Consider the following 72,089-nt stretch of genomic DNA (forward strand, 5'->3'; position numbering starts at 1 on the left):
CTTCATTTCTAATAAATTTGGAACTACAAATACTCTACTTTTAAAAATGGTTGTATATGTTTACTCATTTGTTTTGGAATAAATTTGATGAAGATGAGTTTATGGGAAAGCAAAGTGTGACCAGGGGTTAGGAATTTAAGTGGAAAATTGAATCTTCATGAAGCTTACCACATTTCATTAGATGTTAAATTCTACAGTGAAGTTTCATATGATTATTAACTATAAGTATATTCCTAAATATCGTGGTTAAACTTTTATTAAAATAATATATCATAAAGCCATTAATATTTTTACATAATACAGTTGTTTGATTATTGAATTTTTCTTGTGAGATATTAGTCAGCAACCTCAGTTTTTTCTTTTAGTGATTTTGTAACAAGAATAAAAATATATTTTAAATCTGTGTGACAGTTTTATTAAAATGACTTGAGAGTGTATGAGCATTTTTCAGTTTATTTTCTTCTTTCACATTATATTTTTAATTTTGTGTCCTTCTACATTGTATTCTAAAATTTGGAACCGATTGATATGTGCTTTTCACTTCACTATCATGAGGGATGTTTTTTCAAATGAAACTGAAAAATTTAGTAATTCATCTTTTGTCAGTATTAAAAGCAGACCAGCTAGGCTCCTTTGTGCCTCACTAAAAATAATACCAGAACATAAGAAAGGTTTCTGTATTACTTTATGTGCTCTGTGATAGCGTCTTTTCTGTGAACACTCTCAATTCCAAATAAGACCCTGACATTGAAAATTTACTTGTACATACACAGGGGTTATATTATGCTTCCTTGACCCTTGAAATGAGTATGGATGCAGACAGAAATCTTTGCGTTGTTCTCCCTAAGGTATTGCCATCAGAGAGTCAGCAAAATTGGTTGACCAAGCCCAAAGGAGGGTGCTGAGGGGAGTTGATGACCTGGACTTTTTCATAGGGGATGAAGCCATAGATAAACCCACGTATGCCACAAAGGTAATCTCCCCACCGGGATTTGCTTCTGTAAGTGTATCACCAAGAACAGAGAGTAGGATGAATCATGCAAAATGGTAGATTTCATAGCAATTGTACTTGTGAGCTGTGTATTTTATTCTTGTGTTGGAAAAGAGGTTTTGTTGTTGTTGGTTTTGAATGGGGTATTTTTCAAAATTGAAGTATAGTTGATTTACAGTGTTGTGTTAGTTGAACAAGGTATTTTTCATGTGAGGAATCAAGTGAATTTAAGAAACCCCAGAATGCAGGATTGACTCTGGGAATGCTGGGCTTCATGTGAGAGCAAGATCTGCTTCTGTGGAAAATTGCAGGTTGACTCACTGACCTGTCAGATGTAGAAGAGCTGTAGACTGATTAATTAAAAAGAAGCACTAAAATTGTTTAACTAGGTATTTGTTCTAAAAGCCTCCAAACTCCAAATGGAATGGTATGGCGGATTAGCTGTACTTTTGCATCTATTACTCCACTGTTAAGATGATACTTTGTACTTAGAGATGTGAAGTAGAATATAAATGATAATATAACTTAATATTTCTGGTAAAGTGCCTGTTATTTCTTTACATAAATTAACATTCACCCAGTGCAAAGGGCCTGTTTTCTCTAATGACTCAGTCTCTTCTGGGCCAGTGTTTTTAAAACTGTTGCTCTTACTGACATGGACTGAAGCTTGACATAGTTTGATTTCTCTTGCTTTAGTGGCCAATAAGACATGGAATAATTGAAGACTGAGATCTAATGGAGAGGTTCATGGAACAAGTTATTTTTAATTTTCCCTGAGCTGAAGCTGAGGGCCATCACTTTTTGATGGTGAGTAACTGGGACTGAGAGAAGAGCCCTGTGGATTCTTGGTTGCTTAGATTTTAAACCCAGGATATTCTTCCCTGGGGAGTTTTTAATTCCCACTAAAGCTCTTTGTATGAGTTGGAGTGCTTTTGGGGCAAATAACAGAAGGCTCAACCAAAATGTCCAAAACCAAAGAGGGCTTATTATCCCACAAAACAGGATGCCAGTGTCAGGCCACTCAGGACTGGTTACTTGAGCAGCTCAGAGATGGAGGTGAGAACCCAGCCTAATTCACCTGTTTGGCCTCTTGTGCTGGTTCCCCTCAGGCCCCAGGGTGGCTGCCCTATTTCCTGTACTGACTTTTGGTGTATTTGCTTTCAGAGTTTTAGAATTAAGACTCTCATCCTCAGAAACCTTCCTAGCAGATTTGCCCTGTCTGTCCGTGCCCAGTGTGGGCCCTAGAGGGGAACAAAATTACTTTGGTACATTTTGATGAGTCAAGATTCTCTCCTGTTGCTGGTGAGGGGACCACATCTCATCACCTGGCCCCAAGAGGTAAGTACCTAAACCGGCCTCCAGCAGCAAGGAATGAGGAGGGAGGAATGGGTTTGGGTAGGAAACCACCTGTGTAGTTAGGTGTCCTCCTGAAATAACTGGTTGGCTCTGACCTTTTCTTCTTACAGCAGAGGGAGCTGAGTCAAGGTGCTGTTTTGCCAAGGTTAAATCTCACACTAACACTGAGCTGAGTTACAGGCCCTGATATTGTGGATGTAATTGATCTTGTTCAGATGAAATAAAACAATACAGAGAAATGAAGAGAAGTGTCTCTTGGTTGTGGAGCCTGTTTTCATTGTTTTATGTTCTTTTTAAGTTAAAATTAATTACATGTATAAAACACTTACTTTAAGGAGAGCAATTGCATGTAACATAAGCTGCACATTAAAACCTACATAATTTAGCTTTGCATTTTTTCCATGCTAGTGCATTGTCAAATGGTCCCTGATCCAATTATATAATTCTTCCTAATGTTAAATATGGAATATTCTTTAGAATTATCTGGCTTAAAATATGTTAAGTACAAGGCTGTTATGGTAGTTAGTGGAATCTATATATTTTGTGTCTATTAAATCAAGTCCTTGAAAGTGCTCTAAGCTTTTTCCTGGCTGTATCTTTACTACTAGGAATTGCCACGTCCAAGTAATGTGTTTTACAGGCCACTGTGTATTTTCTCTCCTGTGTATCTACGATGGTTTATGTAAAATACATGGAGCCAGGAAACTGACAGTATGTCTGAGTGGCTTTGTCTTTACAGCCAAAACAAATTACAGACTCCCACCTGCCATGCTTGGCATGTTCCCTTCTCTCATACGTCACATAACTACCTGTTGATAGGACTCCAGGCATGGGCCTGGGGCCCAGCTTCCTCTCCCTGCCTGCCCCATCCCGCTCTGCTCAGAGGGAGTCTGAGTCTTAGGCCCGTGGAGCAAATGCAATCACCAGGACACAGCCCACAGGAAATTTTTCCTACCAGGAATTTTTCTGCTCTAGCTGGCATATACACCGCAGTACAATAAAACCAATTGCTGGGAACGAACTGGTGGTGTTTGGCATGAATATGGAAAAGCTTAAGTCCTTTGCCAAAAATGAGTATCTGAAGAGAATTTTCAAAAATAATTGTTTATTACATTAAACATAAGAAAATATTGTGTTACATTTATTGTACTTTGAAGTTAGGAGGTGTGTTTGCTGCATGATGTGACAGAGGAAGTTATGAGAAGGGTGGTTTTATCTCAGGCTTATGTCCTTCCTCATCAGTTAATGGGATAATTGAAGGGGAGTGAAGCAGGTACAGGGATTTGTGGCCATGTCCAGAAATTCATTGAAGACATTTACTGAACCACTACATCAGCTAATGGCTTCTTGGTGTAAAAGAGTCTAAAAGTTTTAAATTAAAGTTCCCTCAGTAGCCTATGAAATTGTCCCTTCTGACTGCCATGACAGACATCTGCACATCCATGGTGGGAATGAGCTCAGTAGGGCTCATGTTTTTCAAGAAGTTTCAGAGACTCAACTCATGTTGGTCACGTGGACTAAACAGATAGCAAATGGGAACCACACTCTTTTCTCTAATACTGAATTGCCCAGAGATCAAGACAGAATCATATATTCTAAAGAACTGCAGTGCTCTTGAAGGGAAATTGAATTGTAACTGTAGAGGAGATTTGCAAACTTTTTTGAATATGAATCAGGGGAGGAAGAGCAAGCAGCAGTGCTGCCCAAGGATGCTGGGAACCAGGAGCTCTGCCATCCACCTGAGAGCAGGAAAGATGTGTGTCCCAGCTCAGGGATGGAGGATCATCCTTCCTTCATCCTTTTGTTCCAATCAAGTCCTCAGTAGCCTGTGTGCTGCCCACCCACATTGGCAAGGGCAGGTCTCCTTACTCAGTCTGCTGCATGCTAAGCTCTTCCAGAGACACCCTCTCAGACACACCCCAGAAAGAATGGTTTACCAGCTCTCGGGGTACCCCTTAGCCCAGTCAAGCTGACACATAATAATCACCATGACATGTGGCTTGTCCTGGCTTACCGCAGTAACTCCCTTCCTGGCTCATGAGGGTGGCTCAGACCTGCTCTGTCCTGTACACTAGCACTGGCCGGTGTGGAGCTGGACATCCTTGGCGCTGCTGAGTCTGTTACTGCTGGCCCGTGTTCTTCCCATTTTCAGTATATTGTCATCTACACTCCTACTTGCTCTTCCTTGAGGATTTATGTTTTTAAAAATGTTTCTTTACTGCAGTTATGGAGAGGTTTGGGACTGGAGCAATATTAGTTGCATGTGTTCAGCTTGCTTTCTTTATCCAGAAATATGGATTGATTTTTATAGTACTGACTAATTATTCATTTTTGAATTAATACTTGATGATATTTTACCATTATTATGAATAAAATGCTTATGTAACTTGCATTCATGTGAAGTTTTAATCATATACTTCAGTATTTAAAAAATAAGAAAAACTTGATATCTCCAATTTAGATCTCGTTATATATAAATAATGGTTTTTGGAAGGTTTTATTTAAATTAGTCCTCTAAAGGAACAATTACTGGTGGTAAACATAGGAGAAAAGGAGGATTGAGGAAAACATAGATTTATGATTATGGTTCTGAGAACCCAGAAGAATGTGTCTTTAATAATGCTGAATTTGATTCAGGAGCCAGGAGAACCTAATTTTATTGTAAACTTTCTCTTAATGGAAGTGTATAGATTTTAATGTTAGTTCTTCACAGATGGTGAATTGTTTGGCAGCAAGTACTAAAGTGTAAAAATCAGTGATTTAAGCAAGTTAAAGGTTTTATTTTTCTTAAAGTCATTTGTAGCAGGGAGGGCAGTGCTGGTATGTCAGGTTTCTGGTGTCATTAGGGATCTGTGTGCTCTAGTATATTTAGCATATGGCTTCCATTCTAAGATTGCCTTAGATCACAAGTTAGCTGCTGCAGCTCCAGTCATCACCTCCATATTCCAGGAAAGAAGGAGTTAAGAGCAGAAGTGGGCCTACTACATGAGTCTACCTTCAACCTTGTAAGGAGCTTTCCCAGAAGACACATCCAATAACTTTTGCTTCTTATTGGCCAGAACTTACTTAGCCATCCCTGTACACCAGGAAGTCTGGGAAATGCTGTTTTCTGGGCCTGTGATTGATCAGTGGTCTGTCATTAAGGCAGAAGGCAGAATAGATACTGGGTAGGGAAATTGCAGTGCCTGCCATAATGATGTGACTACAGGTATGAAGACTGGCAGATCAAGAATTCAGCTGTCTTCACAACTGTGGTTGGATATGGAGAGTGTTTTCCACGTTACAGAGCCAACAGGCTAGGGAAAAGCCACACCAGGATGTGCTGTGGCTTCTGCCCTGGGGTGAAGTCTTTCTTCTGTTAGCTTCTCTGCCTGTGGAGAAATAAACCAGGAAGTTGTATTGGGAGTTTCTGTGGCCTTCGCACACAGGCTGTAACTCAGGGTTTCACAACTCTTGTAATGAATTTTTTTTTCTTATTATAGAACTATAAGTGTGATTTAGAAAATTTGGAAGATTCTTGTGGGGCTTTTCACACTCCTATCCCATTATCATAAATATTAACATTTAGTATAGCTATACTTAATCTTTTCACTCATGTTTTTATATGATTTTGCATTCAATATTGTGTCCTCCATCCCTCTCCCCCATTTTCTTGCACGGTTTTCATAATCCTCGCTTTAATGGTCATGCAATCATGTATCCAGTGGTTATTTCCTGTCTGTTTAGCAGCCCCACTATTTTTAGATGTTTACTTTTGTTTCCAGTTTCTTGGTTTTGTAAGATATAACATAAATTAATATTTGCACATTTTTTTTCTATATTTAGAGCATTTTTATATTAAGAATATAAAAATTATATATATATATATAATTTGGAGGTCCAGATGTGTTAATAATTTTGAATCTCTGGTATACCATTTCACACTGAAATCTTCAATGTACAAGAAGCCACATTATTTGAACTCAGGATTGATTAATATCATTTTTGATTATTTGACTTTTTAATTTGCAGTTTGAATACCTTTGATCTTAAACAGTTTTTCATGTATTTATTAGTTGTATTTTCTCCTTTGTGAATTGCCTATTCATGTCCTGGGTTTTGTACATATCAGTGTTTTATTGCTTTTATTGTTGCTATGATTTCTTTGAACTTTATTCTACTTAAATTTTTCTTTTGTGATAAAATGCACATACCATAAAATTTATCATTTTAACCATTTCTGAATGTACAGTTTGGTGAGTTGCGTACATTGACATTGTTGTGAAACCATCACCACCATCCATCTCAGGAACTTCTTCATCTTCCAAACTGAAACTCTGTCCACATTAAAGAATAACTCTCTTTCCCCTTCTCCCAGCCCTAGCCCCCACCATCCCCCCTCTGTCTCTATGACTGTAACTATTCTGGGTCCTCATATAAGTGGAATCATCCAGTATTAGTCCTTTCATGACTGGCTTATTTCACTTGGTATAAGGTCTTCAGGGTTCAGCCACATTGTAGCATGTGTCAGAATTTCCTTCCTTTTTTAGGGCTGAATAATATTCTGTTGTATGTATGGCCACAATCTGTTTATGGTGTGAAATCTTTCATATAACAGATAAGAATTTTTTGTCATAAGCAGATACTTTTTCTCACTTGATTTTTTGTAGGTTATGTTTTTGAACATCTATAATTGTAAATTTTTATGTAAGTAAACCTACTTTCCTTTGATGTTTATATATATTTTTCATTCATCTGGGATTTATTTGGAACATCACTTGACACTGAAATTAAACCCAGGAAGAATCCAGAGCCAGGGTTAATCTACTTCTTGTTGGAATGCCTTCTATAGGCTCACATTTTTTTTAAACCAGGCAGGAAGGAAACATTGCATGACTATGCTCCCACTTTGCATACCTTTCTAGCCTTCCTCTCTTCATCCTATTCCCCCCTCTAATCAGTTTAAATGTTATGTTTATAAAATTAACTTATTAAGGTTCTTGGATTCCTCTTCAAGGTAAGAGAAGACTCTAGGTCTCTGGAGTTAATACATTCAATTTCTTCTGGCCTGAGATATATTCTTGATATTACAGTTGATTGTTGATATATTCAGCACTTGCTAAAGGCCCAGCCCTCTCCCCACCAAGCATTTGCATGAATTAACTCACTTATTTAATCCCACAGACAATTGTGGGGTAGGTAGTTATTAGGCCTGTTTTTCAGGTTGGATAGGAGGTGCCATAAGGAGATATATTGTAACCTAAATATTGGAATCCACAGCTATTCTTCATGTGCTTTAAATGAAAGAAAACTAAAAAAAAAAAAAATCTGATATAGTAATCACTAACACAGTTCTAAATGTGTACTGGGAACATTAAGGTATTAACTAATTTGATCTCAGCCCCTTGAGGTAGGCACATTAAAATAAGTAATGTGTTGTTGAATAACGTTTAGATCATTTACTTACAATCTGCTTTTGATGACTTTATTATTTCTTGTCTATGTCTTAAGATTGCTTTCTCTCTCCCATTCAGGGAGTGTATTGATTCTAATCAGAGTAATTAAAACTTACTTGGGGCATGATGTTTGAGCTTTGTATCAGACAGGAGTATAAACTAAAGCCCCCAGCTAGTTGATAGCCAGATTTGATTATTTGCTTGAAGAGTTAGCATACACACAGCACAGAATTCAAAAGGTGCAGTACGATTTCCAGTGCAAGAGTGTCTCTTTCCCACTTCTGTGTTGCCTTCCAGATCCCCTTCCTGGAGGAAACCAACTTTACTGGTGCTTAACCAGCAATAATTATGTGCAGGCACATGGATTATACATAAACTTGATTCATAAAATGGTAACAAAATTGACATACTATGGTACATTTTGATTTTTACTTTAAAAATTTTAGAAATTATAATTTGAAATATATGAAATTTACCCACTTAACACAGTTTTAAATGTATCATTTGGTAACGTTACCTACATTGATATTGTGATGTAACAGAACTCTAGAACTTTTCCATCTTGCAAGATCAAAACTTTGTGCCCATAAACAGCTCCTCATTTCTCTCCCTCATACACCTTGCTTTTTTAAAAAAATGTTGTAGATACAGAAGTATATTTAAGAATGTGTATGTATGGAGAGGCCTCTTTTCATGTAGCAAATTTATAGTAGATATTGTTTCATATCTGCAGACACACTGCCCATCCTTTTTAATTGCTGCAAAGTGTTACATTTTATGGATGTGACCTAATCTGTGTAATCAGTTCCTTGTTATGTGCAGTTATGTTTTTCTGATCTTGGAAGCTGTGACAACTGTGCACCTCTCTGAGGCACCTTGTTTTAGATGTCCCTTGGCTTGACAATGGAATTTGATTTTGTCTCATAGTCTTTGTTCAGAGACTTTCTCTTCAGTAGGTGAGTTTTTCACTGGTACATGCTGATGATTTTAGTGATAATAATGCACTTTCACTGAGTACGTTCCCCATGCCAGGTGCTGCCATGAGCACTTTGTTTAGACTCCTGTGAAGTCAGTGCTAATTATGCATGGAGAGAGGAAATCACTTTCCAAACTTGGTAAAATCGAAGGTGGGGTGTAGCTGGGCTGATTGGAGTTGGAGCTCTCCCGTTGCCCGTGCTGAAATGGCCTGGGCTGTGTGGCAGGTGTGTGTGGTCACAGCTGCTTTTCTGGTGCTGTGCTTTCTGGTTTTAGTGTGTTTTATTTATGTATGGATATTTTAAAACTCAGGCTTGGCTTTCTCTTTGGTTTCTATTGGGTGCATATTCGTTCTGATAATTGGTAAAACATATTTTAACATAACTGTACTTTTGTATAAGATATTTACCTGTATTTGTTTAGGGATGATTATTTCCTACTGTGCTTAGTGACCACGTTGGTACATGGCCACATTTCTTACCTCCTCCTCCTTTCTTCTATCACCTGCTTTTGATTGTTTATGTTAGTGAACTTACTCTGATATTTATGTTTGTGACTTTATGTTTACTGGTGTCTCTGCTGCTCTACCAAGAAAACAATATCTTTTGATTCCATGACACAAGGGCATCAGTGTCTTTATATTTTCCTCCTTTCCATCTGTGCCTGTCAACTTGATACTACTCCTGTTGTTTTAATTTATAATATTTACATTCTCTTCTATAGCTATAGATTCTCCCAGAAAAGAAAAGCATTTATCCCTACATCTTAAATGGACTACTTGCTCACTGTAAGTCTTTGGCTGTACTTTATGCATTCTTATTATTTGGCTAAAGCTTATTGTCTGATGGTTAATTCATGAAGGATTCATAGAAACCAAATTCTCTCAAGTTGTTGTATGTTTAAATATATTTTGTTTTTGCAACAGACTTGATTGGCAGTGTGGCCAGATATAGAATTCTGGGGTCATATTTTCCTGCCAGAAAAGTCTGTAAATGTGGCCCTGTGTGTCCCAGTGTCCTGCATGCAGCTGTGCCAATGGCCAAGACAGGCTGCCCTTTTCCTGCTTTAAGAGTATGTTGCTCTGCTCAATAAGCCTAAAAAAACACCATAGGCTGAGTGGCTTCAACAACAGACAGTTGTTTTCTCACAGCTCTGGGGGCTTTAGGTCTGAGATCAAGGTGCCATCATGGTTGGTTTATGATCAGATCTCTCTTCCTGGCTTGCAGATGGCCTCCTTCTCACCAGGTCCTTGTGTGGCTCTTCCTCTGTGTGTGAGTGAGAGAGAGCTCCCTGATCCCTCTGCCTTATCCTGCAGGGATGTTAGTGCTGTCCTGTGACCTCACTGATCCTGGATTACCTCTCTAGGGGCTTCATCTCCAAACACAGTCAACTGAGGGTTGCAGCTTCAGCATAAGAGTTTTGGGACACACAGCTCAGTATATAACAAAGGGTAATGTGGATTTTTATTTATTTATTTTTTTGCCAAAAGGCCTAGATTTTTTTTCCTTTCTTTGTTTTTTTTTTTTTCTCCTTTTCTCTCTCTTTTATTCCCTAGCTTAAATATGTGATGTAAATCCATATTTATTAACATGGAAAAATGTTCAACATATTGCTGAATGACAAAAAGCAGTTTTATTTATTTTTATCTTTCTGTAATCCTGTTAATTTCCTCCTATTAGATAATAGTTATTATTTTAAATAGACATTTTAAAAAACTCGGATATCTATGTCATGATATTCATCTGCTTTATTTTTATATTTTTCTGGGTACATGTTTTTTATCTGCCATTTGTTTTTTCCTATTTTCTCTCTCCATTCTCTTCTTCTTTGAGTGTTTTTATATGGTGTTTGGCTAGTCTCTTTGTGTTCTTTCCTCATCTTTGAGTGAGGGGATCTCTTTCTGAACTGGCTGTGTGTCGGGTTTAGGCTGGGTGGTGGGCAGTGTCTGGGTGAAGCAGCTTCTGTCCCAGGCTTGTCTTTCTCACAGCTGATGGTGGAGGTGTAACTTCTCACCTTGCTGCCTGTGCTCTGAGTGGAGCGACCTGGGGAGCGAGGCTCCTGCAGCTGTGCTGCTCAGACTGCTCTGACTCCAAGCAAGGGCTCTCTGCTTTTGCTCTTCTCTGGAGAACTGGATATTGCCTGGTATCTGAAGTCACTGGTGTTCTCTTTCCATGTCCTCACTCATCTGGTCTCAGTGGGGCTGTTATTGCCCTTGGCAGCTCAGTGCATGTCTCTTCAGATTCACGGTGTTTGGGTGTTCTGTTATCCGAGGTGGAGTTTCCTTTTCTGTAGCTTGTTCTTGTTTTGGGGTGGATTAGTAAGAGCAGAAGTGTTTAGAGAGGCTTTACTCTCTCAAAGATTTTAAACCTCACAGCCAAAATATGTTTAATCAATCACTCTGGGTGTACTCTGTCTGCCCAATTAAGGAGTTGTACAGCATCTTAATGAACATGCTTTTAGATTAACATTTTGCTGTTCTGATGTAATTACATGAAATTTGGGTGAACACTAAATATAGTGAATATTTCCTTACAGACAGAACCTCCTCTGAATACACCAGAAAATAAAGAATATCTTGCAGAAATTATGTTCAAATTATTTAATGTACCGGGACTCTACATTGCAGTTCAGGTAAGGACAAGTGACTTTCATGATTCCCAAGTGACCTTAGTTGTCTAATGTGGAAGAAATGGTGATTCTAGAGGCCTCTGTAAGATTGTGTGATGTGGTTTCCTTTCCCATGCACTCAAGTGCACATGAACTCATCCCATTCAGGTCTGAGCTCAAACACTGTACAGAGCAATTTCTGTGATTTATGTTTTTACTGCTGGTGTAGAGTTTGTCCAGCTTTTGTCTGTTTACATTCATTAAAATCTAAGGTATCCTCAGGAAGACAAGATCAAGATGTAGGTGTGGTTCTTTGGCTATTTTTACTTCTGATCATAAAAAAGAAAATATACTATAGAATCTGTTAAAACAAAACAAAATGAAACAAAATAAATGTCTTTCAAGGGTTTCCCTTTGTGGATCTGAGCTCCTGTGGTTCCATGAGTTTACAGAACTTCCCCTGAAGCTGCTTGTTCTTCGTGGGGGGTTTGTTGTTTTTAGGTGTAATGTATCTGCCTCTATATAAGGGAATTGACTGAAATTTGGGGGAATAAATGATAAAATTGTTTTCCAAAATGCTTCCTGCATATTCTATTCCCTTACTTGTAGGAAAAAAGAGGAGGAGTTGCATAGATGTTTAACTTGGAAGATTCCACATGCTGTGTCCTCTGTGTGGTGATTCTCAGTAGACAGTGATGTCTTAAAGGCTCTGAAAATGCCTACATTAGGAAACTCTGTTTATTCCACCACTTCCAAATTTAACCAGAAATATTCCCCCACCCCTAAGCTGTTTCTGTTCCATGGAGTAGGAGACACTTCAGGAAACACTGGCCCAGTGGTTCTCAAAGTGATCTATGCAGCAAGGTCTCCTCAAAAGTGTTTTTTTCAAAATACACATTCTCAGAATTTATATCAGACCACGGGTTTCCAGCCTCAAAATTTTGGATCGGGCAGTCCTCAGGGGAGGGGAGGGTACTGAGCTGTGTGTTGGATGTCTAGCAGCATCTCTGGTCTTGACCCACCAGGGGAAGCACCACCACCAGCCTCCCCTCCCTCAAGTGTGACAGCGAGAAATGGCACCAGGTATTGCCAGGTGCTCCTTGGGGCAAAATTGCCCCTGGTTGAGAACCACTATCCTGGTTCTGCCAGATGAGAATTTCTGGGTGCCAGGCCCAGTATTTTGTCTTTCTAAAGTCCCCACAAGTAGTCTTATTGCAATCCATCTGTGGACCCACACTGGGAACCAGTGGATTAGAAATTAAAACCTCCTGATTCCACAATAAATTTCCTTTCTCTCTGGCTTTTCTTTGCAAAGCTTTGATTTATCTTACTGAGAAGTTGACTCCTCCAGATTAAGTGCACAGAATTTACATGTTAGTTGTCCACTTTGGAATTTGGATTTGGGAGGAAGATGGAAGGTAGGGAAGGGAAAGGTCATTCAGACTCAGTAAGAAAGAAAGGGCTTATTGCTCCAACCTGAAGATAGGCTTGTGGAACACTTGAGAAAGTCCCCATGCTGATGGTCTCTGTGGTATTTGTGAAGGCAGTGCTGGCCTTAGCTGTGTAGTGGACATCATGACAAGTTGGTGAACACACATTAACAGGAATCATCATTGACAGCAGGGATGGGGTCACTCACACTATCCCAATGGTCAGCAGGGCACCGAGTTCTGCTCTGTCTGTGGGCCTAACCTGATTTGAGGTGAAGGAAGCAGTGAAAGGAAAAACCCTTCTGTTAATTAAAGCACCACTTTTGAAGACATACCTGTACTTAGCAAAGGTAACAAGAGCCTTTAAACACAGTTGTGTGAGAAAGTGGAAGATGCCTAGTGTCTGTGGCACTGGCAGTTGGAAATTTGCAGTAGCAGATTTGTGCAGTCTGGTGTCAGCAGTCGTCTGATGTCCCGGGGCTCTGCTTGGCCCCGGTGTCACTTTGCCAGGAGGGCTTTCCTGACTTTCATTCTGAACTGTAATCTGGATATCAGTGGGTGCGGCACATGAACATTTGGAGGATGATTTTGTGTTCTGTGACAATCCTCTGGAGAGGATTTGTTTCTTGCTTTTTAAAAATTTTTTAAGAGCCAAGAAGGAGAGATTGTTCACCTTGACTTGTAGGATGCTCTGCAATGTCACTTTTTGGTTTTAATTTTCAAAATATAACAGAAGTGATTTCTAATTCAGGCTTCAAGAGACTATATATATATAGTACCAAATATATATATATATATATATATATATATATATATATATATATTTGGTACAATGGACTAGTTAAATGAATTATTTAAAGTTTTTTTTTTAATAAATTGAAGCTATCTGGAAGGGGTTACATTGGGAATTCAGACCTGCCTTTCCTTCTCCACGTCCCTTCTTGGAGGCAACCCCTGATACTAATGTTTGTTATTTTGTGTATTACAAGTATCTTTTGTGCAAATATAGGTTTGTGTGTTTATGTGCTAAGCTCCTTTTAAAAATGCAATAAATGAATCACTATGCTATACACTGGAAACTAACAGAATTTTGTAAATCAACTAAGACAAATTTAAAAAATGCAAACTAGTTTTCTTTTAAAAAACAATTCATTTATTTCATTTAAAAATAGTCACTGTTTTATTTCAGGACGTTGCAGAGATGATGTACTAATATGCTGGTGCTTTAATACCTCAAAGTTCAGAAATCACTGCAGGGGGAGGCTGATGTGTCTACAGTCAGGAGGAAAAATCCAAATCTTTCCCCTCTGTCATTGCACCCTGCCAGTGTCCCCTTTGCCCGGGGGTGAGGAGAGGCAGGAGGCCTGCAGAGCATGCTCTGTGCTCGCAGCCCCTTCATCCAGTCTCGGAACACTGCCCCCTCCTGGGTGTGAGGTGTTTAGGTGCCACTTGCTGTGTGGCCCTGCCTGGCTCCTCTCTGAGGTCACGTCCTCAGAGGTCAGTGCAGGCCAAGGTCAGGGCCTGTGCCTGTGGGTCTGCTTCCTGGCCTCCCCTGTGCATCTGAAACAAGTTTCACACTACGTGCAGGCCCACAGAGAAAGTTGTTGTTCAAATTTTTCTCTGTTTCTTAATGCAGTTTTTTCCCCCTATTTATAAAAATTACATTTACTGTACAAAATTTAGGTAAAATGGAGAAATGTAAAGAAGAAAATAGAATGACCCTCAAACCTGCCCAGAGGACTGTGCCACACTTTTTTGGTATAGTCTACTGAGCTCTTTTTCTTAGACAAACAACACACATTTTAAGCACAGTTGGGATACCCTCCATCTGATTTCATGTTCTAATTGTACAATGTGCTCCTGAGGTTGTATTTTGCATATTGACTTATCCCTGATGTATCTTTATGGTTAAATACTCTGTGGAAAGATATTTAGTAACTACCTGACAGCCCATCATGTGGGTGTAGCACAACTCACTTACTTGTTTTCCTACCATTGGCTGTGGTTTGTTTTAATATATTTAATTTGTGATGAAGCTGATACTCAAAATGGGTTGAATTAATTTTAGAAAATGTTATATGTAATATATTGAGTATAGAAATTGTGAATAGTTTCTGTTTGTGAGAGCTACTGTTCTTATGATTTTTTTATTTTAATAATGTGTACATATCTTTTATCTTGATCTTAAATATTTTACAATTGGCTTGGGCTCCTGAGAAAGGCTACACACTCTCTCACTTCTAGAAGTTGGGCACCTCAGAAGACATAAGAGGAATTCAGTCACCTGTTCTTGCAACTTCAGTGGTAACTGTGCTTATAGATAGTGGAACTGATCCATCTGTCAGATGGATGAGGATTTGCTCCAGCCTTCTGTCTCCATGAGTGTGTGACAAGCAGCCAGTGCCATCAGGGAGCTCAGAGTGCCTCCTCTACCTGGTGCAGGTGGGGACATTGTCCACTCTGCACAGCTACTCCCACCAGCATGAGCTGGACCTTCCCAGCCTGTGGCCTGCATGTTGAGTGGCACCCCAGGGGGCTGGTGAGGACCTGGGACCACACAGCAGCTCCTGTCCCTCTCCTGCTGGTGATGGCTGACAGCCTGGTCACTGGTCCGGGAGGGCAGCTGGGTGAGCGGATCCAAACTCCCCCCAGCATGGATCTCACATAGCATAGGGTTGAGGGGAACCTGCCAGACTATTCCTTCCTACCAAGTGCAGCTCTTACTAGAGTGAGCAGATCGGTTATTGAGTCTTAAATGCATGCCTAAACCATGCTGTGTACTTGACCCGCTCCCTGTCACTGGGTCTCTTCTGTGCACCCACTCACCGCATATGATGGGTGAAGATGCCAAGGCTGAAACATATGTGTTAACAGATGTGGCCATGGTTACTCTGCCCACAGATGTGGAACCAGGATCTGAGTCCTGGTTGTCACACTCTAAGTCCTGCATGCTAACCAGGTGGTTGACATTTAAATGCAAGCCAATTTGTAGTTGGTTTAAAAATTAATAGTTAAACAGCAAAAAAAAAAAAAGTGACAATGAATATATATATGTTCATGTATAACTGAAAAATTGTGCTCTACACTGGAATTTGACAAAACATTGTAAAATGCCTATAACTCAATAAAAATGTTTATAAAATTAATAGTTAAAACTTTTTCCTTTTTGTTAGAGGAACAATAAAATGACCCATTGTTCGGACAGACAGCAGCATTTTGGAAATTAACTGCCTTCTGTGGTTTTCTCTTCACATTCCTAATGGAAAGGCCACTTTGTTTGCTTACAGAGCATCTCAGGTTCTCCTAATGGAATTGCATGCATGGTCATTTTATTCCCCCTCCCCCAGTCCTGAGCTTTGCACAGAGTGGAGATTCAGTAAATGCTTGCATTGCCAGGGCAGGTGGGGGCAGGAGTCTAACTTACAGTCCAGGGAGGGCTTTCCTCCTGGAGTTACTCACATGGTGTTTTGCCTCTCTGTCTCCCCAGGTGGAAGGTTAGGTAATTGGAAGCTGCATCAAACACATCCCTATTGCAGGTAGAGATATGTATTTCATTCAACAGCTGCCAAGTGAGAGGGAGGTGGGATTCCCTCCTGAGCAACCACTGGAGACCACAAAGGCCATTAAGGTAAAAACAGATGGGAAATGGGCCAGTTTGGTGGTGAGAGAGAAATAGTGTTTGCACACTTCCCCTTGTGGCCACCACCCCTGCTCCCACTGTGCCTTCCCTCCCCTCCCCATGAATGTGGGTCTCCATCTGTTTACCACTTGAATTAAGGGGCTGAAAACTTAGCCTCTTCTCTGAACATGGATGCTTGTGGAGTTCTCCAGCTGTAAATGAGAGCAGCTTGTTAACTGGTATTGAGCATCCTGCCTAGTACGATGTCATTTAATTGGAGCCTGATTAGACAGAACCTTCAATTAGCCAATGTGTCTTACACCTCTCCCTCCAGGCTTCATTTCCTGAGTAAGGAGCAGACAGCAGCAGCAGTGACTGTGAGGAATCCTGTGCAGTCAGCCAGAATTCAAACTCATTTCCAGCTCTTGCTGTGTGTGGTTCTGTACCCTGAGAATTACCATTCAGAGTGATGCTGTTCTAGGGTGAATCATTGAACAGAGTCCACCTGTGTTTTCTAGACTCCGTTACCATGCTGGAGGAGTTACAGGAAGCTCTAAAATTAAATCAGTAAGATTCAGAGGAAAATGGCTCATTGGTCCTTATTTAAAATGCCCACTTGACTGATCCATCGGTTTGGTCTTTGTGTCACTCTGTAGGTAGCAGTTGACAGACCCCTTTCAAAGCAATTTTCTCATCAGGTTGCAAAATCAGGACAAATTACTGTTTTGTTTTTGTTTTGTTTTAGTCAAAATGAAGAGATTCTTAGTAATACAAGGATAATTATTATATAAAGAGCAAAGATTTTGTTTTTGGAGAAAAATTTAAGCATGGAAGTGACATGTGACCTTGAACACACAGTTTCTGAGCTGCAGGGGAGTTTAAGGGAGGTTAGCCTCCCCCCTTCCCTCCCACTTTTGCACCCAGTAACAAGCTGGTTGAAGGAAAGCTAGTGCCTGGGGGGAGTCCCACATTTTGCATGACACTCTTGGTGGACGGAGAGGTATTTTTAGGACAGGGTGCACAGGTGCGAGTCAGGGCCCATGTGAGTAGGGTGGCTGGGTGCCCGGGTGTACCCAGGACTAGAGTTTCCAGGGATGGGTCACTTCACAGCTTGGGTGTGTGGTCCTGGGCAGCCCATGGGAGTCAATCCTTTTCCCCTGGGGGAAGGTTTACAGAAGTAGCATAAGACTTTCTTTTTATGTTAAAATATTTCCTAGAACTTCCCCTAGTCCTTTCCTTGTGTTTCTTCAAGGAAATAAATTTGGATAGTTGACCCAAATTCCCTCACCTCCCCATTCCTGTTACCAATATGTCTCACAGCCTCTGGCTCCTGACTGTCGGGGTGGCCATGCAGGTGAGAAGGGCCCTGAGTATGCTGACTGTGACAGAGGCTGCTCTCCTAGTCCTCGTCGTGGGCTTTACCTTCCTCACTGGCTCTCTGGGGTCCATCTCTGACCCTGAACCAGGTTTGGCCCATTTGGGCAGTGACAATGTATCACTCAGCCATGAAGGTAGGCAGTGGAAGAGCTCCTTGTGTTCCCTGCAGGTCAGCCACCCCATCCCTGCTGTCAGTTAGTTCTTGCCCCACTTCCCTCTGTGGGAGTGGGTCAGAGTTACCCTGTGTCTTGTTGCCCCTGTGGGCAGGAGTGGGCCTGTGGATGCGTGGATTCTGTTGGTGGGGACAGTGGTGGTCCAGGACTTGGGGCTGACACACTGCACACCATCAACACTGTGGAGGCACTTCCTGCCTTCAGTTAAGCCTCTGAGTTGCTGAGAGACATTGACCTGGTGTCTTAGGACAACTTACTGTTTCTGCCCTCAGCCTGGTAGATTTGAAGTTGTATGGGGTGACCCACTCACTCAGTTATCAGTGAGCACAGGGGTGTGTAGCAAGTCTGGCCCATCAGTCTTACAGTTGTGCAGAGTATACCAAGGATGGTATTAGGTTTCATTTCAGGGATTCTAAGAAATTTTGAACTTAGTATCATGAAAATGCCTTCAGAGGTCCTCCTGAGCACCAGCTTTGGGCCTGACAAAGTGCAGGCATTGAACAAAGCCCACCTGGCCCACAGGAAGCTGACTTTCAGAATCCGGTACCCAGGGGCCAACTGCTGTTCTTGTGAGGTTAGCTCTAAGGACAGATGATCAACCCAGAGACCCCCAGTCAGGCATCACCAGCTGAGGAAACACTTTGCACAGCACAGGCTGGGGCTGGCACTGAGCGGGTTCTCATGCCCCAATGTGTGGCAGCTCCATCCTGTCAAAGTCGGGCTTTCCTTTGGTTCATGGTCCCAGCACCTTATAAAGTGCTCTGCCATTTACTTATTTATCACTGTCACTTGTTACTCTGACTCTCAGCCAGTGTATGGGCCAGTGGGCAGGGGTCTGTGTGTGTTTTATTCACTTGTGCATCCCACGTGCCTAGGCACTCACTAACTCTCTGTCATGGAGCCACTGAGTGTGCTGTGTCAGACCGCAGAGCAGGTTAACCACCTGCCAATCGGATGTGGTGACCACAGGGCCAGATCTTCTGCCTTCAGATCTGGGTTGGGCTGCGATGCGGGTCTACTTGTCCCAGTGGGTGGCAGCGAGTGCCTGGGCAGGTGTCACGTGGGGACATACAAGGAGTAAGAAGAGAGGAGATGGAGACTAGGGACTTGATAGGCACCGTCAGACATCATCTCAGATAGTAGGCAGCAACATGTGACACAGTGAGGCTGGGACTAATAGCAGAGCTGGAAAGAAAGCAGAGTACGTGGCCAGAGCATAGCTGTTAGACATCACTGAGCCCAGTAAGTGTCCCTTGGAGCTGTGGCATTGGGCAGGACTGATGTCGGGGGTTTGTGGTGCTGGAGTTACTGGGTGTTTGCCGGAGGGCAGACTGGGTGGCCGCTAATGCCTGGTGACATCTCTGTGTGTGTGTCTGCAGGAGAAGTACTGTCACATTTGCCCCAATATAGTCAAGAAGTTTGCCAAGTATGACGTGGATCAGCAGAAGTGGATCAAACAGCAAACAGGGAACAATGCCATAAGCCAGAAGAAATTCATTATCGATGTTGGCTAGGAAAGTTTCCCAGGCCCTGAAATTTTCTTTCACCCAGAGGTAAGACATTTGCTTTCTGAGTGTGCAGAGAATGACGTGTGTGGAGCAATGCTGTCACCTCGTGTGTGCAAGAGTGGCTCCCCGTTGGGCTCCCAAGTGAGGTGGCCACCTTTCAGGGAGGACCTTGGGAGTGTAGGCTGCAGCTTCAGTGGCTGCTCTGGCTCCTGCATGGTCCATGCACTTGACTGGGTGTTTCATCATGCTCCTCTTTGGGTCTGGCTATCTGTTAAACAGTTAATGGTTGGTTAAACCAAGAGTGGTTAGGAAGAAGCTTTAAGAGCAATAGAAGAGAATGGATTTGAAATTCATCTCCTACTGATATGAAAACTAGTTAATCTCGAGGATTGATTGTAATTTGCCTCTGTATAAGAGTACGATAGCGTACATATAACCTTCCCATCACACATGACGATCCATCCCCAGTCCAACATTTAACCCAGTACAGCTGGTCCTGCTGTGTTCCCTGCTGCAAGTTAGATAAAGCTTCTGTCTGAGGACAGCCTTGGAAAGAAGAATTAAAGATATCATCAGTTTAGCAAGTAGTCACAAAGAATTATTACTGCGTTTGTAAAAGCAGTAACTAAGAGGCAATATTTTAAGGTTTAAGTAAAATGGACTTTATTTGTATTTTGGTATATTTTTCTGCCTCATTCAGTTTACATTTAATAGGTAAATACAAACCACTGCCTGTTCTTCGATGTGTATGACTGTTCAGGTAAATGGCACACAATGTATGTCTGACAGTACCTGATATCACGGCACTCATTCGCTCGTGATAGTCTTCAGTTAAAATAGACATAAACCAGCAAAGTCCAGTGAACAGCTGCATGGCGCCTTCTTCTTCCCTCGAGCACATTGACACTTTTCATGATTTTTAAAGCATTTTTAAGAATTTTGTAATTGAATTACTTATACTTTAGCTTATTTCACTTATGTAATTGAATGTAAGATTTTTTAGTTAATAACATGGTTATTACCATATTGATTGTTTTCACCTAGAAGCCACCACCATTCCCCATTCCCAGTCTTCTAGCTCAGATTTACAGTGTGAGTCACTGACTAGGTTTTTTCTTATATCCTGGCTAACTTTTTCATGACATTAGTGTCTATACATCACATGCTCATTATCTACAATATTTTTCATTACATGCCACATACACTGCGCACTTGCTTTTTACAATCTCATATAAAGTTTGAGTCACTGTGTATTCTAAAGCAGGACTGGTCTGTCTTTGTTACTGTTTGATTTCTTTTCCCTCTCTAAACCCACACATTTCATCTCTTGAAGGGACATGTCACCATCACTCCATGCACAGAGTCACTTGGATTAATTTGACACATTCATTCCAATGTGATGGTTTAAAAGGCATAGTGAATTCTGTATTTGTTAAAGTTACATTTTAAAAAAGTTTGTTGAGAAAAATGTGTATTGTTTCTTTTATATCTGTACAAAATTCTGTTCACCAACCTGGATTTTATGCAATCCATCTCAGATGTTGTTGACAAAGTAACACAGAACTGTCCCATTGATGTCCACCATCTGCTATATAAGGTATAAGCTGCTTGGGTAACATGCTTGGATTTCATTCTGAAATTAAAGGCCCAGCATTCTGAGAATAATAGACCCTTACCATCAGTCTGCAGATAGTCCTATTTGACTTCTGTTTTATAGGATTTGTTAAGGGCCTGATTCCTGGTAAAATATTTTTCTTGGAGTGAGGGTGACTTAAATGCTTGGCAATATAACTCAGTTAGCCAGAAGTATTTGATTTAAATATTCTAGTATCTCTTATTCTTATCTGCCCAGCTGTATTTTTAAATTGGACAATTTTAACCCTCCATGTTGACTGAAAGATCAAGGGGGTCCTTCCCCTCTTGCTTTCTGTGAGTTTGCTGGTCTTGCTTCATGAGTATTTAGATTAGTGCCAGATGTGTTGTTGTCAGAGAGAAGGAGGAATCTGAAATGAACAATCAGAAAATGCTCATGTAATGTTTCTCCAAAATTCTTTGAGTGCAGGGAATTTTGAAACTTGAAAGGAGAAAAAGGCAGTTCATGTAACTGTAGGATGAAGGAAGCGTTGCTGAAAGCCAGAGGGGAGGGGCAGAAAGTGGCAGTCAGCTGGCCCTGCTTCCCTGCCTGCTCACCTCTGTCTGCACATCCTGCTTTTCCCCCAAGACCACGTCTCCCCTTCACAGATGCAGGGGCCTGCACCTTAGGGGGGAGAGGACCAGGCTCAGTAGGGAGGGCTTAATACAGTTTATTTCATCTGGACAGTAGAATACTATTCAGCCTTTAAAAAGAATGAGGTAAAGCAATGTAAATTCAAATGAAAAGATGTCTACAGTATATATTGTCAAATGAAAAAGCAAGTTGTAAAATTTACACATAGTATTATTTCATTTTATTTAAAATATACTTTATGTATATATATATATATATATATATATATATATATATATATATATATATATAAGAAAAGGAATTGAATGATATGTGTTAAACTCCTTAAAGGAAATAAAATATATCTGGGCAAGAGATGGATAACTCTTACTTTCTACTCTTTGTGTTTTAAAATTATTTGAAATTTTACGGTTAATAAATGTTATTTTTATTATTGGAAAATATTTTCTATATAGACAAATTTGATGGGTAAAAGCAAATAATAATTTGGTTTTTATTGGTATATAACCTTAATTAAACACATCTCACCTCCAGTAAATGTGCAAGGAAGGGAAAGCAAAGGCAGATGAGAGTATTAAGTTTAGTGCAGTATGTGGCTTGTTCTCCCTACTTCTTAAATCTCACATAACATCAGCTGTGTCTTCCTGTCCATGAAAGCAAGGAACAAGTGTGCACTATCTAGTCCTCATTTCATCATGGTGGAGATGGAACTTCTGCCAGCAGTAAGGATTGCTCATGCTGGGGTTGAGTTTTCTCATTTGATCATTTAGTTTGCTTTCAATAGATTTACAGGATTCTTGAAGTAGAGCTGGTCTTCTAGCCTGAGTACCTTATTTAACAGATGATGACACTGAGCCCTACAGATAGGAAAAGGAGGCAAAACTGGAGGGACCTGGGTCACATGGGGCAAACTGGTCTTCGACGTTTTTCTAATTGAGGTAGGGTTGATGTACAATATTATATAAGTTCCAGGTTGCAGTTTTTAAAGGTTATACTCCATTTATAGTTATTATAAGATATCAGCTATATTCCCTGTGCTGTATAACATATCCTTGTAGCTTATTTATTGTATAAGTAGTAGTTTGTACCTCTTAATTCCCTATCCCAGTCTTGCCCTCCCCTCTTCCCTGTCTCCATGGATACCCATTAGTTTGTTCTCCATACCTGTGAGTCTGTTTTTTGTTGTTGTTGTTGTTGTTGTTATGTTCACTAGTTTTCTTTTTCAGAGTTCATATATAAGTGATATTCTACAGTATTTGTTTTTTCTGTCTGACTTATTTCACTCAGCATAATACTCCCCAAGTCCATCTATATTGTTGCAGATGGCAACATTTCATTCTTTTTTATGGCTCAGTAATATTCCATTTTATATATACCACAACTTCTTTATCCAGTCATCTGTTGATGGACACTTAGTTTGCTTCCATATCGTGGCAATTGTAAATAAGGTTACCATGAACATTGGGGTTCATATATATTTTTAGGTTAATGTTTTCATTTTCTTTGGATGAATACCCAGAAGTGGAATTGCTAGATCATATATTAGTTCTATTTTTAGTTTTTTGAGAAGCCACCGTCCTGTTTTCCATTGTGGTTGTAATAGTTTGCATTTCTATTGTTCCTTCTTTTCCTAGTTTGGGTGTATAAATTATACTGACTAAGCCCAGAGTGAACTAGTTGCTCACAGTGTCTCTCAATGTGACTACACATTGAATCAAGTGGGAAGCTTTTCAAATCAGGATGCCTGGGCCAATTATATCAGAATCTCTGGGTGGGGGTTTGTGATTTTGGGGGACTCAGCTCCTGAGGAGACTGATGCGCATGGACAGCCAGGGCTGAAAACTGGCTTCAAGCAGCACATGCTGCCTGCAATGACTTGACCTCCTGGATAAATCACAGGCCTCCAGGACTCAGCTCTCACACACTAGTCTCTGTATAAACTATACACCAACAGTGTATATGGGTTCAATTTTCTCCACATTGTTGCTGAATGTTTGTGGTTTTGTGGTCTTTTTGATGATAGCCATCCTGGTAGACACGAGGTAATATCTCACTGTGGTTTTAATTTGCATTTCTCTGATGATTAACAACACTGAATGTCTTTTCACTGCCTGTTTTCTTGGCTCAGTGGCAGGAACTATAGGTCGATTTTCTTTTGATGAAGCAAGTAGGAGGAGGCTTGCTTTAGGTCCTGCTGACAACACCTGAGATCTTCTTGGTCACTGAGTGAACACCTTACTCAGGCTCATTGACAAGAAAAAGGTGGTGGAGAATATAAAATGTGGCTTTGAAAATTCAGACATTTTAGAAAACTAAAACTTTTTTTTTAAGAAGTAGTCATAATCTAATTTTTATTTCAGTCTGTTCTGTAGATAAGGGTGTTCACATGCTGCCTTTTTTTAATTTATTTTTTGTTCAGTTTCCAAGTGTGTTGGAGGTTGGGTCTGGGAATGGTTCTTCTTTTTCATTTTATTATAGCTCTCTATCTTTATGGGTTAAAGATTGTCAGTTATCTGTTGTAGACTTGAAGGGCTTTTTTTAAGTGGAAGTTTTCCTATGTTGGCTGCACACATTTCCATGATATTGCTGTGAGATCTGTTTTTGGTATAGTGTGGTGCCATGTCATTCTTGTGAGTGCATTGCCTGTTGTTTCTATGATTGCCAATGTGGTTTTTGTTGTGGTGAACACAATCTACTTTTGTTGTTTAACAGAACCTCATTTTGATTAGGTGTTTATCACAGATTGGAGAGTGGCTAGGGCTTCTCCTTTTATTGGAATTGAGACTTCCAAACCATTTCTGGGGTGCAGGCTGTGGTATGTGGTGTTGGAATGTTTCCAATACACACTCATAACAGTTCCTTTGCCCTTTCTATTGCCATGGGAATGTCCAAAATCTACACAGAAACACCAGTGGAAACAAATCTAAAGATGTCATGCACTAGGGCCTTCTGTAATGATCCTTCAGTCTCCCAGCTGGGTCCTCAGTGCAGTATCAGGTCAGTGCCATCCCTATTGTCACATTTTCATGTAGTAGACAAGGCTGATGGAAAGGCTTCAACTTCCCCTTCTGTGCACCCAGATCTCTGCTCTTGGCTCTCTCTTCCTTGTGGCATGGGACCACCAAGACAACCACAGAGCATATCCACACCCTCTGCCTTGGACCCAATAAAAATCACAGTTGTGCCTATGAAATATGCAGGTTCTTTGGCCATGGATTCTGATTTCAACCCGAACTTCCCCTGGGTCTCTCAGACCAAAATTATGATGATTCTGATAGAACCGTGCTTCTCTTCTATTGCAAAAATGCCAAATTGGGCCCTGGACCTGCAGAGATAGTGAATATGTCCATGAGATACCTAGATAATCCACACCATGTGCATCAGCAATGTTGCTATTTGAATTCTGGTCCCAGGCAGTTCTGTTCCATAGACACTACCAATCACAGAAAACAACACACTCCAACCCCATGAGACTCAGTCTGTGCCATCAGCCTCAGCTCTCTCCCTCAGCTTCAGCAGACATTCCTAGCTCAGCATCAACAGCTCAAGTCAAGGTCTGGGGATTGATTACAGGGATATTTTGTGCTGGTTTCTTTCAGTTCTGTCAGCCAGGCATCTGCTGTGCACTCCTCTCACCCTCATTGGATCTCCTTCAATCCCAACTGATCTCTGTGTGTGTGTCCCAGTAAAAGAGTGTTTTCCCCTTTTTGGCTCCCTCACCAAAAGTCAGGTCCTGCACTGATTTCCTTTTCTACTTTTCTTTTTCCTCCTTCCCAATTTTGTGAGGACCTTTTCTGTCTCTTGAAGTAAGAGACAGAAAAGGTGAAATTGATGTTCAACCAATGTCCAGCAGGTGTCCTGAGCCAAGGGGTGGGTGTACATGGATGAGAGTGAGCTAAGAATGCACTTGTAATCAAGAAAATATATCAAACACAAGAATGTTATATGGGGATTAAGTTTTATAGGAGAAGAGGAATGAAATGAGTTCTGCAAGGGAAACAACTATGTAAAATTCCTGGCTTTTCTAGAACAGATTGTTTATAATGTGTGTTTTTTTTTTTTATATGGATGACATGGTAGATACAAAATCACTTTGGTATTTAATTTAGCTTCCATTGTGTACATTAAAAAGAGTGGTTTTTGTAAATCAATATTTATAATGTAAGAAGCACCATCTTTTATAATGATTTAAAGTCAAGATAAAATTTTTACATATTATCTTTTTAAATGGATGAGGAAAGGACACAGTGTTTCAAAATCCTTTAAGAGGGTAGTGGATGAAAAAACATTCAGGCACTATGTTCTAAACTGCCTGGAAGCTGAGAACCTGTGCTGACCATTTAACATTTTGACCCAGTGAAATGATAAAGCCAGAGTCATTTCAGAAATGTCCAAAAGCTATTTCAAGCATCCCCTGCAATTGGCCACATCCAGAACTCTGAACACAGTAAATGTTCAGTTAACACTAGCTCATTGACAAAATATTTTGGCCATTCAACTGATATCTATTAACAGCATAAATACAATATCCTTTCTTCCTAACTCTAACCTTCAAGGAGATCTTTCAATTTTTCAAATATCAGTCAAAAGTATGTTATTGAATGAAGCCCTCTACTAGATAATAAGTACACTGAATTTGGTTGTTTTGTTCTTTTCCAGATACTGATTAACATGCCAAGTATAATGCCTGGCCCAGGAAGCTCAGGAGATGAATCAAATAACTTGACCATGAAGGAGCACTGAGGAGGAGGCAGAGATGATCTCTGGCATGGGTATTATTATAGGCATACTACAAGGCTCAGAGGCAGTGCAGAGGAAGAAATGAGGAGCTCTTGGAAGTGGTGGGCAGAGGGCAAGTGTTTGGAATGTTCTTTAAGAATAGGTACACTTGAACTGACTCTTAAAAGATGAGCAGGTGTTTGACAAGGCAATGTGAACACCACAGATAGAGGGGAGTGAAGCCACCTGGAATCCTTCCTCTCTGCACTGCAAACAGTTTGGGATGGTTGGTGCATATGGCACGTGACTGTGCACATTCTGTCCATGTTGTGTGCACTGATGATTTAGAAATGACAGAAGGGCAAGTGGTGAAGCTGGAGAGATGCAGAAGCACACAGAGGAAGACTGCCTTACATGGTTCTTCAAGGTATTTGGACATGATCCTGTGGCAAAGCAAGTCATTACATGATTATTAAACTAAGCAGTATTGGTGTGGAATTTGCCTTCCACAACAATTATTTTCCTGCAGTGTGGATGACAAATTTGGGAGGTGGAAGAGGGGAAAGAATACAAACTGAACTGCTGGTTGGAAGACAATTATCAGTGGTCCTGGAAAGACTCAAGGCAATCAAGAAGCTGTGAAGGAAGGGTGCTGAAGGGAGAGACCTTAAGGATATGGCCTCTGGACAAACTGATTACTATTGTTTAAGGAGTAGTTTAGTGGGGAGCCAAGCAAAGACAAGCACAAAATGTGTTCTAAGACTTTTGGGGTTATGTAATTGGGTAAATGGTATTGATATTTGCAATATATATATATATATATATATATATATATATATATATATATATTGAATCAAAAAATTAGTCACAAGTTTCTGGGAGAGAAAGTATCTTCGGGACCCTAACTCCAGGTCCTCAGTTTTTCTATGAGGCAGGAAGCACAGGTGATGTTATCCCTATTTTATGTCCAAAGGGGTAAACTTTTTGCCTACTATCACATGCAGCAGGTTGGGAAGTTTACTCTCTACCAGGCTTAAGAACAGGTAAACAAGGGAGACAAGAACCATGCTTTCACAGAACTTATATTCTTGTGTTTGTGTTGGGGGGAACAGAATATGAACAAGTCAGCAAGCAATGAACCCAGGTCTGAAGGACTATGATGGTAGCAGGCAGTGGTACTTTATCTAGATATTAGGGAAAGTATCCCTGAGGTCACTCTGGAGCTGACCTTCCATTGAGAAGGAAGCAGTCATTCAGATTCTTAGGGGAAGAATTTTCTAGGCAGAGAACAGCAATTGAGAAGTCCCTGAGGTCGAAACAAGTTTGCTGCACCCTGAGGGAGGAATTCCAATTACAGAGCAATTGAAGAGCTGGGGAAATTCCTAGTTCCAATGGCATTCCTGGGAAGGTGAAAGTGAAAGGCTTGTGACGCCTTAGGGTAAATACCTAGCACAAATACTCTTGGGGAGGGCTGGGAACCTGCCCTCCGAGCACAACACTATGCCTCTAGAAACTGCATCATGACTCACAAATGCTTTTGGAAGACAAGCCCTTGTTCAGTTGCCTATTTTGATACCTCATTTAACTAAAACTCATTTAGGTTTGCCTACAGAGATGAACTTAAAAATCTTTAGATGAATGGAATTCATCTTAAATTTATCAGCTCAGAACAAGAAACCACCTACAGTCCGATGGCAGGCAGCTCTTCCCCCGAGGATCAGTCATGCCCTAACATGTTACATGGGAACAGAGCCTCCCAGCCAACTTCCAAACCCCTAAAAGAGACCAGAGAGGCAACATTTTCCCCAAAGGATGCCCCATTAGCTCAGCTGGACAGGACAAGGAGAAATGGTACCCCACTGCCAAGGTGCCAAGCTGGGTTCTTGTCTATGTAAACCTGGAATGCCTTGGAGAGATGGGACATTGGGGCTGCCTGCTGGCTCTGAGATGGGCCATCACAAGCACAGTCCTGCCTGCTCTCTGGAACACACTGCTCACACCTCTCATCCTGTGGTCATCCTCCACTGCTACTTTGTGGGCTACCTATTCTTCTGCCAACAGTGTTTCTTATGCCACCCCATTCAGCCAAATGGCTTCAAATTCAAATTCTCACTACAGGTAATGCAGATCAACACTCTGACCCTCTCTGAAAAGATCCTACTTTACAGCCAATTTTCTCAGATATCTCTGCTTGGTGTATCAAAAAAAAAGTATGTGAATTTAATATTTATCAATATAGCATGAATACATTATGAAATAATTAGATTATTCCTAAGTTATGTAGCCCCTTTCAGAGTATAAAATTGAGAAGTTATATATCACGGGCACTTATTTTAAATACAGCCCCAAACCATGAAATGCATTCTTTGGAGTGGTGCTGGAGACTGTGGCATGTTTTGGTCCATGCCAAGGGCAGGCTCACCTTGTGTCTGAGCTCATTTCAAACCATATGCTCATAACATCTCTTTACTTCAACTGACTGGTCAATTTTTTGTTCCTAAAATCACCATTCAACCTTGGATCATAAGATGTTCACACATACTTTCACAGCACCGGTATGTCTCCTTCCTAACAACTTTAATAATGGCAATTTTTCATTTATTTTCAGTGATTGATTCACCTGTCTCCCTCAGTAACTGCGACTTCCACAGCAGCAAGGACCATGTGCATTTCTGCTTACCAATATGTCCCCAGAAACTAGCACAGCTTCTGGGACACAGTAGGGGCTTAACAACTAGCCACTGGGGGAAAGATGCTATGAAATATACTCATTGGTGGAAATGTTTCTGCTTCTAAGAGTGGATCTGCCAAAAATAATTCAAATCAAGGCTAAATAAGGTTAAGGCTCAGCTATGCTGTTTTTTTCTTTAAAAAAAATACAAGAAAGACTTTGCTGCTATTTGGGTTTAAACTGATTTTGGAGACAATTATCAAAAGGTTTGACTAACAATTTAACAACACTCATTTGTATATGTATGGAGATGACCAATTTTAAAACTTTTTTTTTTTTTAATGGAATAAGAGTTCATTTTCAAAAAGGTTCACCCAGATTAGGCCAAATTTAAAAAGATAAGAAAAACTACCACTTACTTTGTCAGGCGCTCTCTCTCTATTATTTTCATTTAATCCTCATATCTGAATCTTACCCCAGGTCACAGATGAGGAAATGGAGGGAGCAAGAGGCTGGGGTTAGACAGTGACTAAGTGGCAGAACCAGGATTCACATCTAGGTCTATTTGATTCCAAGAGCTTTGTCTTAAATCTAAGCCAAACTTTAAGCTAAAAAATTAATGCTGACATTGAATAATAATGTATTTGTTGCTCCCTCTTATGAAAAGGTACAAGACTACAGCTTAGTACCATCAACTGGGGCAAGTATTTAAAATAGAATTTGGATGCCAATGATGGGGTATCAGGGAAATGAGAAAATTCACAAAAAAGGAATAAGGAGGGATATTAACTAACATTAACCGAAAGCTTGTTTTATGCTAGATACTGTATTAGATGCTTTCATAGTAACATTTATTTTAATCCTAAGACTCCTGTGAGATGGGTAATAACAGTCAAGAAAAAAGTGGTATAGAGTAACTGGTATTTGGCTACTCCAATGCTCCTTTCCCCCTTTCTTTCTAATGATGTGAACCACCCACATGTCAGCTGAGTATTGTCTGGAATAAGGACAACATTCCCCAGTCTCTATTCCAGCTTAGTGAGGTCACAATACTAAATTCTGGTCAATGAAATGTAACAGGAAGTGTATGACAGCCTCTGGGAAATTTCCTTAAGAGATCATAGATGCTTGCCTTCCTCTGTCTCCTTCCCTTCCTTCCTTCCTCCTTTCTACATTTCATGTGATGGATAAAGCTCCATCTAGGGCTATGAGATTGAGGACCTCATCTGATGTTTAGCAAACCTAAAAAGTGGAACCAGCCTAAGCCTCAGGAGATTTGTGAAGTCATAATACCAGTTCTGGATTGTCTCTCTAGAAATTTTTTTAATGTGAAAGAGAAACAAACATCACTTTGTTTATGCCACTGTTCTTTGCAGTCTCTGTAACTGGCAGCTAATTTTAACTAATCCAGAAACTTATCCAAAGTGATCATGTAAGGTTCAAACCCAGGCCCACCAGTCTGCAAAGTCCACCCTCTTAGGCAGAAGCCTGAAGAACTCCTGATTATAATCTGCAAAAGATTGGTGGTGGGGGAAGAGTGTGTGTGTGTGTAAAACTGCTGACAAGAATTTGACAGAAGGAAAGAAGGAAAGTTCGAATATGCTCGCAATTCTGCATACCTAAGAGACAATCAAAGGGAATATGCTACTGGACAGTAAAGAATATAGTCTCCATCAGAGGTGGACAGAGAAAGATCTGTCACCTCCATGGATCTGGAAAGAGAAAGGAAAGAGAAGCTGTGTCTCTGAAAGATGCTGCTGTATTTTATTTCCCATCTATATTTTATAAATTTCCTATATACATTTATTATTCTGTTCATAGAAAATTCTAAAAGACTCAGTCACTATTTCCACAGCCAAATTTGTCAAAGTGTAAAATTGTGTTTAGAAGTCTCATCATAATTATTAAGCACTCATTCTGTGCCCATCAGTATGCTAGATATCAAGAACAATATCAAAAAGCATCAATATTGGTTTCTGACCTCAAGCAGCTCAGAACTTAGGTGAACACATAGAAAACAACCAAGTACTACTTACATGAAGAGATGGATCAGTGCAGGTATTAATAATCAGAAAGAGACTCATGAAAGAGAAGTAAAATTTAGAAAGACCTAAATTCTATATGTTTGCCTTATCTGCCCCAAATATTGTCTTAAAATGACCAATCCACCCTCAGGGCTCAGTCAATCTCTTTCTGGTAACCTGAGAAAATCCAGAAGAAAAAGACATAGAAATACTCTGTTTTCTACAGCATCCCATTGGTTTGGGGACATATCTAGTGGTAGGCTCCTCACATTCATATGATAAAGGAGATGACTGTGAGCAGCAATGTGGCCGTTTCCTCTGCCCAATGGCACAAGCAGAGTCACAAATAACAGAAATGAAAGGATCACTACAAATTGTGTTATTGAACTGCATGACCTACATGGAGCAATCAACTCACTCCTAGGTTTGGCAGGGCCTTAATGAGTTGATTCCCTGAAAAACAAAACAAAACAATAAAACCCAAACCAAACCAAAAAATAAAAAAAAAATTAAAAAAAGAGAGACTCTGAGTGTCATCATCTCTGCTCCATGTGGCTGCCTTGATAAGAGTTCAGATTTCTCTGTGTCATGAGAAAATTTTTATGATTAATGGAAGATAGAATATTATCCAGTATTAACAGTTATTTTCCAATTCTGTATTATAAAATTATTTCTGATAATGGAAAATTCTCTATTTCTTTCAATTAATTAAAACATTGGAATTCTACAGTGTATAAAAGAAAGCACTGGAGTTCTGGAGAGGTGAGGCAGAATACGAAGGTAAACAGGAATCATTATTCCTTTTCTCAGAGGTATGTAATCTACAGGGGAAGCATGCAGCACCTGAAAGGGGAGGAGAGGTTGGTGGGCCATGCAGGGTTGAAGGAGGAGCATAGGAACATGGGTCTGGGAATGTTTGGCTAGCTTTACAGTGCTCAATTTAAATACTACTTTGCAATATTTTCTCAACACCAGGGTTCAAGTTTGTTAGTCCTTCTGAGACATCAGGTCAGAAGAAAAGAACAAAAGTGAAAAGGCATTCATGGCTTTGCATTCTCAGAAAGTCATCCTGCTGGTTCAACTGTGTATGATTGAGCATATTGTCATTGATGAAGAATTTTTATTTATTTTTGATCAAAGACTTCACCATGTTTTCCTGAACTTTTCAATCTCCTGTTTGCAGAGTTTTAATGTGAGCTCTCCTCGGGCCTGGGAGAAATTCTGAGAGTGACCCCTGAGAATGAGCTCAGTGGTGAGAAGTCCAAGGACAGGATGAAGTCGACATTGCAAGTGTTTTTGGAATAAGGTAGGTTGACTAGAAACTGTAATTGTGCAAGGCCAGCTGTGCACTTCTGTGTGAGCTGATCCCTTATCATGGTCCCAGTCTTAAATATTCATGACCAATTACTCTGTGTTCTCAGCCCACTATGCTGATTGACCCTCTGTCTTAACTATATGACATCCCTTCCTTTTATGACAAGTGTTAGGAAGGTGGTCTTCCAGGCTCTCCTTCAAGGGAAAAACACGATTTCCTGCAGCAGGATGCCCGCCATCTCCAGCTAATCTGTCTTCTGGGAAGATGTCCAAATATTTCTTTGAAAGTTTCCCATGCATCCCATTTAAAGAATATGTACTGTCATCTGGGTCCCATATTGGAATCTGCCACACAGGAGCCAGCCAGTTATTGACTATTGTCTCTTTCCCATCCATAAAATGAAGACTTCTAAGAAAATATTTGCAAGTGAAGCCAGGCTGAAAGCTTAGAATTAAAGCAGAGTTAGTGCTCCTTAGCTCCTGTGAAGTGATATAAAAAAAGCCCTGATGGGTTCTGCTAGTGACTGAGACAGTGCTTACTGGGATCCCTGTAAGAATTCAATCTGTGTTCCCTGGACCATGTTGAAATCTGGGCAAAAGTTTTCCTGATACTGTGAAAACAGCTGGTTTCTGAGGTTCCTCATAGTCAACTTTTTCATTTCTTTGATTTGAAGTAACCCAGGTCTAATACCAGCTAGGCCTTGATTCCATGCCCCTCCCATCTTTTTTTCCTCAATGACTGTGCGTGTATGTATTTGTGCATATGTGTTTCTTGGCCTAATATTAGGCTATCTGTTAATTGTAATACACATTTAATACTGAACTTCAGTTCTAATCTTAACTGATTCTCTAAGACTAGGACATAATATGTATGCATATGTATGTGTGTGTGTGTGTGTGTATGTATGTATATATACACACATATATATAGTTTGTTAAGAATTTTTAAGAATCAATATAAATTGTAAAAGAACAAGATTCAGAACATTTTAGAAATAGAGGAAAAGATATGAGTCAGAAAGTGTATGAGAATTGGTATCTTGGCTTCTGCTGGTGGCTCTTCTGGCAGTGAGATCTGGGGCAAGCCACTAACAGTCTAGGCAGGAGTTTCTGTTTTCTATGTGTTTAATGTAACTATCCTGGACTATATCAGAAAAGAAGATAGGAATATTTCATGTTCCAGATATCTCAGACTTCGTTTCATCTTACCACTCATTTATCATCCAACAAATGTTTATTCTATGCCTACTGTGTGCAAAACACTGGACTGGTTTCTGAGGATACATTGGTCCATTTGATGGATGTGGCCTTTGCCCTCCTGGGGTCCACAAGTCTCCAAGCTTTCCTCCAGGGACCGTTAGGCTGGAGATGATAAATCAGTGGGGACTAACTAAACAAACCCCAGTGTGTCCCTACACCACAGTTCTCTTTGTCTTTGTCTCCTGAATGCTATGTATCCAAATGCAGGCACACCTTCCAGTTATCCACTTATTCTACTAATTTATCTCTGCTAACTTCTTTATCTCCAATTCAGTCTCTCCACCAAATTGTTTTTGGAGGATTTAAAAACAAATAAACATGTGCCCTCAAGAAACTTATAGTTTAAAAAAAAATAGAGGCAAATATGTAGCTGGATATATGAGCAAATTCAGGGCTGATTAAAATCTCCTAGTACAGGATATTGACATGGTTCAGAGCCTATGACTCAAATATGCTTTATAATAGCTGAATGTAACCAGGTCACCTTATGAAAAAGAGCAGTATGATAATAAATCAGGCGTCCTTTATCTCATTACAAAATTGAAGGGCAAATGTAGTTGGGTCTTACATTGGTAGATGAAAGAGTGGGCTAAAGTGGAGAGGACTTCCCAGATTTCTCAGAGAAATTGAGACCTAAAGGGCAAATTAAAAAAAAAAAAAAAAAAAACTTAAGGCTTAAGGAAGCCTGTTGTTTTTGTGAGCAGAATAGCTTTTTGTGTCTGGTAAAGGCCTCTGTATAACTGGGGGAGTTACAGACAGATTGATTACAAGTAAAAATGAGGGGGGGAAGCATACTAAAGGATGAAACAAATATGTAAGTGGGTGTAAATTTTATAATTTTACCTTCATCTTTGAGTGAACTTGATTATCAAATAAAATGCCTGGATTTGCTTAATTTACTTAACCAATTCAATAATCAGATACAATATTTTGTTCTTCAGGGTCCTCAAGGACACAAACACACAAAAAAAGATGTGTGCATTCTGACAAAACATAATCATAATGCAAATAATTTCTATTTATAAACTATTTTATAGTTCATGCATATCACTCAAACAGTGTATTACTGTCATTTCAAAATAACATGCTCTCTCCTCTGTAGTCTGCACACCTGAGAGTGACAGCATCTCTTAGCAGTCCCCAGGCTTGCTGAGTCATTCTGTTCATCCTCCTGTAGCTCAGGCATCATTCAGAGGCCCAACAGGTTGAGAATTGACAAGTGCTTAACTATTGATCCCTAACTTACTCTGGAGGAATGCTGTAAGACTGTGGACCTCAGGAGGGTAAAGGTCACATCCATCACATAGACTAGCACATCCCCAGAACCCAGTGCATTGTTGTGCATATGGCAGGCACCCAATAAATATTTGTTAGATAATAAATGAATGGGTGAAGTGAAGTCTGAGGCTTCTGAAATGCACATTTTCTCTATCTTGTATAGTGCAGGGTCCTCTCAAGATTTAATCCCTAGCTCTGTCTACATTAACATGTTCTTATTTGATTGAAGAATCAACACACTTAAAGACTGGGATTTGGAAGTGAGGAGGAGTACATGGAAGTGATTCAGGAAGACAAGGAAATGAGACAGAAGTGGCAACATTTGTCAAAGTAAGATAAAAGAATACTTATTACAAGATTACTTATTATATTTCTCATGTCTGTGCATGTCTTCATCTTCACCTTCTGGTAACATATACATCCACGTTGAATTGAGCCATTTTCCCCAAATCGAGGATCTTGTGACTTTGAAGTACCATAATATCTTGAGATTTCTTTGATAATTTTTGACCAATGGGTTCTAGAGATGCTGGAAACCCTGACAGTATAAAATAACAAGACAGTGTAAAAACATGAGTCAGAAAATCATGACTGCCTTTAGACATAGCTACTTAAATATTGTATGGTGACTAAAAGTATGGATTCTGGAGCAAGACTACTTAGATTCAAATCCTGACTTTGCCCTTGTGAGCTGTTTGATTTTTGTTGTTAATTAATTTCTCTGTGCCTTAGTTTTGTATTTCAAAAATGAGTTGTCATGAGGATTAAATAAACAATACTGTTAGAGCAGTTCTAGGCGTATAGGAAGTGCCATATTAATCTTAGCTCTTGTCGTGATCGTGGGTAAGTCACTTATCCACTCTGGGTTTAAAGTTTCCAGGTATAAAATGAGAGACTTTGACTAGATTTTCTCTAAGGCCCTCCTGAACCTACTGTTTGCAAATGCTTACAGTCCATGTGCTTTTCTACATATATGTATGTAGTTTGTGATAGGAAAGTGCATGATTAGTAAAAGCTTTCCTTGATTGATGCAAGGAGATGTTATTAGGGGATTGAGACAGTCTTCTTCACTAGGCCAAATTCCTTGAGGGTAAGAGTGTATCTTTTCCTCCTCAGGATCCCAAGGCCTAATGTGGTGCCTGGGGACAGTGGGTGCTCTGTAAACTGTTAATGGATATGGAATAAATGCCTATGTCTTGTGTACCCAGATATATGGGAATGGGAAATGGTTGTAACTCCTTCCTAGGCCTTATCTCAATTAAAGCTACTTACACCGAATATTCAAAAAACATTAGTTCTCTCTACTGGAGACATTCCTAGTACAGGAATTCAAGTTTGAGTTTTTGATGGCAAATTCTGATTTGAGTTCATAAGTCCTGGATTTGAGAAGTAGGGTATAGCAGATACACATAGTTTACTGTGTTGCAAGCACAGATTTGGTGTTATGGCACTGAGGATGGCATGATCAGCATTAAAATGCCAACTCTCATTTCTTTGCCATGTATTTATGCATTTTTTCCAGAGCAGATTTATCTATAGATTTGTACACATGTTGTGTTTGCTCTGATTCATTTTAAGTAAAAAAAAAAAAAAAAAAGAGCGAGAGAGACATAGCATTAATTGAAAAAGTAATGTTAAGAAAATGAAAAGACAACCCACAAAATGGTAGAAAATATTCACAAATAATATATCTGATAAGGGACTTGTATCCAGAGTTCATAAAAACAAAACTAAGCAAAACAATAGGATTTACATTTCTCATTTAAGTTATTATTTTCTCTACACCACAAGTCTTTTTTTGGCATTACTGTTTTCTTTTTCATTAATTGAATATTTTCTAATATTACTTTTTAACTTCTTTAATGATTTTCTTGCTATATATATTTAGTTATTTACTTAGTGATTGCTTTATGCCTTACCATATATGTCTTATCAAAAACAGTTTCACAATTACACCAGCAATTTCAGAGAATGTAGAAACAGCATTCCCATATAGCTCTACTCTCTTTTCTTTCTTACTGTGGTATTCTTGTCATAGGTATTATCTCTATGCATGTTATAAGCCCGACAGTACATCATTATAATTATTATTCCTTTATGTAATTTTATGTCTTTTAAAGAAGCTGAGAGGAGAAAAGAGAGCAAGTTTATACGTATAATTTTTCTTTTTTTTAAATTGAGTTATAGTCAGTTTCCAGTGTTGTGTCAGTTTCCACTGTAGAACACAATTTTTATGTTATATGTATAATTTTTCTCATATTAGCCTTCTTTCCATTTCAGGTTCTATGCATTTGTTCCTTTGGATTCAAGTGAAATATCTGGAGTCAATTCTTAACCCAATGTTGGTTTGTTCTCACCAACCTCTTTGCCCTGCTATTGGAAAATATATTACATTTCTGTATGTTATATGCCCACAAATACAATTAAATGTATACTGCTTTATGATTTTTAAACAAGATAAGAAAGGATAAGAAATAGGCAATTATACTCCTTTATAATTGCATAATTACCTTTATCAGTGTTCTTTGTTTTGTGTGTGTGTGTATTCAAATTACTGTCTTGGGTCACTTGCTTTCAGCCTGAAGAACTAACTTTAGTATGTCTTGTAAGGTAGGTCTACTGGCAGCAGATTCTTTCAGATTTTGTTTTCCAAATGTCTTTTTATTTCATCTTCACTTTTAAATGATAATTTTGCTGGATATATGATTCTTGATTAAGAGCTTTTAAAATTTGAGGGCTGAGAATAGGTTATCCTATTGCCTTCAGCCCTCTATTGTTTCTGATGATAAGTCAACTGTTAATCTTATACGAGTTTTCTTAAGTAAGATGTCATTTTCCTCTTGCTGCCTTCAAGATTTTCTTTGGCATGTTTACTATGTGTCTATTCATGGGTCTTTTTGAGTTTATCCTACTTGCAGTTTGTTGAACCTCCTGGATATGTAGATTTAAATTTTTTAGGAAATGGGAATTTTTTAGCCACTAATTTTTCAAATATTTTTCTGCTCCTTTCCTTCTCTGTTCTTCTGGTGATGCCTTTACATGTCTGTTGGTATATATTAGTGTCCCACATTTCTCTGAGACTTTGCTCATTTTTTCTTCATTCTTTTTTCACTCTGTTCTTGGATTGCATAATTTCTATTGATCTATTCTTAAGTACTTTTACTTTCTGCCCATTTAAGTGTAATATTGATTCCATCTAGTGAATTTTTAAATTTCAGTTATTGCTCTTTTCAGCTCCAAAATTTCCATTTGGTTATTTTTAATAATTTCTGTCTCTTTATTAATGTTCTCTATGTGATGTGACACTATCATCATGCTTTACTTCTAAAATCATGGTTTTCTTTGTTTCTTTGAACATATTTATAATGGCTTCTTTTCTCACATCTGGTCTCTCCTGCAGGTGGCTTTATTGCCTGCTATTCTTCTGGTATCTAGGCCATAATTTCCTGCTTATTTTGCATGTCTCATATTTTTTTGGAAAATGAACATTTTAGATATTGCAGCAACTTTGGGTACTGGCTTCATCTCTCCCCTCTTTCAGTGCTTGTCATTGTTGTTAGCTTGTTTCCTTATTTAAAGACTAACTGGATTATTTTAGTGTTGTACATTCCCTTCTCTTCCTCCTCTATCCCCTAAACAGACACAGGGTAAAGCCTCTGATGTTTTTCCTCAGGGATTCATCCTTGGACATGCCCAGCCACTTTGGGATAACAAGGTTTTAGCAGAACTTAGGCAGTGTTTGTCAAGTTACCTGACCACACTAACCTATGAAACTCCACTAACTGCTGGTTAAAAGCTCTATTGTTCATAACAATGCCCTGGAGAATAAATTATTTACACCCTAATACAGTCAAACTCAGGCTGCTATGAAGGGACAGTTCCTGATGGTCAAAGTTTGAAATTTATTCAGACTCTAGTTCTTGCAGCTGGTTTCTTATTTTTCTCCAGCAACTAGTTGGCTTATCATTTAGCCTGTATCTTCAATGAATTTATCAGTCTCCTCCCCATTGCCTCTCACCAACACTTCTACTGTTTTTGAAAGCACACTTAGATTTGAACTTCATATGCTGTTGCAAATAAAGTTGGCTCCTTTGGGGAGATAATTTGAGCTCTGTGTTCTATGGTCTGCCTTTCCTCCCAGGGAAAATCTCTGAGCCACAACTCTGGTGCTGGAGTAAGGAACAATAGGTCAATTCTAAGTGACAGCCCAGTTTGAAGAAGTAAGTGCTCAGTGGATATATGGGCAAGAGCCCCAGGTGTCCTTGGCTTGTCTCCCTTGACACAATCCCCTGTCCTATGAGCTGAGTCAATAGCAATTGGGACCTCAATGTCCTACCATGCCCAAGGTAGAACCTTTGTCTCATGAGAGGAAACGTGGTGGAAGAAAGGGGCCCCCACCTGTTGGCTGCAGTAGTACAGAACTTTGCCTCAGCAACAAGTATCTAGGGGCAGTATGAGAAATGCTAATGTCATGTCCTTCCCAGGAAGACAACCCTCCAACCAGGACCTGGGGGGAGTCAAAAACTTGTGTTCTTGGTTGTACAAGTCTGGGTGGAGTTCCCAGCTCAATGAGTGGAGAGGGGAAAAGTGTGGATCTTCAAAAACTAAAGACTCATCATTTTATGGAGCTTTAGTAAATATTCTTTAGTAAATGTGTCTTCATTTGCTGTATATCTGTAGCGGCATTTCCATTTGTGTATGCTCATAAGGCCAACTATTTTTAAATGTGTTTTAAAAATAGTTTTCATCAGTTTTTTTGAGGAGTGATTCTGAGTTGCACACCATCGTGCCAGAAGTGGAGCCATGAAGGGGAAACTGATACAGTATAGATTAGCATTCTCTTTAACTGAGGGCTTGCTGTATCTTTGGTTGCTAGTGGAAGGCCTAAGATATATTTGTAGTATTAAAAATAAAAATTAAAAAATAATTTTCTAATGTTAGTATGTTAGAAGCAAAGCATAAGATGGCAATTCCTGTAGATGATTTGTTGCTTGAATCCTCTGAGAAGAAATCTTTAGAGAAGTGGAGACATAGGAGGATGCAAGTTCCCAGGCATTTCTCAAGGGAGATCATGTAAGCATTTCTAGAAGCCAGCACCCAAAGCATCTTGGGATGGATACTCTGCTGTAAAGAGACTAAGAGAGTTCAATATCAGCTATCAAAATCAACCTCATAAAAATAATCATATTAAAGAGTATGTAGAGTAAAGAAAATCAGTGTAGAGTTTAGTAACAGCTGCTCCAAGAACCCAAATCAACCACATAAACAAAATTGTAGCAACAGTAATAAAAACAATATAACAGCCACTGTTATTGGACACTTTCTACCTTTAAGGAAGTACACTTACTATCTCTAATCCTCATGATCACACAGTAAATTAGATATTATTCCTACATTTATGCAAGTGAAGAGATTAGACTTAACATATTCTAGGTCACTTAGCTTGGTTTTAGAGCTTAGTCTCAGATGCAAGCTCTCTGACTCCAAGGCCTGTCCTCTGTCCATTACTTACACAAAACTGTCCAAAAAGGGGTGAAGAAATGAGAAAAGAAAGAAAAACAAAGGGTAAAAATAGATAAGAGAATAAAGTGGTAAGGAAAAATGTATGAAAGTATAGTCATGCATGGGAGTGCCAGGGCAGGATCAACAGGTTCCCCTGTAGCTCTTCATTAGCACAAATACCCTCCAATTTGGTCTAAGCCTTCTGAGGTGAGCTTCATCAAGGCTCAACAATGCTGAACCCACAAATCCTTTCAATGTAGCCCTATTTCTACATTGGGTTTTTGCTGAGAAGTCTGAGGAAAAACTCCCTTAAACTTTCCAGAAGCCCAATTGTTTGAGAGCATCTATGATACATACAGTATCTCCTCAGAGAGTATTTTTCTCATTATGTCATACTCCAAGGATGCAACCGTAATGATTCTGAGGTTTAAGGAAAAGAATCTTCAGTCATGTCCTTCATTTCATATTTGACCCCTCCATCTTTTTTTTTTTGTTTTCTGGCAACACCCTGGATTTGTTCTTTGCTTGGAAACCATTTATGAATTTAATTTTAGGATCATTTCCCTTCCTGGGAACTGCTGCTTTGTGTCTTCCTATTCCCCTTCACAAAATTGAGTTTATGGTCTCCATAAGATTATATATCATGCCAAAAGTATCTTACAAGTCTCCTTCAACTTTCACTGCATTTTGCAAATTTTGATGAGTTGTATTTTTATTTTTATTTCATTGAATACATTTTAAAATCCCTCTTGAGACTTATTTGACCTATTTATAACGTAGAAGTGTGTTGTTTACTATCCAGGTATTTTAGGACTTTCCAGCTATCTTTCCATTGTTGATTTCTAGTTTAATTTCACTCTAGTCTGAGACATACATTATAACATTTCTGTTCCTTTCAATTTTTAAGGTGTGTTTAATGATACATAATGAGGTCTTTCTTGGTGAATGTTTCATGTTAGCTTGAGGAAAATATGTATTCTGATGTTTTTGGTATTCTATAAATGTTGATTACATCCTGTAGATTCCAAATAGAAAAATCAATCAATATAATATACCACATTAAGAGAGCAAAGAAAAAAAATGGTCATCCAATTGATTCACAAAAATCCTTGATCAAATTTAATAATTTTTCTGTTAAAAAAATACTAAAAAATTAGGAATAGAAGAAAACTTCCTCAACATGATAAAAACCATGCATGAAAAATCCACAGCTACATCCTACTCAATGATGAAAGACTGAAATCTTCTCCCCTAAGATAACAAAAAAGACAGTAATGCCCATTTTTCCCTCCTCTATTTAACATAGTATTAGAGGTACTAGCCAGTGTAATAAAACAAGGGAAAGAAATAAAGAGATTTAAAATTGGAAATGAAGAAATAAATTCTCTCAACACACGACAAGATATTAAATATAGAAATATCAAAGATTTCACCAAAAAATAGAAAAAATAAACGAATTCAGCAAATTTGGAGGATACAAAATCAACAATTAAAAATCAGTTGCATTTCTATACACTAACATGACAATTCAAAAAATTAAGAAAGCAATCCCATTTAAAATAGGATCAAAGTGATTAATTAAAAATAAATTTAGCCTAGAAGAAGAATGATTTGCATACTGAAAACATTGCCAAAAGACATTAAAGAAGACATAAAGAAATAGACATCCATGTTCATAGGTGGGAAGTTTTAATATTGTTAAGCTGTCAGTACTACTCAACAGATTCTACAGATCTCATGCAATTCTTATCAACATTCCAATATTTTTTCCAGAAAATAAAAAGTTCTAAAATTCATAGGGAATTTCAAGAGATTCCAAATAAACAAATAAAAAATCTTGAAACAGAAGAACAAAGTGGGAGATATCATACTTCCTGATTTCAAAACTTAGTACAAACTATTGTAATCCAAATAGACATATAGACGAATACAGTAAATAAATCTTCTCATATGCGGTCAAATGACTTGGTAAAGGTGTCAAGACCATTCAGTGGGAAAAGCACAATATTTTCAACAAGTGATACTGAGGAAATTCGATATTCACATGCAAAAGGATGAAGTTATACCCTTACCTTCCTCCATATTCAAAAATTTACTCAAAATAGAACAAAGATCTAAATGTAAAAGCTAAACAAAATCTCTTAGAAGAAAACGTAGGGGAAACTCTTCATTCTATTGGGTTTGGCAGTGATTTCTTGGATATACACCAAAGGTGTTTGTAGACAACAAATGAAAAAATAGATAAATTGGTTTTTACAAAAATTTAAAATTTTGTGCATATCAAAGGACAATATCAAAAGAATAAAGGGTAACTCACAGCATGGGAGAAAATGTTTACAAATCATACATTAGATAAGAAATTAATATACAGAATATATAAAGAACCCTTTAACTCAGCAACAACAAAAACAAAAACAAAGAGCTCATTTCAAAAATAGTCAAGGACTTGAAGACACCTTCCCCAAATAACAAAGATAAATGGCCAATAAGTACCTGAAAAGGTGCTCATCATCATTATTCATTAAGGAAATGAGATACATTTCACACACATTAATATGGTTGCCATTTCTTTAGAAACAGAAAACAAATTTTGGTGAGGATGTAGAGAAATTGAGAATCCTGTACATCATTGGTAGGAACAAATTGAACAGCTAATGTAGAAAACAGTATAACTATTCCTCAGAAAATTAAACGTAAAATTACCATTTGATTCAACAGTTCAACTTTAGTTATATATCTCAAAAGAACTGAAAGTAAGAACTCAAATATATAGTTGTACACCAACGTTTATAATAGCATTATTCAAAACAGTACAAAAAAATGGAAACAATCTAGTTATCCACTAACGTATGAATGGGTAAATAAATTGTAGTGTATTTGCTGGTCAGAATGGCTGTCATCAAAAGAACACAAGCAACAAATTTTGGCAATGATGTGGAGAGAAGAAACCCTTGGTGGGCTCTTGGTGGGAAAGTAAACTCATGCAGCCACTGTGGAAAATAGTATGGAGATTTCTCCAAAAATCTCAAAATATAATTACTATATGACCCAGATTCCACCCCTGGGTATATAAAAGCAAAACCAAAACCAAAACCAATAACACTAATTTGAAAATATACATGCATGTCAATGTTTCAATGTTCATAGCATCATTATGTACAATTGCCAAGGTATGGAAGCAACCTAAGTGTCCATGAACAGATGAATGGATAAAGAAGATATGATATACACACACACACAGATAGATAGATATAGATAGATATAGTATGTATAGATATTTATTGTACACTACACACACACACACACACAATAGAATACTACTCAGCCATAAAAAAATGAAATTTTGCCATTAACAGCAACATGGATGGTCTTGGATGGCATTATGCTAAGTGAAATAAGTCAGACAGAGAAAGACAAATACTATATGATATCACTTATATGTAGAATGTATAAAATACAACAAACTATTGAATATAACAAAAACAACAACAAAAAAAGAAGCAGGCTCACAAATATAGAGAACAAACCAGTGGTTACCAGTGGGAAGTGGGGTGGGCAATAAAGGTATGGAGGAGTGGGAGGAGTGGGAGTAACACACTATTGAGTATAAGACAGGCTACAAAGATGTACTGCACAACAAAGGGAACATAGCCAGTATTTTGTAATAACTACAAATTAAGTGGAAATGTAAAAGTTCTATAATAATTAAAAATTAAAAAAATAAAATAGAGTGTAGTACATTCTTACCATGGAATGTTATTCAGCCTTAAAAAGAAGGATATTCTAACACATGTTACAGTCTAAATAAACCTGAGGACATTATGCTAACTGAAATAAGACAGTCAAAAAAGAAAAATACTATATGATGTCATTTTTATGAGGTATCCAGGGTAGTTAAATTCATAGAAACAGAAAGTTTACTCACACTTACCAGGAGCTTGGGGAGAGGGAAATGGAGACTTGTTTATTGAATACAGAGTTTCAGCTGAGCATGATGCAATGGGTTGGAGGTAGATAGTGATGATGATTGTAACATCTATGTGAATATACTTAATTCCACTATATTGTACACTTTAAATAGTTAAAATAGTAAATAGTTGTGCATATTTCATCAAAATAAAATAATTATGTACTTTAAGTGGGAGGGAAATAGAACTTGATTGTCTGCATTTTCTATATTAATGGACAGTCAGCAGGGGCAGAGAGAGATTGGGGCCTTAGACCAAATATATCAGGGGAGGAATTCATTACTTATGTTTTATCAGGGACTGTTTCCTGGGCTAAGAGTGAGCACCATATTCAATGCAGCCTGGGACCACTGTCCACAGAACAGTGGTTAAGGAATAAGATCACATTATCTGAAGTAAAAGGAATTCCATCCAAATAACACTGTTGAGTGGCACAACCACACTTCCATGGAAAAAGAGACACAAGGAAGAATATTCCAGAGTTGTCATATCAGTCCTAGTACAGTCATAGAAACAGAATCCACTTTAGTTTGTTTAAACATAATAATTTGTACAGGTGATAAAGGAATAGAGATCAAAAAACACAAAATTCTTCACCAAAGCCTTTACATTTTGGCCTATAGGTAATAAGAGGGATATTTATTACCCTTTGAAATAATAAACAAATGTCACACTTATTCATACATCCAAACATTAATCTATTTATTCATTGTTTCAATCACCATGCACTCTAGGTTTTACCTTACTTTAAAGTTACCATATTTGGTCCTTAGGCTCTATAATACACAATTATATCTCCAGGCAAGATGCACTAGATTGAAACCAAACTTGAAAAATGACTATTTGGTTGCAACTTAGATTCTTGATCACTACACATAAAATATTTATATATATACACACACACATACATACACATACACATATCTATATACACACACACATCTATATACACACACATATATATATATACATGTATATAATTACAATATTTATTTCTGCCTAAAAAACATTATGTAAGGCCCATACACAGTGTAAGCTGCATGAGGACAAGATCTTTGCTTTTCTCTCTTTACATAATCCAGAACAATGGCAGGGAGGACATAAGAATTTAACAAACAATGTAAATAATTAGAACCAAGCATTCCTTAATGAGGATTAGAATAGATGTGTGAATAAATTGTTAACTACTTTTTAAAGCCTTTTTATTTTTCTAAGTGACCATTGTCAGTTTTATTATTTTTTATTGAAAGAAAATAGAAACAGTATTTCAAAGAGATATCTGCACTCAAGTTTATTGCACCATTAACCACAGTAGCCAAGAAATGAAAGCAACCTAAATGCCAACACATGAATGGATACAAAAGATGTGGCACATATACATATACACAAGGGAATATTATTCAGTCACAAGGAAGGAGGATATCCTGCCATTTGCAACATCAATGGACCTTGAGCACATTATGCTAAGTGAGATAGGTCAGAGAAAGACAAGTACAGTGTGATATCACTTGTATGTCGAATCTAAAAAAGACAAGGCTTCTCTTTGCTCTTCAATGCAGGGTGTGTCTAGTCCAAGGGATTAGAACATCTGCTTAAGTCAAGCTCTCAGTGGGAACAGATATACAGATATTTCTGTAGAATAGTTTACTTTTCCATTAAACCCCATGATACATTGGTCACATATTCATTACTATATGGTTTCTTCTTTAAAAGGCAAAGCCATTCATTCTTCCTTCTGAACACTTGAAGCCACGACTAGACGGAGTCATTTAAATTCTCCAGTGGAGATGAGTTAACATCCTCGCAGAGATACTGAGACTGTGGTGAATAAGGTCACAGAGGGGGAAACTGTACCAAAAGACTTTCTTCTGCTCCTCTGGTCCTTAAGTCAAATTAGAGACCTTAATCTAATATCTAAAATCCAAACAATCTATTATCTCAGAGGTTTGGTGTGATCATGGAATTCTGGCAATTGAAAACAATCACACATGTGTCAGCTTTTGGTTTTTACAGAAGTTTCTTACTAAGTACCCTCTGTGCCTAAACATACACTATGAAGATGTAAAGAAAATACATATATATATATATAAAATGGTGTCTGTCTTCAGACGAACTATACTTTTATTTGAAAAAAATACTAGACCAAGTTAGTTGCACCTGGGCCAAGACTGTGTTCATACCAGGATGTCATGTACCTCTAACAGGGAGACTGTGATGTCTTTTCAGGATCTGAGCATCACTCCTAGCTTGGATCCTGATTCTGAGAGTCCTTGAAGTGTTTGGGCATTCTCATTTCCCAGCATATGGATCCAAGAACATTTCCAGAGGTCCCCTAGGAGAGGCACTGTGAAAATCATTATCATTTATCCTCATCCCAGAGTTGCAAGGTCCTCTCTCCTGGGATCCTGCCCTCCCCTCCAGGTGATAGTTCCATCATCTGAAATTGGTTTAGACCAAGGCTACGGATTATAACCTTTTATCAATGTTACCTCTCAGCTTCCTATAAATATCCTTGATTCCAATGGTTTCCTCCCCATTCTTTTTTTCTCTACAGACACCTTGTTTTATTTGCCATCTTCAGAATTTCCTCTGGTCAGGTCTGCTGGCTGCCACTCCAACCAAATTATAGACTGAATGTTTGAATGTGTTCTCCAAAATCCATTTGAGGAAACCCCAAATACCAATGTCCCAATGTGCTTGGAAATGGGGTTTGGGAGGGATTAGATAATGAGTGTGGGGCCTTCATGAATCTAATTAGTGCCTGTATAACAAAGAATCATGAGATTCATTCTCTCTGTCTCTCTCTCTTCACCATGCTAGGACACAGTCAGAACCTTGTCATCTGTAAAGCTGTAAGAGGACCCTTACCAAGAAAATAACAATGCTGGCACAGTGCTTTTGGACTTACAGCCTCCAGGACTGGGAGAAATAAATGTTTGTTTTGTAAGCCACACAGTCTATGGTAATTTGTTATAGCAGCCTGAGCTAAGACAAACCACGATGCTCATTACTCTCATTGTATGTACTTGAATTCTGATGTTTAAATGCCAATACCTGGCCTCTGTGTGTCTGGGTTTTTCATTCCCCATTACTATCAAGGCATCCATTTCTGCAGTGGTGCATCACCCCTTCTGTACTTGCCAACAGCAGAGACGCCACCACTGAACTTAAGGATGATGGGAATTCCTCTCACCAGTGAATATTCTTAGTGTTTAGTAATTTGTTTCTAAACACTGTAAAAGTGTAATTGAAACCTATGAAGTAAAGGTTACTGTTGTTGAGATTTCAAGGGGTAACAGGAAAGTTCATACCTTATTTTTGAAGCAAATATAAGGGATTAAAAACCAAGGCCAAAGCAAAAACAAGATTAGGATGCAAACGTTATTTTCTAGTATTCTGATCTTAGTCTTATACCCCTCATTAAGCAGGCTAATGTCATTTCTGGAAGCAATGAGCAATTCCATTTATTCACATTCCATTTACTATTTTAATTATTAGTATTGTAGCTTGTTTTCTTTGTTATTCGAGAAATAACACAAGCTAACTTTGCAAAATTGAAAGTATAGAGTATATAATGAAAAGCATGTGTCCTTTCCATCCCTGATGCCAAGCTGTCTTCTCCAGGAAGAACCAATGATACCAATTTCTAATGAATCTTCCAGAAATGTACTTTACATACATGTGTATGAGTGCCCAAAATAATTGCCTTTTTTTTTTTTTACGGTGAACACATTATACAAACTGTTTTGTGCCTCATTTTTTCACTCTACATTCTATCTTCCAGATTGTTCTATATTTATACAAATAGAGCTCCACTATCTATTTACTAGCAACATAGTATTCTAGTATAAATACATGCAAAATATATATTACCAAATTACATAAATGAGCATTAAGTGGCTTCCAATCCTTTGCCATTAGAAGTGAAGCCTCAGTGAAACTCTTGTATATATGTACATACACATATATATGATTTTGCACACATATATATTTCCTAAAACTGAACACACTATATCAAAGTGTCCATGCATTTATTCTATCTAATGTGGGCCAGGCATCAGTATTCTCTAGAAATCACTTTTTATATTTAAAGCATTGCTGGATGAAAGTGAAAAGCATGCGTATCAGAAATAGGCCAGAGAACATACATGTATATTATATTATATATCTGATTTCTTTACAAGGAGAGCTACTTCTTTTTAAATAGTGAGCTCACTACTTTCATAACATTACCAAGAATGTTAGCTGGGGCAGGCAATAATGAAGCGATTCTTTTGCCAAGGTTGTCCAAGGCTTGTTCAAGCAAGGAACTATCATCATTTTTAGTATCAACAATTCTCTCTCCCAAATGATTTATCTCTGTACTCATCTCCTCACATTTCTTTCTAAATCCTTCAGTACACAGATCTTCTTGGACCTAAAAAAAAAAATGAGGAAGGAAGTAAAACTTTTTAAATCTCCCATTTTTTCAAGGATTACATTTTGTCAAACTTTGAAATTTTGTCAGACTATCTTTGTTTTATTCCTAAAATTGTTCTCTCTTAATTATGAAAGGAGACTCTTGTAACAAGGAATATTTCCTGGTTTGGACCGAAATATTAAGAGGAAGTGTAGTTTACAGCCTTAATAATATTCATATACCTTAGGGTTTTGCCAGGAGGCTAAGCCTGGCATGAGGACAAATGTAATATTTTCCAGTCAAAAAATGCAAATGAGAGGTAGCCTTGGTCTGACTGCACTAATTCTCAGTCCCACTCAGGATGACACTGTCACCCATATTATAGAAATCTGTTATAAACACATGGCCCCTAAATTATAGAAATCTCTTATAAATCATGTTCAGATGAACAATGAGAGAAATCCCTCCAAGCCACATGATAGCTTGGGGATCTATACAAACCTGGAGGCAATGCAGCAAGTGTAAAATCTATCATTTCTATGTGTTTTTAAGTCTAGACATTTCTGGAAGTTTTATGTCAGAACAGATCTACCTCAGGGCCTTGGGCTGAGCAGGTCTCCTGGTAAAAGGCAGTGACCTTGGTAGAGCGTACTAGTTGTTGTTCATATTAAACACACATAATTGGAATATCTGTTCAATCAAGCCCTGTGAGATCACTTTAAAATTCTCTAAATGGCTATTCAACCCTATTTATATTCTCTGAGGGCTTGGAGTAGAGGGGGGAATACTCATCCTGAACTCTCCAAAGTCTACTTACAGAGCCAAATTTAAAGGTTTTGGAAGGATTCAAAGGCTTCAGGGTTTTAATAAATCACAAGCAGTAGATGCACTTGTGATCTCTGCATGACCATGCTGTAACCTTCACCCATCCCTTCCTGGGGTACCAGGGCAAAGCTATCAAGCTCTACTACTGCCACAGCCTGATTCACCTTCAGCTGATGCTCCAATATCTTGTTTGGCTCTCTCAGCAGGTTTTCTCTTTCTCTCACCATCTTCTCCATTATCTGAACTATGTGTTTCTGGAGACTTCTCTTCTGAGCCTCCACCTGCTGCTGCTGCTCCTGCAGTTTCTGTTTCAGCAGCTCCTGTTCCTTCTCAGCTGTCTCCTTCCAGGTCCACTCTTCTGCCCCAGGAAGGTATTAGAGAGGGAAAAAATAGGCAAGGATTGACCTCCACCCTCCTGAGCTCAGAGGCCAAACCAAATTAAAGAGACAGGTAGGAAATCTCTGAAGTCCTCCCCCAAAACCCCATGTCCACACCATCGAGAACACACTTCAGAATGTGAGAGAAAAGGCTCTGCCTGTCTGGTGTCCAACCACAGTTCCCTTTGCTGTTTCCAGATGCAGCAGGGTTGTTCCACAGAAAGGAAGGAAGCTCCGGTATTGGGAAGGTTTTGCTCTCACACCTGTCAGAGGGCACTGCAAGAACATACACATCCCACTGTGAGCCCAGCCCTACCCTGTACCTGCTATGGGCTTCTCCCCATCAGTGAGGGCTTTATCTGCCTGCAGGATTTCTCTAGTGCCATCTGGGACTGCAGAAACCTCTGGAGGAACTCATTTGCCTGAGGAACCAAGGAGGAGCACAGAAATTAGATTTCCAATAGGGAAATTAGTGATGCAAAGACAACTAAGTCCATGTAACTTTTGCTTCAAGTTTAAAGTTCCACAGTGGTTCCTTACAATGAGTCCAAGCTCCTTAGAGTGACCTGTCTCTCTCTCCAGTCTCTTGCCCAGTGCTACTTCCTTCTCCCCACTCTAGAATCCAGCCAGTCAGAATCATGTTCAGTTCTACAAACCCCAAATCTCTGGTGCTTTTACATATCTGCTTTACCAGTGTGAAATAGTGCCTCTAAATTGTGCTGATGTTCTCCTCTGCCACTAGCTAGTTATAACTTTAGACAATTTATTTTAACCTGCCTATGCTTCTCAGTTGAGATCTTTAAAATGTTGATAATGTAGATGCTTCTTAATGCTATTTGAAAGATTATGTTAAAGAGTCTAGGGAAAGAGCTTAACATTTTGGCTATAGGAAACAACAGTTCAATATATATTAGTTGCATTATTATTGTTTATTATTATTATTATTATTATTATTATTATTATTATTATTATTATTATTATTATTATTATTATTATTATTATTATTATTATTATATTTGTTTCTAACACCTAAGTAGCTCTTTCCTGAGTGTTATAGCTTGCCTATGTAGTTGACTTCCTGTCTCACTTGTGATCATCCTTGTGTACAAAGACTGACTTGTAAATTATCAGTGCTCAACACGTCAAATATGTTGTTGAGTAAAAAAAATGAATAATTTCTGTTCTGTCTCTTGTGGATTTAAGAAATCTGTACTCATGGTTGGGAGTTGACATTTGTACTCTCTTCAGGAATAAATAACATGCAGTGAACCTTAAAAGCCACAGCTGTTTGAATGGCCCCATACACTCTCTTTATGCATGCATGGAGCTGCACTCTCAGATTTTCAGGAGACCCCTTTGAGTATTCTGTAGGTTCCCCATGTTTCCCTTATTCCTCACCTTCACTCCTTTCATGGGCACTTGGTATTATCCTTTTGAATAATTTCCTTTGCTTTCCTGTAGAGTTCATGACCTCCAGGAACAGAGAAAGTTCCTGCTGAGATACTTTTTATTAGTGCCTTTGAAAGCTGATCAAGTTTAGTCTGGCAATATTTGATTGATGTCTCTTCATTCTGCATCAAGAAATCATCTTTCTTATTCTTTATGATTTCCTAGAGGGAAGAAAGATAGAGGGCTGTCACCAGAAGCAAGGAACAGAGGAAGTAAATTTCCAAAGGATCTGGTAGAAGAATTGGTCTAACTGTGTTCCTCATGAGAAAAGTATTCTGTTGGAGGACATGTAATAAAACAGCAGTCACAAGATTTGATTTATTCACAGCTCTGAATACTCTGGAAGACCATGGGGAAATTCCCTAACCTCCTTTGGGTATTTCATCTGAGCTGTTGGATTTGCATTACCTAATCTCTCTGGTTCCTTGAAGCTGCCACATTCAGTGATTCTGTCTTCAATGATAGATACAACAAGGAGCAACCTAAGCTGAAAGTGGCCTGAGATGTGGATCTGAAAAGAGAAATTTTGGTTCCCAGCCATAGGAGTGTGTTCACAGAAAAAGAAGCCAGCTAAAGAATGTCTTGGGTGTTCTGGACAGGCTTGGAATCCACAGAAGTATTTATTTCAAGAGGATATCTATACTGATTTTCATTGAAGGTCAAAGGGAGTTCCAGATAAACTGCCTGAGTTCTGGCAGTCAAAAAAGAAGGAAATGTAGTCCTTTGAAACTCTGTCCCTCATGAGAACATGGACTACTTTATCCTTGAGTGAGAGATGAGCCATGGGACAGGTAACAACACTTCTAGGCTTCAATCTTCAAGGGGAGGCGACATAAAGTAAATACTAAGACAGATTACCACAACGTTCCTCTGGAAATCCTGCTTGTCTTCCTTGAAGGAGTGCTCCATGAAGACTGCAGGGGCTTCCCTCTCACAGGCAGCATGTGCCTCCAGCAGCTCCTGCAGCATGTCTGTGGGGAAGCTCACTCGCTGGGCTATCTGCTCGCTGTAGTGGTTGTCTGCCTTCTGAATGGCAGCTGAGTTCTCCAGCTATGCCAGAGTTGTCACCGCGTTCTCCAAGCGAGGTACTGCTCCACTATTGATAGTATCCAGGTAGGTCACAACCAGAGTCCTCAGCCCTGAAGAAGCCAGGAAATTTAGGGGCTAAATATCAAGTTATCAGTCAATGGCTCCAGGATTCTGAGACTATGCTTCTAGGGTCATATACACATGCACACACACAAACACACACACGCACCCCTACCTCCCACTACTATTATCACCTTCATTTTCCTACTGACTCTTCATTTTTATGGTTTTCCAGGCCACAGGACTAAAAAAGTTAATATCTACTTCTATCTAACATACTAGAGGCTACCTGGAAAATACAGTTTCTCATTTTAAAAATTGAAAGCAATACAGATTACATAGATAGACAGATGAGGCAAAGTGTACCATGTTTAATTTATTCCTAATTCTGAGGCTTTGAATGGATTTTCAGTGATTTATGGACTAATATTTATTTTTGGAGCACTCTAAATTCTCAAAATATCTTTTGAATTCTCCTTGTGAAGAACACTTATTGTATAGGACTTCCTTTGAAACATGCAGTATTCTGTTTTTACACCAAGAGAGTGATTATATTCTAAGTGGAGGATGTTTTCAGATAAGTGGGAGTCACCGATATCATTGACAAAAGTTGCAATTTGGGGAAGGAATTTGTAAATCCCCCAAAGTGAGATAATTATAAAGTATACAGATTTCTTCATGGAGTATAAAAGTCTGTAAAATCAGAATCCTTTATAGAATCAAACAAAAATACTAGAAAGCACATTATATAAAATATTCAACACATAGCAGTCCCCATGGAAATGGGAAAAAGAGACTCACCTTTTCCAGTGACCATGATTCCTTCTGTGAGGGTCTTGGTCCTTGCATCAGTGAAGATGTAAGAACAGAAATTTTTTGTTTGCTCCTGGAATTTAGGATCCAGTTGGTCTTCAGATACCATCCCAATATTGGCTAGAATTTTTTTTTCCTATGTTGGCCAGTCAAAGACAAAACACTTCCATCTTGGAAATAAATGCCTGATGCAGTCTCTGGGTAGATTGGATGTTTGGGCTTTGGGATTATTCCCTGAGGGACAGAAAAACAGGGATTAGAGTGTGTAGAGTCTTGAGGCGAGGGGGTTACAGGTGTTCATGGCAGGGATTTGTGTGTCTTTGCCATTTCTACACATAGAACTCTTTTAACAAAGACATTCAATACTTCTTTGCACATCAGACTTATACCAATTATATAACTGCAGAGAAATTTAGGGAGACATCTGATCCAGTAAAGGAAACCTATGGCTGGTCTCTCCAGACATGCACATAGTAGAGTGGTTGTCTATGATGTGTTTGCTTAACTAGCAGCTAAAAGGATGAAAGGTCACATGAAACTTTCTGCTCAACTCAACCTCATGTAGGAATTGAGCTGTGGAACCAAAAAGGAGAGCTACAAACAAGGGATCATGGACAGTAATTGGAATATTAGGAATGACATCCTAATTATTTAAGAAAAACTGTTTTGATACTAAAAATAATTGATGCAGTGTTATATATTTATTAGTAAAAACCTCTGAAGTATAAATGTACCTGAAATATAATTTTAAGTTATCACCACTAATCTATAAACTCTTTGAGGTAAATGTTTATATCTGGTCCTCTCCTGCCAGCCAATTTCTTAATAGCTGTTTTGAGAAATCATAAATAGAAACGTGAAAGGAAGAATGAATAAATTGGGATTGATATTTCTCTCAAGGTTTCAATAGACACACATCCTTGGAAATGTAACCCATGAAAATAATTTTTTACCTTGTAATTAATTCATGGGTAAACATGTGGGAATTAGGAGAAAGCTACGATGTGGAAGGTAAAATGAATATTCTAATAATTGTCAGTATTACTGAAAAGGCATAGATTGTAAAGACAGTCACTTCTTCAGGTTTATTTAGAACATACAATCATTTTGTAGATGATATAATTATACAGGATTAGAAAGTTTTCTAGCCCTCTTTGAAAAGAATAATATGTGAAATCTATATTTTGTTCATTAGATAATCTTTTCACTGCAGTTTCATGTCTAACAATTAGCTGATTAGTTGTTTTCTTCAACAGAGAAAAATTGATGGAACAGGAAACACAGTGTCCAGTCTTTAGAATGTTTCATCACCCATGTAAATCTGGATGCTAAATTTAAAGATGTATAAAAAAATTGGTTTTGAGTAATTTCACTTTACACTTTACTTTTCTTGAGTAAACTTCAACTGTAGCCCCTAGATCTTTGCAACCCACTTTCCAGCCACCATTTCCACAGACTTTGATTTAGTCTCAAATACAAATGCAATCACAGAGATGAGGGATATTGTTTAGTAGATCCCACACTCTATTGGACCGTACACTGCCCAGGCCATACTCTGATACCTGGAATCAGCTTCAGGGCATTCTCCAAGTACTCATCTTCTGTGATAGGCTGACCACATAACTGCAGCTCCATGGTGAAATCCCATACAGTCCAGATAAAGTCTGGAAAGAAATTCACAAATTCTGTGGAATCTTCTACTCTATCAGGTGTTTGAGAGGACTTTGCCCTGATGTTTTGCAAGCTCTGTCGCATAACTAACATTTGGTTAGGGAAAAGAAACTCACTACCAACAATTCCCACATTTCTCTAGTATAAAAATATTATAAACACACTCTTTTGCCATGGGTCCCCTCTGTTCCACCCAAGAAACTAAATGACAGGAAGGGAGAGACTTACTCTATCCTCATCCCCATGAATTCAGTGAAACATGGTGGTTCAGGACCTGGAAGGATACTGCAGATGCTCCAGGGCCTGGTGGTTGATGGTGCTCATGCTTTTCTAGACAAAGCTACTGCAGAGAACCACAGCCAGGGCAAAGATCCATGAATCCTTCTTAGACTCATCCTAGAAAGCACATTAGAACAAGAGAGTTAGAAGTTTACCCCTACATTAGAAATTCATCTGTACACTTCTTCAATCATGGTTTCATTTATTATTTCAGCTAACATACTCACCATGCAAAGAAATTGAAGACAGATGTAAATGCAGATATCAACTTTGACAATTACAGAGACATTTCTTGTGTTTGCAAATTTTTCATATATAAAATGATTCTAGTTTTCACAGTGCTTTCTTTTTCCTCAATTGGATAAAGTAAAATAACATATACAGAAAAACTAATACTGTACCTGTTGTGTAATTAGGAATTCAGTGATGAGTGTGGGCACTTATTCATTCTGCATATATTTATTAATCAGAGTCCATATAAAATATACCATAGTTGGCATAACTGGGTATTTAAATTATATCCAATCAATAAATACTTGCAGGAAGCTACTAAATATCCCCCACTGTTCTTAGATTTTAAAAAAGCAATGCTAATAATGAAAATTTTCTTTCAACATGATTATTTCAAAGCAGTGGACAAACATCCATAACAGTAAGTGCAACAAAGATAGAAGTATCTGTAAAAGGCTTACTCTCAGTAATGTATATAAGCAGTGAAACCTATAGCTATAACACTAAACTAAAATTTAGAAGTCTATCAAGGAAGAACAGAGCTATGAAATTTGGAGAAAGAATATGTGATCTGAAAGCTTCCTCAATGTCTTGAGCTGAATATTAAAGAACTGGTATATGTGGAACTGAAGAAATGAAGGTGATCCCATAGACAGGAAAACCCAGAGAAACAAAATTAGAGATGGGAGAAGACAGGGGTCTTGTAGTTAGAACAGAGTCATTTGAGGGCAGAGGGCAAGTGGAGAAGTTAAGGTGAGTTTCATGCAGCCTAATCAAGGGCCCTAAAGCCCAGGCTAAGTTGTATAAATCATCGCATTGTCTAAATGATGGCATAAACTGGAAATAGTTTTTTTTTATTATAAATGGCATGTAAAGTTGCTCCCAGTGTAAATGCAAAAACTGTGGTTTATGTTGAGAAGATTCTAAATGGGAGGTTGGGGGGATAAGAGTCTATTCATTACTTTCTTTCCCCAAAACCCAGTTTTTAAAAATAATCAATTAGGATAAGAAGAAGTAGCAGTTATGAGAAACAATTATTTCAACAGCAAGATTATATCATTGTTTGATATATGGCTTTAAAAATAAGCAGACTTTCTAACTCCTGTTGAGAAAAAAGACAGAGCTATAAAAATGTAGGTACTATTTCCAAATACATCACAAAACTGGGAAAGGAGGGATAGTTCATTTCACCCATTAGCAGAAAGCTAAAACACCAAAAATCCATTTTAAAATGTTTCTTGTAGGACAAAAACTTACTTTTATAGAACTTGCACATTCAGAGGTGTCTCACAGATTTCCAGAACACTCTGTGAGTAGTTGATGAACTTCATCATAGAAAATGTAAACCCGTCTCTTAAATCCAACCCTCAAATACACTCTTCACCTTGTAGCTAAGAAGGTGAATCAGAAATTTTTCCTCACTCACAGATTGATACTTCTCCTCTTTCTTAGTTATGCTTAACTGTAAGTTCTCAAAACCAGTAAGGTGCTGCCTGGATTGCTTTTCAAAACTGAAGGACTTATTCCCCCAGCTGTTGGGAGTGCTGGTGGAAGACAGTCTTCAGGTGTCAGCCCTCTTAATTAGAAAGGCTTCTGGAGCAGCTCTTCAAAAATGTATCAGCACCCCTGTCCCAAAATCAGGATAACTCAAAAAAGCCAATCCAGCCATGGAGCTCCCATGAAATTCCCAGAAATTGGGGATTGCAATGCAATGTAATTTCTTCTTCTCTCCAGCCTGCTTCTTTCCCAATTACATGATATTAAATCTGACTGCAGATAATGTCTTGTCAATTGAACTAAAGACTCTTTTAGGGCAGGACATTTACTTTGGTCACTGATATCTACACTCCTAAGTCCAAAGGCCTGGAACTCAGCCGTTCAATAATGACTTACTAAAAGTAATCAAGTCATCCACACAGTGCCAAGAAATAAAAGAATTTATCTAAGACACTATGATAACTTACCTAGAAGTGAGATTCAAACAAAACATAGTTTGCCTTATTTACTATAATTGATTTCTAGATTTTACAGATTAAAGCAGTAAAATTTCTAGGACCATGGAGCGATAAGGGGAAAATCCAGAATAAAAAGGATTTAATTGTGAATTTCTGCTTTACCATTCACACATCCCCCAGGCTCTAATTGTGAAGAAGGACCACCAGAGTATGATTGGGCTTGCGTGGGTGAGGCACACACCACATCCAGATGCCCTTGGTTTCAGACTGCACTGTAGAGCCTAGAGGAAAGCCTGTGAGGAGAGGGGAGAAAGCAGCATTCAGTTAGAGCAGATAATCTAAACAACCAAGGGACTACAGAGTCAGATCTATTGGAATGTCAGTATCCCAGCATACGAGTTGGTGCTTTCTCCATTTCCTCAAGAATGTCCTACTTTGTGTGTCATCTGTTTCAAGGAGGAAGGAACATTAATTGTGATAAAGATACCAAGCAAGGGCTCAACATAGAGGCAAAGGGGAATCCATGAATCAGACAAAATGGAAGTCACTGATAACCATAACAAGAGTATCTTGAAAGAACGGTGAGATTCCAAGCCAGAGAGAAATGGACTGAAGACAGACATGGGAAGAGAAAAAGGTGGGAAAAAAATCAAGATTATATTTTTTGTCAGACAAATTTTTCAAAAGTGGGGAGAGGTGTTAGCCACAGTAGTATATGACATACAGGAAATATTTTTAAGATTATAGACATTTGAACACATTTATATGTTGAAGAGTATAGTCCATAAAAAAGCAAAATGTGTTTCAAGAGCGAGTAGACACAATTGCAAGAGTCCAGTGCTTAAGCATGTAAAATAAGGTAGGATTGTGAGAATTGGTAGGAGAAATTTTGCTTTACAGGAATAAAACATACAATATGATAATGAATTACAGTAAGACAGTGGTTTAGCAGTGAGAAAAAGGAGTGGAAAGTTGATTTGTTAAGAGAAGTTTGGTTCTCCCTACACATGATCAGGACAAAAATTAAGAAGCTGAGGTATTAGCTAGAATCAAGCAATTGGTCCTTGACCCAGTACAACACTCACCATGATTCTGACCTGCAAGATGGTTCATCAAGTAGGATTTGCCTGTATGATACGGCCCTACAATGGCCACCACCAGCACTGGCAAAGAAATCTCACCAAGAATCTGCAGAGATTTTTGGTTCACTGAAAGCACCTTGATACTTTCCAGCAGACAAATGGGGTCCATCATTTTGGGTCTGGATGCCATGGCAACCTGCCAACCTAGAAGAGCTTCTTAGTGGAAATCAGATTATAATGTCATTCTCTAACTCAGACTTATACAAAGCATCTATCAACTTAGGATAAGGTAAGTAAGAGTTCTGTGCTTTCCATGAGACAAAATGTAACCTAGAATTAGCATACTGCAGAGGTTTTCCCCCATCATTCCCTCAAGTCTCTCATGATATTGGTAGTGAAATAATATAATATCACTCTCCAAACTTATTTCAAAATAATAATATAATTAAAGTTATTGTTATGATGCACTGAAGGCCTACAATATACCAAGCCCTTTGATAATAACTTACATATCCAGCTAAACTGATATTCACAAGAGACTGAAAGTTAGAAATTAACATAACTACTTTGGAAATGAGGTAAATGGTTCTCACAAAGGCTGAGTGAATGTCATTGAGAAAGGATTGAAAATCTACATACTTGAGCAAAATGACAGACTAGCAAACTCTAAGCTCTTGTTTCCCCAAGGAGATATAAACAACAACCAAAATACTAGCTAGAATAACCTTACAGTAGTTCCATAAAACAGTCAAAGGTCCAAAGCAACCAACCAAATACCAAATGAAGAAACAGCCTCATTCAAAATGGTAGGAAATTCTGTGGTTTTTCTGTTGCCCTCGGTCCCCATTGTGGTAAGGTCTTTAAGGAAGTGGCAAATCATTTCCCAATTCCCTCCCCTGATTCAGAGAGAGGGAATTTTATAATGTTCTAACCTGTCAGGGCTGCCTCTTCAGGTCTCTGTTTCACCTCACATGAAACTCAGGGAAGGGTGGCAGAGGGGTAGGTGGTGGTAAAACTTGGATATCAGGTGGAAAGAAGCAGCAGGTATTTCTCAAGGATAAATGTGGAGAGACAGCTCCACAGATGCCTAGAGCAAGAGGTTACCAGTGAATATATAAAATAGACTATCTAAGGCATCAGTTGAGTTTCCAATTCCCTTTTTCAAAATAAACAGAGCAGAGCAGACTGCATTTACAATGTTCTGACATCTCATGGGCTGCCTGAAGGACTGTTATCTTTTCCCTTATTTGGATCTTAGGCAGGGAGAAGCAGTGGGCATTTCTTGGGAAAGCTGCAGGGAGAATGACCTGCAGACACCTATGACAAGATATTATGGTTGTGTGATATTGAGATGTATAATAAGAAATACAAATTTGATCATTGTCATTCCTGGTATATAGCTCTTAAAACCCTATGTGATGAGAGAGATGAAATTATTTTTCTTGAAACTTTTGGTCTTTTGTCCTCAATTCCTAAAATAGCTCCAGACTGATAAAGATGAAAGGAGAGTCTTTTGTTATTTATAACAAGAACCTTTCAACAACAACTGAGTTTATGTTAATGAGGTGATTTTTTAAAGCCCCTAGATCACTACAATGGAGTTGGTTCCTAGAGGAATCAATGTTATTAGAAAGTTGCATCATTTAGCCTGATGCTCCAACCACTGGGGAGCAGAGAAGAGTTGAAAGTTGAGTTAATCACCAATGACCAATAGTTTACTCAACCATATCTACCTAAGAAGTCCTCCATTAAAAAAATAAATAAAACCTAACTGAAATGGTTCAGAGAGTTTCTGGCTTGATGAATATGTGGATGTTGTTAGAAGGTGGCACATCCAAAGGGGTCATGGATGCTCCACATGCTTTTCTTGATATCTTTCCCTTTGCATCTCCTATTTTGCTGTTTATAGGCTGTATCCTTTTTTAAAGTAAACCAGTAATCTAGTAAGCAAATTATCCTTCCTGAGTTCTTAAGCCATCCTAGCAAATCATTGAACCTGGGGAAGAGATGGGAAACCCCAATGTACAGCCAGTTAGTCAGAAGCACAGGTGACAACCTGGATTTGTAATTGCATCTGAACTGAGGAGAAGTCTTGTGGGACTGAGCCCTTAATCTGTAGGGTATAAAGTAACTCTTGGAAGTTAGTGTCAGAATTGCTTATTGTGAAAAAATGCTCACGTAAGTGGTGACCAGAAATAAGTATAGAGAATAGAAAGTTGAGAAGAGAAACTGAATTTTTCTTTTTCTTTTCAGGGTGGAGACACACAATAGACAATCAAAAGTTCAAAGGAGACATCATTTGGGAAATTAATATACTTAAAAGGAGCACATATATGGAAAAACTGAAAAAGCAAAACACAGGCCCAGGGAAGATGCATGCTCAAAAAAGCCTAAAAAGACTTTAGAACTTCTCTTAAGTTTAATCCCAAGTTTCAAAATCAAGAGCCAGCTTAGGAAAAGACTCCCTTGTCAAAAGGCCAGTATGCAAAGAATGGGAAAGGTGACTGCTTTCATAAATGCTCAATTTTCAGGGTGTGGGAGGGTAATAACTCAGTAGTAGAGCATGTACTTAACATGTCCAAGATCCTGGGTTAAATACTGAGTACCTTCATTTAAAATAAATAAATAGATAAATAAATATCCAATTTTTCAACAACAACAACAAAAATCACAAGGCATACAAAATAAATGAAAATATGGCCCTTCCAAAGGAAGAATATAAAGTGGTAAAAAAAAAAAAAAAAAAACCCTGAGGAAACATGTGCATTAGATGTTTTAGGCAAAGACTTTAAAATAACTTTTTTAAAATATGCTTAAAAAGCTAAAGGAAAACTCAGAAAAATAACCAAAGAAAATCAGAAAAACAATATATGAACAAAATTAGAAAATGAACAAGGAGATAAAAATAATTAAAAAAGGAACCAAACTGAAATTCTGAGGCTGGAAAATACAATGAATGAATTTACACATTTTCTACAGGGAATTAGACTTGGTGTTAAAGCTCAGGGGAAGAGCATTTGAATACATATAAAGGGGATTAGACTTGCACAGGCAAAAAGACTCAGCAAACTTGAAGACAGGACATTTGAAATTATCAAGTCTCAGGAGCAGAAGGAAGAAATAATTTTTTTAAAGTGAATACAGCCTAAAAAACTTATGGAATACTGTCACATAGACAGGTATATACATTATGAAAGTCCCTAAAGCAGAAGGGAGAGGCAGGGCAGAGAGATTATTTGAGGAAATAATGGCTAAAAAATTCCCAATACAATGAAATATATAAATCTACAAATGCAAGATATTCAACAAACTCCAGTAGGATAAATAATCAGAGACCAATGCTGAGGCATATTATAATCAAACTGTCAAAAGACAAAGAGAGAATCTTGAAAGCGACAAAAAGCAGTAACTCATCACATCCAATAAGATTGTCAGTCAATTTATCAACAAAATATTTGTAGGCCAGAAGGCAGTGGAATGATATGTTTAAATTGCTAAAAACTGAGTGATGGGGTAGGGGGGAAACTACCAATGAAGAATACTGTTTCCAGAGGAGGGGGGTCAAGATGAGGGATAATAACTTCTCACAGAAAAGTGACTGAAAACTGGCAGAACTCCTATACAAACAAGATTTCAAGAGATATTTTGACATAATTAGGGAGGAGTAAAAACTTCAGGTTGGGACCTGTGCACCTAGGGAAGGACTAAGAGGAAAAGGAAGACTGTGCAAATAGACCCTAACCCTGAGGAGTGAGTAGGTCAATCCACAGACTTGGCATCCCAGTCCTCGGGTCCTGCACAGAGGAGACAAATCCCCTTGGCTACTTGGAGAAAGACTGAAACAGATAGAAAGGCTGGAGAAGCCTAGACTAGAAGGAGTGAATGGGTGCTGGTTTGCCACCAGACAGGTTGGAGACAGGTCAGACTGAGCAACTACCACCTTACTGTACATCCCAGGAAGATTTTCTATTCAAATAACAACAAAAAGAGTACTGTTGTGGTTATATCTATATGAGATAAAAAAGCTATTTCAAGCACTGTTGAAAGAGACAAAGAAGGACATTATGTTAAGAGAGTCAAGTTTATCTAGAAGATAAACAATTCTAAATATGTATACATGAACCTCAGAGTTCCAAAATATGTGAAATAAACATTGACAATATTGAGCAACAGATCACTTAACAATAATACAATAGTTTAATACCTTACTTGCAATAATAGGTAGGAAAAACAGAGTACTTGAATAACACTATAAATTAATTGAACCTAACAGACATATACAGAACACTCTCATCCAACAACAAGAGAAAACACGTTTTCCCAGATGGGCATGGAATATTTCCAAGGATAGACCATATTTTAGGCCACAAAACAAGTCAACAAATTTTAAAAGGTTAAACTCATACAAAGTATCTTTTCTGAACCCAATGAAATGAAACTGGAAATTAATAGATGGAATAAAACTGCAAAGTCTACAAATATGTGAAAACTAAACAAAATACAATTAAGAATAAATATAAACTACCTGAACATAATGAAGTCTATGTATGGAAAAACACACAGGTAACATCATCCTCATAGGTAAACTACTGAAGACTTTTCCCACCCTCCTGCCTCCCCTTTTTGAGAAGGAGACTGCACACTTTAGGTCAATGTTCCCACACACTTGCTCCTTCTCCCGCTTGCCACTCTTCTTCTGTTTCAGGAGGATGTCCTGAATCTTGAGAGATTTAGGCCAAGGTACTTAGCTGAGAAGGGTCAGGATTTTTGCAACTTAATCCCATAAATGAAAATAAGAATGAAAATGCAAATATTGTTTTATATTATATTGAGAGACATATACATATATTTAGAGAGAGGAAGCAAATCTAGGAAAATGCCACCAGTGGGTAAATCTAGGTGAAAAGGATATGAGATTCCCTTGTAATTGTTTTCCAAGGCAAATTTGATTTTAAAAATTAAGTATTAAAAACAATTGTACCATGGTTCTTCTGGCATATTTCTGATTGGCATTATATTAAAATTTCCCTATAATATCTATGCATATTTCATAATCAGACTATATAAACATGATATTATATTCAAATGTCTCAACTATTCACTTCCATATTTATAGGTCAAGTATTCAAGATGCCTCAAATACTATCAAAAATATTTTTTAAAAATACCAGCTTTATCAGTTACTACATGTGTGGCATTAAACAAGAAGCCTCACCTAGCTAAACCTAAGTTTTTAAGAATAATTATAGGGGTAATATGAAAAAAATGGTAAGTCCAGTCTGGAGGATGTTTTGATAATAAAATCAGATAAGTAAAAGCTTATATATGAGCATAGAATGCAGCACAAAATGGGATTTCAGTGCATGCTTACTGAATTAGATGGAGATTTATCCACAATAATTGCACTAAAAAAATTGGGTTACATATATGAACACAATCTGCAAACTTCAGGTTACTAAGAAACAAGGTCTATAATTTTTTTTTTCAGAGCAAAGCAGCAAGAAAATTCAAACACTGCTCCTGTACCATCTCCTTTTTTCTGATTCTTCATTGTGGGAGAAAAGAATACAAAGGTAAAACAGGATCCTCTAACAGCTACATTATAATGACCAGAGTTGTCCAGTCCCCCTCTTTAAATGGAAAACTTAAAGGAAGCTGCAGGAAAATGTGAGAGAAACAACTTTATAAAAACCAGGTCTGCGGAATAGAATAGAAAGCCCAGAAATGATCCCACAGGCTTTTGGTCAACTAATCTTCAACAAAGGAGGCAAGAATATACAATGGAATAAAGATAGTCTATTCAGCAAATGATTTTGGGAAAACTAGACAGCAGCATGTAAATCAATGAAGCTAGAACATTCCCTTACACCATACACAAAAATAAACTCAAAATGGATCAAATGTTTAAACATAACACAAGATACAATAAACCTCCTAGAAGAAAACATAGGTAAAACATTATCTGACATACAGCTCAAAAATGTTCTCCTAGGGCAGTCTACCCAAGCAGTATAAATAAAAGCAAGAATAAACAAATGGGGCCTAACTAAGCTTACAAGCTTCTGCACAGCAAAGGAAACCATAAGTAAAACAAAACAAAAATATAAGGAATGGGAAAAAATTTTTGCAAATGATGAAACCAACAAAGGCTTGATCTCCAGAATATATAAGTAGATCATACTACATAATAAGAAAAAACCAACAGCCCAATTCAAAAATGGGCAGAAGATCTAAACAAGCAATTCTCCAAGGAAGACATACAAATGATCAATAGGAACAAGAAAAAATGCTCAAGATCACTAATTATCAGAGAAATGCAAATCAAAACTACAATGAGGTATCACCTCACAACAGCCAGAATGGCCATCATTCAAATGTCCACAAATGACAAATGCTGGAGAGGCTGTGGAGAAAAGGGAACCCTCTTACACTGCTGGTGGGAATGCAGGTTTGTGCAGCCACTGTGGAAAACAGTATGGAGATTCCTCAAAAGACAAGGAATAGACATAATATATGACCCAGTGATCCCACTCCTGGGCATATATCAAAAAGGAACTCTACTTCAAAAAGACACCTGCACCCCAATGTTCATAGCAGCCCTATTTACAATAGCCAAGAGATGTCAACAGCCAAAATGTCCATCAACAGATGACTTGATGAAGAAGAAGTGGTATATTTGTAGAATGGAATACTATTCAGCCATAAAAACTGACAACATAACGCCATTTGCAGCAATATGGATGCTCCTGGAGAATGTCATTTTAAGTGAAGTAAGCCAGAAATAGAAAGAAAAATATCATATGAGATCTCTCATATGTGGAATCTCAAAAATTTTTAAAATGAATATAAATACAAAACAGAAACTGACTCATAGACATAGAATACAAACTTGTGGTTGCCAAGGGGGCAGGGCGGGGGGAGGGACAGCCTGGGAGTTCAAAACTTGTAGATACTGACTGGCATATGCAGAATAGATAAACAAGATTATACTGTATAGCACAGGGAAATATATACAAGATCTTGTGGTACCTCACAGTGAAATGTGTGACAATGAATGTATGTATGTTCATATATAATTGAAAAATTGTGCTTTACAGTGGAATTTGACACAACATTGTAAAATGACTATAACTCTATAAAAAATGTTTTAAAGAAACAGACCTGTGATTTCTTAGCTGTGAATAAGTAACATAATTTTTAACATCAAATTAACAAACTGCAGCTATTCAATCCTGTTCCAGGTTGGTTTTCAAAATGTGATCTACAGAAAAAAAATCACCCAGAGGGATTGTTAAACCTAGGTTGTGTATGTATAAAATATGCTACAAATGATTCCAATGTTCTTATGAAAAACAAACCCACAAATGCGGGGGCGGGGGTTGGGGGACAGGGGAAGAGAGAGAATAAGAGGGAGGAAGAGGGAGCCAGAGAGACAGAAAAAAATAGTTTTGATGTGATCGTAATGTTTAAGTAATAAAGATCAGGGGTGAGGGGACTAAATTTATCTCTACATAGAGATTTACAGAGCTCTCACTCTGAGCTTTCTTAAATTGACTAATAGAAACATTAAAAAGAAACAATCTCTATAGATGACAGTTCCCTATAACCTCCTTGCCAGGGACTGTCTTATTCTCTGAATTCTAACGCCAGCCCATAGAGCTTGACAGAGCAAGACAGGCAGGCCCCCAGGAGGACTCTCTCAAGGAGCAGCACATCGAGGTGAACACAGTGTGTCTTGCTGTCACTTTGCATCTGCTACTGGTCCATACAGAGAAGCTGAGCTTCCTTTGAACTAAAGCCAGCCACAGACCCCTGCATGCCAGACAGCAGGCCACTTGCCCTTCCTCAGGTGTCACTTTGAATCTGAAATCAATCTTGCTAACTACTACATACAGAATAGATAAGCAACAAAGTCCTATTGAACTATATTCAGCATCTTGTAATAACCTATAATGAGAAAGAATATATATATATCAATCACTGTGTTGTACACAAGAAACTAACACAGCATTGTAAATCGACTCTATTTCAATAAAAACAGAAAAGACATCAATTTTGCACTGCATGTAAAAGACAAGGACATACCTGCTCCACACACTGGGGATAAAAGAACGGTTCTCAGTGCCTCTCACACCTTGCTCACTAGCTCCTCCTACCAGTCTGACTCTCCTTCATGAAAGCTTAAAAAGAGCAAGGAGGTTCATCTTTTCTTGGTCCATCTAGTATGATGGTAATAAAACTGAAGCTGAAAGCAAAAGTAATTCATGCTGTTTTTCAGTTAGCAGAGTCATGCTAGATCCACTGATTACATTTCGAATCTGGGTGTGTAGTTCATGGTGAGAGGAGATTAGAAAAAGCTATTTAATAGTCACATCTTAACACATGCCACCGCTTTCTGTGGGCTGCCCTGCACTGGAAGGCCTTCATAGCCCCCCTTCTTGATACATCTCTCCCCCGTGTAAAGTTGCTAAAGGCGGCTTAAGTTTCCTTAGCAAACAAGAAAAATAGAAAATCCATGGCACAAATGTAAGCAAGGCTGTATACAACAAGTATAATTCAAGCATTTTTCTCTTGGCGGGGATTCCTGGGTATTATTGTTAGTAAAGGGCTTTTAACATTTTACATCTGTTCCTTAATATATATGTTATTTAAATGAGAATCTTTTATCATAATTAGAAAATAAAGATTAAAGATGGAAATGAACAACCCTTCATTGTATTATCTGGAGATGCTCACTATTGGCATTTTGCTCAGCATTCCTGTACTTCCCTAACACATGGACCCTCTCCTAACATAGATACCCTCTTTCCACAGGAATTTAGCCAATTGGACCAGTTCCAAAGGGATGTATTTGGTCAGATAAGAAAGTGACTGGGTGCACACATTTGTGAGAAAGAAAATGGAGCAGCGTAAAAGGGAAAGATGAGAAGTGCAGCAGGGAGATGTCCAAGGAAGCCAGACTGTGAGGGTATAAGGAGTACTTCTCCTTCCTCCTCTTCTCCACCTTCCTCAGCATTCTCCGTGTCTATGGGAACTTCTTCATAAAAGGCCAGATAGTAAATATTTTAGGCTTTTTGAGATATAGGGTCTCTGTCACAACTATTCAGTGAAAGCATCCATGCAATAGGTAAACAAATGGGCATAACTATGTTCCAGTAAGACATTGTTTACAAAGGTGGACAATGGGAAGTCATCCTGGTTTAAGTAAATGTGGTGCTACGATATACCAGGGGTTGTCATCAGCTCATATATGTATCATTGTCTTACAAGCCAAGTAAAATGGTCCAAGTCCAGAATCTCAGGCTGAGTGTCTGCTTCTAGTGCCATTTGGGTTAAACAGTGTCTAACTATCCTCATTGTCTTGGAGCAGAGATGCAGAAAAGGAATCTGTGTACTGTCCATGTGTCTATGCATCATCCACATGGGTTCCTGCCTGGTCCCCAAGCCATGCATCCACACATCTATGCCAGTAACTGTCTCACTCCCAACAACATAGCACTGCCAGTAACTCCTAGATCAGCCAAAGAGAAACAAAACGTGATGGAATACACTCAGTGGTAGTGAGGAAGAGGCTGGTTTGTTGTGTGACATCTGCCTAGGTCTGCAGGCCTCTGTGAGTGTGGGAGGAAGCCTGACATCTGGATAAGTGTCAAGGTGACTGTAAACTCAATTTTGGAATGGGGACTAGGAAGACACCAAGCAGCTATCTGGGTATTTTTCAAATTCATTTGAGTTGGTAAAATATCCACTCTGTTTTCAATTAGCCTTTTCCACATGTGGTAGTTGCTTTTAGGGTCCCTACATTTCCAAAAATCCCCAGAAGGGCAAAAGAAGCCTAAAGCTGAATGATTATAGAGAGTTTAAGGGCTAGAGTGGGAAGGGGAAATTCTGATAAGGGTGGATTGAGGGTTGAAGTATATAGTTATGGGAACATTTAAATAGACCTCAGGATAGAGTTCTATTAGATTTGAAGGGGAACATGTTAGCATCTCCAGTCTTGGAATAGCCAGTATCCTTTCCATTTGGCTTTTAAACAGACAGAATGAAAGTGTTGCATGGGATACAAGTAGGAACCAGGAGTACCTTATCTAATAATTCTTGAAATATTAGCACCCATCAAGTTTCTCTTGTGTTATATTATATTGGGGTATCTTGGGGGTGGTGGGCATGGTCAGAACTAATTCTACTTACCATAGCATTCTATTATGGGGTTCTCCACCTCATACGTGCCCAATTTCAGTTAAATTCCTTGTCTAGAAAGAAGAGAACTCCTGTCCACTAATTGACTTAAGTCCACAGTAAGATTGGTACTAGTTTGAAGAGGACAGAGAAGCTTAAGGAAGTCAGGTAAAGCCATTAGAGGTAACAAAAGTGAAAGAAATGAATAGGAGACCTGTGAAAGGAGTCCTGCAGTATCACAATGAAGTATAATACCCCAATCCATGATGTTATTGGAGTAGATGGTCTAAGAGGAAAATTGGGTTGACACAGAAGGGATATTATAGATATACTAAGGGACTGGGAGGCAAACTATGAGGGAAATTATCAAAACCCACCACTGGCAGTTTGGTGACTTTGAAGAAGGTGCCAGAAAAGGAAGCAGTGTTAAAAGTGAAATATGTCACTCCAAAATTAAAGAGAATTTTGTTAGGGTGCCCTTCAACTCATAAAGGTAACCTCACCCTGTGAATTTAGTGGGAACTGTGGTCAAAGAATGCTTGCTTCCTCAGAGCTAAGTTAGTATTCCTCCTGTGTGTTTTGGGGGCTTTTCTTTCTATTTGGAGTCTAGACAGTCCAAAATCCAGTGAAATTTTCTTTGTAATGTCAGCAAGTATTCTATTCAATGGAAGCCCATATTTTGGGGTCCTGTCTTTGTTCAGATTTTTGCAATTGTTTTAATTGTAAAGCCATGTGATTTGATAGTGAATTTTCTATTTTTTAGAAACGTTACCCTCACAATGCTGAGCTGATGTCTGAAATTCAGGCATCTCAGCATTTTAACAGTAGACTTTTTTTCTGTCATAAAGCTCAAGTCTTATATCATTCAGAAAGCTGCGGCTAGAGCAAAGGCTACTTTTGTAATTCAGTTCAAGCCTTGACTGCTCTTTCCAAATAGTTTCTAATTGCTGGTGTTAATTTGCCACATTTCATTCTTCAGTTGTATACAATTTTGAACACAGGACCAAACGATTTTAACAAGATAAAACTTGGAATGGCTTCTAACCCTTTTTCTCTAACTCTTACTTTCTGACTGAACTCAGCAGTAATTTGAGACCCCTCCAGGTCTTCCAAGATAGTGGTCCATTTAGCTTTCTGAAACCAAAGAAAAGTATCACCACAAATAAGTTTATAAGTTGATATAAGTTTGGGGAATCTCAGAGAGTAAGCAGCCAAGGCTTCTTGACTTTTTGCATAGTTTCCCTCTTTCCTTTTGGGACTTGGGGAAATCACTCGCCCTGCAATTTAATTGAAGACAAAGGTTTAAATGCTACTTTCTCAGTTTGTTTACGGTTGGGAGTAGGTGGCATGAGTGGTTTGAGCATTGTCTCCAGAAGGTGGAGATCCAACAGATTTATTCTCCACAGTAAGCTGAAAAGCAGGAGATCATTTTGAGGGGGGAACTAAAAGAGAGGGTGAAGAGGGAAGAATGGAGGCCCTGGAGGATAGGGCATATGGGATTGTGTTTGAGCAAGCAAACTCCTCTGCTGCCCTCTTGTGGATATCTGTGGCTGAGCAGCCAATCATCAGGCTCCCACTAACGAGCAACTGGTAGGTTGCTTTCCTCCTTGGCAGTAACCAGGATGCTGAATCAGTCATAGCCACACTTTAAAAAGATTAACCAGGGAGGCCGAGGGTGGGAAGGGATAGACTGGGATTTCAAAATTGTACAATAGATAAACAAGATTATACTGTATAGCACAGGGTAATATACACAAAATATTATGGTAGCTCACAGAGAAAAAAATGTGACAATGAGTGTGTGTATGTCCATGTATGACTGAAAAATTGTGCTGAACACTGGAATTTGACACAACATTGTAAAATGATTATAAATCAATAAAAAATGTTAAAAAATTAATTAATTGCTTTGTTTGTTTGTTTGTTTAGGCTCAGCTAGTCTTCTGTTGTTGGTAGCTTATGAGAAGTTTCCTATATTTTCTGTCCTAGTCCCAAGGTTTAGAGTCAAGGAAGAAAGCAAAGCATTTCACAAATGTATGAAGCTGTTCCCTGCAAAGAGCTCCTGGATTGTGACTAGGTGGGATCAGAATGGTCCTTCTCAAGTGTCCAGATTGAACTTCATTCAGGGTGCCAGGGAGTTACTGAGCTATTTCTGCTGTTTTTTTTCCCTCCAGGAGGGTGCTAAGCATTTAAAATATCTATATCTATATCTATGTCTATATCTATATCTATATAAAAGTCACATGTTCATTTGTACTTTGGGAAAAACAAATAGTGAGAGAAAGAGAAAGGTCTCCTGTGATGTCAACACAGTGACAAGCTGTTGGTGGTTTGCATTGTATCATCCTGTGTGTACATGTATCTTTGAAGAGTTGTATCCTATTAGAGAAGATGTTCTAGACCCCTCTTCTCACACAGCACCATAATTGCAAACATGTTCCTCAGCCGTGCTCATCTTTTTCACCTGTGTAGCCATCCTCATGCTCACATCAGTGCCTTTACACTCTGCTATCACTTGTGAGGATGGGAAGATTTAAGAGGTGTCCCCCGTGGCAGCTCCTTGTTGTCACTCAAGCCTCAGCTCCAATACTGCCACCCCAATGTAACCTTCCCTCTCCCTCAATCTAGGGAAACTCCTCTGTCATTTATTATTTCCTTCATGCCATGCACCAGTCCTATCGGTAATGAATTTGTTCATTTATTTGTTGGCTTGTTTTTGGCTCTCCCCTGAGAGCAGAAGCCTTCTCTATTTTCTTTATCACTCTGTCGTCAGGGCTTAGGGTAGTATTGATGCCAAGAATTTGCCTGGGTGGTAACTGTTCACTGATTGGCTGAATTCATTCTGTGGCTGGACCATCTGTACTAAATGTGTTTAAGTGATTTATTTTTGCAGTGCATTTAGGTTGTACCCTGAGTTATAATATTTTTAACAGCATTGCAAGAATGCCTTTCTACACTTGGACAGTTCTTTTCTCTCTCCAAACATTAAATTGATACATTTTAAACATACAGAAAAGTGGAAAAGATAGTGCAATGAACACCCATATACCTTCCATTAAGATTTAAAATTTGTTAATATTTTGTCACGTTTACTTTCTCTCTCTACATACTTTTTTCGATGAACCATTTAAAACTTGTTTCATGACAATTCACAATACCCCTAAGTATTTCAGCATGCATCTCCCAAGAATAAGTATCTTTTCCTAAATAAACATTTGTTATTAGTGTAACTGGGAAAGAATGGTAATTTATAATTCTCTAATATAACCTGATAGCCAATATTTGAATTTCCCCAATTGCATCTAA

General features: G+C 38.4%; 1 long non-coding RNA gene across 1 annotated transcript; it reads left to right on the forward strand.

Annotated features, from left to right (window-relative positions):
- The first annotated feature begins 2,165 nt into the window (after positions 1–2,165).
- On the forward strand, positions 2,166–16,516 carry LOC141577355 (uncharacterized). Its single transcript, XR_012506228.1, has 3 exons — positions 2,166–2,329; positions 11,293–11,388; positions 16,282–16,516. It is a non-coding gene; the product is annotated as an uncharacterized LOC141577355 (long non-coding RNA).
- The last annotated feature ends 55,573 nt before the right edge of the window (positions 16,517–72,089 follow it).

The sequence above is a fragment of the Camelus bactrianus genome, chromosome 4, assembly GCF_048773025.1.
Source record: "Camelus bactrianus isolate YW-2024 breed Bactrian camel chromosome 4, ASM4877302v1, whole genome shotgun sequence".
Lineage (NCBI taxonomy): Eukaryota > Metazoa > Chordata > Mammalia > Artiodactyla > Camelidae > Camelus > Camelus bactrianus.